This window comes from Alosa pseudoharengus, unplaced genomic scaffold, assembly GCF_046254945.1.
Source record: "Alosa pseudoharengus isolate Yale_2024_CS ecotype anadromous, Long Island Sound unplaced genomic scaffold, YU_APseudo_1.1 YU_APseudo_1.1_scf_3, whole genome shotgun sequence".
In the NCBI taxonomy this organism is placed as follows: Eukaryota; Metazoa; Chordata; class Actinopteri; order Clupeiformes; family Clupeidae; genus Alosa; species Alosa pseudoharengus.
This window is the reverse complement of record NW_027468718.1, coordinates 17,506,320-17,578,408: the sequence shown is the minus strand read 5'-3', so window position 1 is coordinate 17,578,408 and position 72,089 is coordinate 17,506,320. Positions and strand designations below refer to the sequence as shown.

Here is a 72,089-nt window from a genome sequence, read left to right as displayed (position 1 = left end):
CAGGGCTCTACACTAACATTTTTTTCCAGGAGCACTTGTGCCCCCAAGTTAAAAAATTTAGGAGCACAGACAAAAATTTGGGAGCACAGTCAGTTCTGTACTTAACTTAGACATAATCTAACATTACACTGCAGCTAACAGTTAAACATGCCAGTGCACCAATTGCGAATATTAAGAATGACTGACAACATTTAGGCTACAGGAAACAGGATTTTAAAGATCAGTGCCTACTTTATTTTCAGTCTGTTTTATTTTCCTACATTTTGTTAATGTAAAATAATATAATACATTGCCATATTTGCATTTAGCCTGTATATCAAGTATCCTGCCAAATGTAGGCTAATTTATTTATTTGTGAATCCACCTGTAGCTAATCCAAATATGCCCATGTGACCTATCTGACTGCATACTGCCTAATACTACTACTAAAACAGTCAATTTTCTCTTCCACAAAACATAGTCTAATCAAGGATATATATATATTTTTATACTTTTATTTTTTTATTTGAAATATCTGCATTGATGGGGGCAGTAGCCAAACGTTAGGCCTACACTCGTTTTGCACTTAAGCTTGTATTCGGTGTAAACAAACAAGCATGCGTGGAAGCCTGGAGTTGTCAGTAGCGTTCTACCTTTGAATAAAATGGGAGTATTACGGGAAGCTACTTTTATGCCTGTTCGCTACAGCTATATTTACCATATTGCAGCCAATACGTCAACTGGGCTAAAAAGCATGTTAGGTTACCTTTCCTTCTCTCACTGCATTCTCAGAATCTTATCCTGTTCCTCCTATATCCGATTAATTCGGTGAATAGAAGGCGGAAGAACTAATTTCTTCAATCTTTTCATCTTGGCTGGCTAGTCTAACTTTCCGCTTTCTCTGCGCGCTCATGGATTTCATAGAAGCGACTACTACTATCGAGTCCCAACGCGAAACTGCTAACGTTGATGGGAGGTGTAGTTTTATGCTGCATTCGCAACGTGATTCTATGGTTTGCACCAGTACTGTTTCTCGATGTTGCGGTGTATTTTGTAGACAAACATTGACATGGTTAGAAGTCATTCGCACCAGTGCGCCTAAATATTTTTTTGCACTCGCACGTCATCATTTTTACTCGCATATGCGAGTGAAATGGGCGCACTGTAGAGCCCTGAATCACTTTCAAAGTACTGTAGAGCGGTGTATCCCCTCTCCCTCCCCCCTGACTTGAGGTTGCCAACCCGGATGCCGAAACACTACTGTCTTCGTGATTAGTATATAGGTGGAGGGTGGCGCATCAGGCCAAAACACAACATGACATGACAAAACACAACATCAACATCAGTTGAGGGCTGCAACTTCACTTTTTAAATGACAATATCCTGGCCGGACTACTGTTGTCAGTGATATAAGTATTTGAAATGAACATGATTTCTTAATGTCTAGTGACATTTCAGGGCCATTTTATGATTAATTGAAATACATTTCTTACATACGGTTCCTTTAAGCGAATTCACAAACTCAAGACTTCAAGGCCATCATGGATATAAAACGTTTTTTGAAAACAACGAAAGGATAGAGGGAACATAGCAAAGTTTTGGAGTTATTTCAGATGGGCTACAAGGTAGGCAAATTTGTGGTGCTTGTCAAAACCTTAGCGCAGCTGGAGTAATGCTTATAGGCTAATGTTAAAGCACACACGATGTTTAAAGCCATACACAACGGTAAATTGGAACAAAACTAAAGGTAACTTTAGCCTTTATAGGGCTGTATAAAGTTGTCCAAATTAATAGGTCGTAATTAGGCGTTGTTGTTGTAAAGATATTGCATGTAGATGTACTATATAGGCTACTAAATTTTTAGTTGACCAATGCACGAACAAAGCCGGGAAACGGACAAATATTATCAAGGCTTTGAATGTTTCCATCTGTGCACAGGGTGTCTGTAGATCGGTGTGCATAGCATTAATTTCTGCAGGCCTGTGGCCATGCATGCGCCCTTAAAATAGCATCTGAATTCGTGCCACTGACTTTAGACCAGGAGGTTCCTGCTCTGTGGCGGAATTGTTTTCTGAAACTACAAAATATCAACAGGGACCGTTTGCGCCGGAACACGCCCCCTCTTTTCGCTGAAATGCCCCCGTGGGCACACATGTACCTGTGGAGGGAAAATTCCAATATGCGCTGACTCCAAAATAGGAAAGACAAAAGCGCGAGTATACAAAGTCAATTGCGCTGGTGTGCAAAATAGAGCCCAGTGTGTTAGAATTAATTAGTCTTGCCATTCATTAACCTTCTCATTCAATTGAGCATATTACATATGCATACCTTGAATAAAGGGTCATGTGGTTTACAATGACCAGGCACCACCACCTCCTTAACCAATTCTAATATCAATTTAATGTCATTCTAATAAATTGAGAAAAAACAGCTTCACATTATGGCCTAAATGTACAGTATATCAAAATAACAGTCAGATGCTTATGTCATTACCTGTGTGAAGTCAAATGTCCAGTCAAATGTCTTATAAAGGGCATACTGTGAAATGGAGAAATCAATTTAGAAAAGAGAATTGGTAAAAAACATTTCAGACACACAGATCTACGAAACACACACACACAGTCTGCACATAAATAACTGACCATAAGCATGAAGATGCAACAGTCATCTGGCTCAGTCTGGCCTGGAACATTCTGCAAATTGAGAAATACAATTTCTTTGCCACTCCACAAAGCCTGAATGAAAGGTCTGTAAAGACAGTTACTGCAGCCTTACTGCATACCTTGTTTTTTATAAGTTTCCAGTGGCCATTCACTAACCCTGTTACTATGGAGCTGAGAATGTAAGGTAGAACAATATTTAGGTGTTTAGACAAAGAGAGAACTTAATGTAAAAAAAGAGAGGGGGGAGGGGGGGCTGAACTCGAACTGAACTTGTGTGGAAATGGTGTACAATGAGGGACCTTACTAACCACCACTGCCAATGTATAGCACTTACCTGAATGATGCACGGCAGCCATAACTAATGGTGCTCATGCACTCACTACACAGCTTAGGGTTAGCTAAGGTAAGAATGACACAGCCAATTAAAATGCCAATTGCATCAGTCACAATATGGTTGAGTAACCTAGGCTTGACACATACAGTACCTGTATGTGAAGTGAGGGAAACATCAAGTGTATATAATGTAAATTGCCCCAAAGTCTCAGCATGTCCTTAAGATAAAATTTGGGATTTTTCTTCATGATTCATTTAACACTTGGACACCACTCACAGAGGCCATAGACAACAACCAAATGATCAATGGTAGCACAGTAGTTTGTTCGGCAAATGCATGATTGCCAATTCATGCAGAACTGATTTTGACTGTTACATTTCCATTTTGACCTTTACTCTCAAATGGTTTGTGGAGCCTCATATACTCTGCTTTACATTGTGAAATGTTTTGGTTACTGTCTTTGCCTTTGACAAGAAAGAAAAATCCAACAAAGAACATGAGAACAGACCTTCAGAACGTGAAGGTTTAACCTCCTCTGAACAGTATGTGAAACACAGAGCTAGTGAGCGGAGCGCAAGCTGGCGAGGAGCGGAGCGGATGGAATTCTGTTGGAGCGCGGAGAGCTTTTTAATAGAGCATCACAGTCCCGCCCCTCTCCGAGAGAGCTTAGTTTCCGGAAGTAAATTTCCCATTCATTTCTCCCATTGACGTTTTGGAAAAATCCGTATCTAAAGAGTTTTAGAGCATGTCTTAGGCTAATCAGCTACGGCGTAACTCATAAGCATACAACATATCATTTCGAGTAAAAAAACGAAGAGAAAGTCCAAAAAAAGTCAAAGGTACAAGACCGTGTACATATTTTTATTTCCGAGCGAAGGAACTACTCATCCCATAAACCACCGCGCCTCACTGAAAAATATATAAGCAACACGAACCAGCGCGAAATCACTTCCAACCATGTTTCCAACCGGCGATAGCACGCGAACCCTTTCCTCCAAACAATGATTTTTATATAGTTAATAGCAGTTATTTCAGGAGTAATCGTGTAAATAATAGTGTTTTGGTATTGAATGTTATATTTACCATCGTGTATTTTATATTGTGTGTGTGAAACCGGTTTACGTTAGCAACATTGTGCAGTGCTTCATATCTGACTGCCATCCTGATGCATGGACTGGTGCATGGTCTGCTCTTGGACCACCATATTCAGTTTATTAACTTGCTGTGAATTATTACACAAAATGTTCATTAAATGTACGAAGAAGTATTTCTAGGTTAATGATTGATGATATGGCTCGTACAGTATGAAGGCTACAGTAGCCTAGCTAATGTTAACTAGCATTACCAACCTCCCTGCAAAACTCACCACACAACTTCGTAGGTTTGATAGGTCTTGTTCCTCATGCTGGCCCTTACAAAACCCACAAGCTGACACTCGACACACAACAGTCAATAATGTGACCCGATTTAAAGTGGTTTTCACCCATTTGGACACTCTTGATTTCGTCCTTGAAACAGTGAAATATTCACGGGTGCATGGACGGTTTGCTAACCATTTTACTGCAGTGTCTAGCCGGTGGTAGCATCCAGCCTGTGCTAGTAGCTAGCTAGTTCAAAGGTACGTAATGGGGATATACATGGCTTTTTATGCCTCGACTAAGTTGATGTTTCATATAAACAACAATTCATATTCATAGAAACAACAAGGTCACTAAAACATAATATATTTCATACCTGTGTTGCAGCATGTAGGCTAATGTTAGCAGCATTATAATGACATTCTAATGTCTGAAAGGCTAATGATTAGCCTATCGGCTAACTGAAAAGTTAAGTAAACTAGCATTTCCAGTGTTCTATTTGATGGTGTATTGGCCCTGACTAAGTTCGTGTGATATATAAACCACAATCCTTGTTGATACAAGTACCAATGTTCGTCTAGAAAGTTTTTATTCACATTAAGAATTTCGCCATAGGCAGTAAAAGACTCCGCCATCTTTGTCAATAATTTTCGCTGATTTTGTTTCAAACTATGACCTTAACGGCCTTTCCACCAATCAGAGGCATCACTGTGGGATTGTTCAGGATTGTGGGTAATGAAGTACTTATCCAAGACATCGTGAATAAAATACATTTATATCAAAACAAGGTTAGTGCCCCGTGAACTTTTGGCGTCTATATGAGCATACACAATCGCTTAGTACAGCCGTAGCTGGTTTTGAGTCTACCATGTGCAGTTAAGTTTTTATGGCTTATACCCGAATTGTCAATGGAGAAATTGCATTGAATTAAATACTTCCGGAAACTCCTGTGGGCGGGACTGTGATGACCGGAGCGGCCGCCTGGTTCCACTCCAATTTCGCTCCGATACCGCTCACACCACGAGTCTGAAGCATCAGCTCCACTCACAAGCTCTGGTGGAACACAAGATGGAACATTGAACAGTTCCAATATCTCATTTATTAATTAAGCAATATAGCACGAGTGAGATTGGGGTTGGTCATGGATATTCCCAGCCGTGGGAATATCCATGACCAATCCCACGATCACGAGTAAATAATCTGAAAACACCCCATTATTGTTTAAACATGTTAATTTTGATATCGTTCTTACGCATCAAAAATAGTTCCCTTTTCAATAGACAGCGTCTTGGTTGCTAGATAACCAACATTCCAGATCCCTCGTTATGAGTCTGTGGTTTACGTGTCCTAGACACGTAAACCACAAAGAATCACATTCATATCTGAAATCACATTCATATCTAGTTTTGCTGCATGCATGTTACAAGGACACTGGGCCATGTCATGTAAGGGACATGGTACTGCAAAAAAACGGAAACATAGCCTACATTGCAGAACCACCCAAATGTATTAATTTATGGTGAATAAATGTTACACTACTGTGCACAGCCCCATATGTTTTTCTGACACGATGCTAGCACGTTAGCAGCGGTTAGCTAACTATGCTAACGTTAGTTACAAGTCTCCAAGTGACAATCTTATTATAGGCCCTACACAATGCTGGCAATGCTGAGAACAATTAGCATCCTCGTTTATCTTACTTACATTGAGTTGACTGTGTGGCTTAATCCACAGATGTGGTGAAGCACTGTTTCGTTATGGTTTGCTAAGGAGTAACCCATTGCTTAAAATAGTGGAGAGCTGGGATGAGAACATTGTGTCAAATCTTCGCATTGCATCACGGAGTGATTTATTATTAGCTGTGCAAAGTCTGAGTTGAAATGTCCAGGGATACTCATGAAACGTCTCTCGGCCAATCAGAAACAAATAAATAGTTCCATAGAACCCAATTGTTGTATAAACCTGAATACGCCTAAAGTCTGCTCGTCCCCAGAACCACTAGGGTCAGCCGAGTCCAGCAGATACATCCAGCAAAGCTTGGGCATCAGAAGCTGTGAATTACAAAGTGTTGAGGCAGTCCATACCAGTTAGTTGTGTGTGTGTGTGTGTGTGTGTGTGCGCGTGCGCTAACATTCTGTACTGCAGTTGCTTCAATTGCATTATGGTTCAGCCATAATGACCGCAACTTCAGAGGCAGATCGCCAACCTTTAGAGTAAAATATACAATGATAAACCTCAACATTATAAAACAAATTCATCATGTATATTGATAACTACAGAGGATATTTTAAGAACTATGTACATGTACTGTAATTGGATGTACCTGTACTTCTGTTGTTGGAAAGAGGTGTTTCAAATGAGGCAGTCCACAACAGTTGAGCCCACACACTGACAGATCTGCAGGAGCTGCTAGTGGGGCTGTGGGGCTTGCAGGTGGACCTGTTATGTCTGTGGGAGCTGCTGGTGGTGATGTTATCACAGTAATGTAAAAGTGTAAGGTTAAAAAACTGAGAATGCTGCAGTTAACATTAATTACTTAAACTGTCTAATTGAGTCAAGACACTTACCAATTATTGTCTGCCCATTACCATCAATTATGATGTCCACTCCTCCAAAGTTTTTTTTCATGGCATCAATTTTGAGTCTATTTCTTCTTGTGTTGTAATTATGGATAATGTTCCTCATCAAAAACACATGATTAGAAGGTAAAAATATTTTTAAAATAATTGTTTTTGTGCATCCCTGCGAACAGCTGCTCGGCGCATTGACTATTAACCCAGCCTCGCAGTTCAGGCACCAGCTCCACCTTCCTGAGGGCATTTTTGGGGTCCTTGGTGTTATTCTCATGGAATCTGTCATACAGAACATAGTGCTCCGCAGATCCTGTGACCGGATGCCCGTTAGGATCACAGACAGTCTTTTTTGTGAGCAGCCATGGAAGGCGGACCTGTGCACTACCACCTCGTGCTGCCTCCAAATGATCTTCTGTTGGCTCTAGCAGTCTGCCATCATGAGGCTTATTTAATCCCGTAGACCACAGCACAAGGACAGGTAACCACAGCCCATCCACCTTACAAAACAAAATCAAATACATTATACATGTTGAGGAAGGCGGTGTAAAAGCCGAAAAAAACAGAAATGCATAATTCAAATGCCACGTGGCTACAAAGGCCTCAAAACCAATTGTCTCTGTCTCCTGATTGAAAGGACAAGTGTGCCTTTACCCAATTAGCCACATCACAGAAGCTCCGCCTGTACGTCAGTGCTATCCCTATGATGTGACCCTAACCCATCCTATCAGTTGTATATTGTCAATGTGATAATGGCACCAACCTACCAGATGCTCCCCAGATTTGAGAAAACACTTTGTCATAGGTTGCCCTTGACTGCATCATCTGCTGTTGACCAGGTCCATCCTCGAACATAGTTGTACTACTGTAGAAGTTTCGTACCATTCAGGGCATTATTAGTGGGGTAATTTACGAGATACTAAGTTGGTTCCATTACGCCTGCAGGAAGTCATTCGTTTTTGACAGCGCTACTCGACCAGGGTTCGACCAAGGGAAAACAGGTTCTGGGAAGGTGTTTGGCTCGGGGTCATGGTGCAAAGGACCCTAGAGTGAAATTACTCCGAACCATCGCTTTAAATGTAACGTATTAGAACATTTAAAAGGCACTTTAATTAACGATGTGTGAAGTTAGTCATTAACACTTGTATTTTTAACATTGACTTGAAGAACACGTGTCATTTGAGTTGACATGATGTGAGGTGAAGACGGCTCAGTCGGCATGCTGATGAGTCAACAACGGAAAACGCTGGATAATCTGAGGTAAAAAGGGGCAGCCGTGGCCTACTGGTTAGCGCTTCGGACTTGTTCCTGGCTGGCAGGTGGACAGGCAGCGATGTTGACTGGCAGGTGGACAGGCAGCGATGTTGGGTGGCAGGTGGACAGGCAGCAATGTTGGGTGGCAGGTGGACAGGCAGCGATGTTGGGTGGCAGGTGGACAGGCAGCAATGTTGGGTGGCAGGTGGACAGGCAGCGATGTTGGCTGGCAGGTGGTAGTGCAGCAATGTTGGCTGGCAGGTGGAGGGCAAGGATTAAAGTTCTCCGTCATAGGACGGATTTCCGTCAATTTGATTTTAGAAATGTCATATTTGAGATCGATGCAGATCCGATGAGAAAAAAAATAGGAGGGGGGGGGACTGTCACCTTTGCTTTTCCTTTTTTAAGGCAACTACAAATATTAGGTAAATGTTTAAAGACCTAATAGTGTTCTTGAGAACTTTCTGTGTCTCAATCCGTGACCGCTCAAGAAGATACGTCCTATATGGCCTACGTCAGCCATGAGTTTCGCTTTGTATGTTGTAGCTACACACTTGTCTCGGGCGTTTGCTTAAAAAAAAGAACACGTATGGAGGACTATAACGGTCTAAAAGTTGGATTATAGTGACACAATCGAGACAGCTGATGAGGTTGGCCAATCCGTTTAACTTTTTTGGATATTATATTGTGAGCTCTATGTGCGAATTCGGACGCTTTGTTCTTTCCGTGCATCAATGTAGACACTTACTATCGCGAACTCTTGTCAGGGGAGGTCATTCATTTTGGGTGTCACCTATGACTTGAACAGATAGCCTGCTATGCCACCCGATGTAGGCTACTATTATTGTTACAGTTTTTAATCAATGCAACTAACATTATGTGTAAAGCGACGCAATATAAACCGTAGCCTATGCAATTTATTATCCCGTCTGTTATGACATACAACAATGTTTTTCACAATTTGCGACGGAAGGTTTTGACTGAGCGTGTCGAGTAAGGGGGTCAGTCGTGTTTGTGACGCACAGACAGCCTTGTAGCCTATTTTGCTTAGGCCTCACTTTTAACGACAATAGGTTGTGAGTGTATGTTGACAAAAAATAACCATACAATTAAAATAGTCAACTTAAAACTTTGCTATAAAATATTATTAATTTATAGCACAAAACCATAACCAGTGGGCCTACCAGAACCTCGCATATTAGCGTCATGATTTGTGTGCGTCTATTTGGCAAGGCCACTAGCTGTCATGGATGCGTTGTTGCTAAAGGAAGGCAGGTGTCAAAAGTTAAAAAATAAATGCAGATGGGCAGCTGATGAAAACGGGGGAGAACTAACAAGCCATGGTGTAAAGAAATTAAAGTGCCAGGAGTTTGCTTTTGCGCGGTTCGCTGCAAGAAAATTTTTTATGGATGCAATAGGAAAACGTTTTAGCACGCCACCAATCAGAAGACCGCCATAAGGTTAACGTTCGTGCACTTCAGGACATCTTCCCTACCTGGTGCAACTAGCCACCACGACAGATGTAGGCTACGTTTATCTATGGCTGACCGTTTTTACGTTTAGAAAGTAGGCTATGCATGTTCTTTCATAGCGCAACACGACCTGTCCTTAACCATATCCCAACCTCTTGTCAACCTTATACAATCTGTTGCTGAAGACAAAAGCGCCGTCTCCAGATTGTCGTTACAAATGCGCAGACCTCCTGCATGAGCACACACAGTATTGCTGCTCATTGGAAAACTGAGTTGTCTGTAAAACTCAAAATTACCATGTTTTCATTAAATGCGGATGAGGCAACAAATGGAAATATGAACAATATCTAGAATGTTCTGATTTGTTACTTTGATGAGGAAATGGGAAGTCTTGCAAACTTGATTTTATAGATTTTACTTGGTGTTGAATTGCATATTAACAAGAAAAAAATCTCCCCTTTAAACACTTTTGGCCTGAAGTAATTAAATAAGAGTGTGTTAAAGCCTTTCTACAATATTGCTGCAGTAGAAAAGAACAGCAATGGCTAATCAGCAATGGTCAGGGATGGTACTAAAATATATTTTTGTTCATCAGGAAAACTCAATCTCAATCAATTACACTCTCAATTCGCCTTATTCACATGGCGGCCATTGGCGGCTAAAACGAGGCTACAGGGTACACAAACCATAGGATTGTTATGTTCTATGCATTCACCTGTAGGTGGCATTAATTATATAGTAAGTGTACCCTGTAGCCTCGTTTTGGTTTAAACAATGGCCGCTGTGTGAATAAGGCGAATACTCCCTTTACTTTGCTGTTTGCATCTTTTTGTACATTAAAAACCAATAGGTCGCGACCGCAAAAGGGGTGCTATCTCTATAGGTAGATATGAACAACGTATGACTTATGGCCTGAAAAAAGTTCAGTCAAACGATTTTTTTTCACTTTAATCCCTGTGGAGGGGCAGCGATGTTGGGTGGTTGGTGGAGGGACAGCGATGTTGGCTGGCGGTTGGTAGGTGAGGGAGCGTCTCATCTTTTTGTTCTGGCTTTTGCTTCCAAGATGCTTCCATCTTCCAAATAATTTGAAAGCTTCCAAGTCTTTCAAATTATTTTTTTTCTGCTGTTTTTCAATTGTGTCGCCTCAATCCTTAATCTCAACCTTATATATCTTTTGTAGATTTTCTGTACACCACAACAGGAAGGGAGCCGGCATGACAGTTCCTGAATTCCTTCCTCAAAAACACTCACAACATTGGTGAGCTCCATGAGAGTGGACCCAGCCTTACTCCTAAAGGTCTTCTCAATATTCTGTATGAACAGAAATACCTCTTCGGAGGGACGGCACAGAGCACCTGCTTTAAACTCCTTCAACTCCACCAAGAGGCTTGTTTCTCCAGCAGGGCTGTCAGACTCCATTGTTGCTCTGCATGTGTCACAGACAGTGGTGAACTTAATTACTTTATGCACAACATAGCCAGCAAGATGGTATAAGATGCATTTCTCCGCTGTTGTCAACTCCGGTGCTGCTCCATCCACTATGACAAGCTGCTCCACTCTGACAGTTGGTCTGCTTGTTTGTTCCACTTGATCTAGGAAATCTGCCAGAAAGTTGTTGTCATCTTCCTGGTCACTCCCAGACCCAAGAGTGGTAAAAAACTGGCCCACAGAGATGAGACGCAGTGAGTGATGGAATTCCACTGGTGTTGGCACAGGGTTTCTGGACCTCACACAGCTGAAGAGATTTTCTAAACAATCCTGTGTGAATCTTGAAACCTGTGTCCCCTTGTGAGCATCTCCTCCTGCATGGCCAAAATTGTGGTTGTTGCCATGATGACACCTGTCTGAACAGGCTTCCAGGCTCCCTTTCCACCAATCTTTATCCCCCAGAACAAATGGATAATGTCAGTGAGGAAATTGATGGCCTTTTGGTGCTCTTCTGGTTTGTGCCTGTGTGGTGATTTTATCTAGACATAATAACACTTGTGTGTGTGTGTGCTGATTTATCAGAAATTATTCATTTGTCATAAGAATGTTGTTTGTGCACCTGTTATGCACATTTACTGAAAGTCATGAGACTGAACTGTCAGAGACTAAGAGTGAAAGTAAACAAGACAGGGCCTGGGAGAGAAAGGTACTTACCAGAAGGGCATAAATAGAAGGAGCTAGCAGAAGAGGAGATGCAGGGACTTTCCAGAGAGAGAAAGTGAAACCAAAGTTGAAGTGCAAACGAAACATACCCTGCCTGGCAACAGCTTACACATAGAACCTGGTCACATGTATTCTGCCTAGCAACACACATTTTTTTAATGTTCAGATGAGAAGGGTTTTCCACCAATATCTCAAGTCCCAAAACGTTCTGATTGGCTAAAAGGGGCCTGGTGACGTTCCTGGTGATAGGAACGCCTCCCAGGCCCCTGAGAGCATAAAAGAAAGAGCTCAGGCACATTCAGATCAGATCTCATCGGGGTAGCAGCTGCAACTCATCACTCTATTGCCTGAGGGTTCAGTCCTGACGCTGTTTGGATTGTATTCTCACTGCAATACGGTGAATAAAGGATCAACAGTCTTCAGCATTTCTCGTCTTGGTGTTCTCCTGCGGGTCTTTGACATCAGAGTGCTAGTTGGATTGGAGGTTTCGGGAAGTGGATAATTTCCACGACACCTGCTCAAAGCTGTTACAGGATGGCGAGATGACATTAGGTCAAACCAATGATCCATTTGTTCCAGGAACCATGATGGATAGATAGATAGATACTTTATTGATCCCCAAGGGGAAATTCAAGGTGATGTTGTGAGGTAGGACTGGGGATGCCTTTCCTGCTGTACTAAATATTTTTAGACCAGCACTTCTAGCCTTGCTGAAAATGTTTAGGGCAGGACCAACCTTCATTTTATCAAAGTGAGTGGGTGTGATGGAAGCAGATGTTAAATTTGGAGCAATTTTAAAAACCATATCCTCCTGGAAACCCAACAAATCCTTTAGAGGAGCCACAGACACCTCGTTAGAGGGGAGGTTCTTATTTCTGACAATATCTTCAGGTACTACAAAAACCTGTCCACGGACCAGAGCACTTTTTAGATTTTTTATTAAATGTGGAACGTCAGGCATGAAGTGTACTTCTTTGCCCGGCGTTGCTGGATGTGGCACTGATGTTCTGTTCATATCAACCCCAAAAGCTGTCCACATTGCTCGGTTAGGGCTACCCATGTCGGTGGTAACACAAAGTACGTGCAGCCCTATTGATCCATAACCTGACATTAGCCAGATGAATTTCGTTCCGCTTAGCTCCGCCTAGCTTCACTCACATCCATCTGGGACCTCTTCCATTGAGAGTGATTTCTGCAACCGACTTTATGGTTCAGCCAATCAGGATGCAGGGCGGGAGTTTCATAGATGTGAAATAGCGTAGAAGCGACTGTGAGACTGTTATTAGCGTCACGGGTTGGCTTCGATGAGAGTGGTTGAAGTAGCACGTCAATAGATGACGGACAAGTGGCTTATTCAATCATATGCAAGCATTTTTTGATTAGGCCCAGCCTTCTGAAGCAACACTTCAATGGATCGGTTCCAGATGGATGAGTGGAGCTAGGCGGAGCGAAATTCATCTGGCTAGGGTCAGGTTAATTGATCCAGCCCTCTATTATTTCCTTAATAATTGGTTTATATCTCCATTTGAGGAATTACCAGCAAAATGATATGCCACCACTTGTTTACATCTTGTTGTTGTTCCAGCCAACATGAAAACACTAGCATGAGTTGCTGATCCTGTGTGACCGGGCAAAGTCACATTGCCGGACAGTTTCCCTGTCAGCATGTTCAGCTCCACACTTGAGGTGATCACCATTTCATTGACTGTCAATACGCAATCCCTCTCATGGTCAGAACATTTTAAGTTTTAAGAACTCAAAGACCTCCACTAAAATTCCAGGTTGAAATGTAATACATTGCATCCTCCTCTGCAGGGTTCTTAGTCCTGGTAGAGGAATATGTAATTCCTGTAGAGTTCTATACCCTGTTGGACCAGCAGCAAAGCCAATCTTCAAAGCCTTTTTAATTTGCTCCACTTTAAGCCGTTGGTTGTAAGTCGACCTAATGCCTTGATTTGGTCATTAGTAAAGATTTTTTTAAATGTGTTATCCCTGATTTCCATTTTTTTCTTCAGTGCTGCATTTTCCCTCCTTAGTTGTTGCTTTTGCCTTGATAATTATTTTGTCTTTTCTCTTTATTTTTTTCAGGAGATCTGATTCACTGGCTGGTTCATTGTTTTGATTCACATCCTCTCTCTCCTCATTTGCCATGCCCTCTCTTCCTTTACCCTCACTTTCCCTCTCTGTCTCATCTCTTCTTTCAATGTTTAGCACTGATGTAAGTAGAAGACATGACACTGTTACATTTTTAAAAACAACATATCTATATCACAACTATTACTATTAATATCATATCTGTCACCTTTCAAACTGTAACTGTGATCAGCAGCTATGGCATCTACATTTATAAGTCCAAAGCGTGGTGTTGGACCTTTCCTTTTTATGGCCTTGGGGCGATGAACAAAGATAGTTGGAATGGCATCAGCTCTCAGCTTAGTCTTGCCCTTTTTGCTTTTATAGAACTGGTCTGCTTCAAAATGTGCCTGTAGAGTAAGTAATGCCATGTTTTGGTTCTGTGCGCTATTTTTATAGAACACTTTATACTATACTGTATGCAGTGGCTCGCTGTAATGTTAAACCTCTTTTATTATACACTTCACCATACTATTATACACTTAACCATTTTCTTGTTTAAAAGATATCTACATTTTCAATCAATAAACCACACTCCCCCGCACCAAGTTAATAGGCTAATGACAATGGCCCCACATTTTTGAGATACCCCTACCGGAGGTAGAACTAAACGCAACAATGTTTTTCCTCATCTCTAAGGTCTCCCATATATGAAATGGATTCTTGGCTAAACATATTTTACTGCTAAGATTGTTAAATTAACAGATATTATTATACACCCCAAAACCAAAAAAGGACTAAAATATAGCCTGTCCGTATGGGAGTTAAGGCATATAAACTAGTGCAGATCAATCACACAAGCTCTGAGAACTTTGAAACTTGGCATGTTTATAGTCAGTAAGTTGCTTTACCTACTAGAAAAGACTGGATGTGAATATCTTGATGTATGGAATGAATAGAGACATGTAAACACATACCTAAAATAAGCGGACATGCAAAAAATAAATATCTATGCAGAATGTTTTAATTTACTTTCTGGCTGCTTTACCAGGGATTATCATAGAAACACATATGATGGCTTATGGGAAAGGTGGGGTTGTTCTGAATCCAACAATACCAAATATGTAAATATAGTATGACGAATTAGGGTGTCCTGTCACTCAATGTATGAGGTGTCCAAAATGAAAAAAAAAAAAACAGAACACTGGCAAAATACAGTCTCAAGTCCAAATCACATTATCAGTGGTGAGAAGAATGTTGACAAATTCATTGTTACTGCAAGGTAAGTGCTGATCTATATTTACATTTAATAATGATACATTTCATATGAAACACAGATCCAATTGAATCAGGTTAACATTGGAATGGAACACCTTTATTTAACACCGTTTACATTCACTTGAATTTTGTTTTGGTCAAGTCATTACTGAATAATGGAAAATAATATTGTAGCTTTTGTCTGTCCAGACCAGCAGTGGACAGTAGAGCCTACACTGCTTACTTCAACCCTAAGTAGCTAAACAGTTAGTTGTAGAAACTACTTTCCCTAGCTAAGAAAGTAAGACCAATGTTGCATGTGTAATTCAACTTGATTTGCATTTCAATGAAAATTCTGAAATGTAAATCATTTTTTTCCTTTTCACTAGTCTTTTGAATTATGGAGAATGTCTTACAGGCATTGGATCCAAATATTTGTATAATTTGTGGGAAACATATTGAAAAGGGCAAGAAAAAAGATCCCTATGTCCAAAACCCCACAGTAGAAGGCCTCTACCTTGTTGGTGAGTTGGTGGAACCAGAAGAGTACTTGGAATGAGACTTCACCCACCCTGTTTGAAACATCCACACATTCACTACATAGTGTAGTATTCAGTATTTGTAATAAACTAAACATTAAGCTTCCCAGTGGCGTGGTTTTGTGAAAGGGCAAATGTATTGTCTAAATACCTCATAAAGTTTTTTGTTGTTCCTTGTGCAATTCCTTGTGATTGTAAGGTTGCTCCTGCTGACTTTGGACAACCATTTCTTCCTCCTCTCTGTGTCACTGGGGAAGCTGTAAATTAATACTCCTTTCTCTGAGCGATTGGAGCACCCCCAAGCAGCACAGTAAACCATGGTAAACTATATGTAAGGACAGTATGGAAGGAAAAGCACAGACAAACTGCTTTTTAAAGCTAATTTTTCACAGGAGATATGTAAAATTCCTTATGCTATAGATAGCTGTGATGTCCTAGATCTAGGTATTAGGAACTTGTGTTAGAATGATTCAGGAGTTGGCCAGTAGATGGCGCTCCAACATTACTCATAGTGTCTGGTTACAGTTAAGCTAGTAGCAGTGGCTAATCGACAACCAAGCCTATTACTACACAACATTATGTATGGTACATCCATAAAGATCTTCACTGCACTGCACTGGAAAAAATAAATCACTGGATTTACTTGATTGTATTGTGTACATCTGTTGCACATGATGGAAATGTCTAGAATTAGTCCAGCATTTTCTATCAGTTTACAAAATTCATTACTGTTGATTAAGTAATTCCAATTAAATGAACTGGGCTTAGGCCTACATGAAATACTCATGTAATTTCTCAATGTGATTGTGTTATACTGGTGGCATGCTATTTACTGAGAGTAGTCATTTAGATATACAGTAGTATTGCAACAATAAAGTTATAGAAAGTATTAAGATGAAACATGCTGAATATGTTGTGCCACAGTGGGCTGTTAAGATTTCTAAGTTTATCATCATTGCACTTTGTGAGAACTGGAATGTTTCATTTATTTAGAAAATCTGTGTTTCGTACGTGCCATACAGTTTAAGTCATACTATTCTGTCCTCCAGCGTGCGTGTCTATTTTGCACGATTTGACAGATAGCTAAACAGTCAGTAGAGTTGAATGAAAACCCAGACGTGGAAGTAAAGTTGACTCTTTACTTGTATATAAGGGCATTGATACAGGTAACCACTGAATCTGTGAAACTAAATACAAAATAATATTTAGCATTAAGCTAGTACAGCCTGTTCAAATAACATCACTCTACAATCAGACTGTCTGACACTGTAAATACAAAGTATGAAAATACCAATAGGAATAAACTACAGCCTCTGCTGCATTACATAGCTAGTGACTGAGCTAAAAGACTGCATAGTAAAAGCATTGGGTGAGCTGCTTATGTTACACAGCATCACAGTTTAAGAATTCCCAAATACAGATGCACCAGGTCACCTTCTTTAATGTTAGGCCTACTTTCTTGCCATTTGCTACGAGTTTGAAGAGTAGCAAGATACTCTCGTCTCCATCTCTCCCAGAACTTGTTGGCAAGATGCTGTACTCTTTTCCATTGCTGTCTGTAAAGGTCTGTGCTCTCAAAGGATCCAGGAGGAGGATTGGGAATGGACATTTTCTGTGTGAAGATCATCGCTGGTGTCAAGAGGTAAGGAGATTCTGGATCAGTAGAGATGGGTGCCAGAGGCCTTGCATTAATGATGGCGCACACTTCAGCCATGAAGGTAGACAGTACCTCATGAGTGAGATCATGGGCGGATTATGAACTTTCGGGCCCCTGGGCCCAGATGTATTAAGGGCCCCCCACTAATTGTCGTATATGTGGGAGGGGGGGGGGGGGTTTGGGGGTCCTCCCCCAGAATTTTTTTTATTTGTTTGATGTGATTTCCTGTATTATGGTGCATTATGGGGATGGCCAATACTAAATTCAATCAGATTCATAGCCTACATCCTGATTTGTTGATATTGAGGCAATGATTCCATGCAAAGGCTTGGGCTTCAGGGCCCCCTGGGCCCGGTAGGCCCGTGCAGTAATCCATCCCTGAGTGAGATGTGAGGGAGCGACTTGTGAAAGCATGGAGTCTAGGATCCGTCTCGATATCCCGATCATCCTTTCCCATGCTCCTCCCATGTGAGAGGAGTGGGGTGGGTTAAAGATCCATGTGCATCCCTCCTCGCTGAGATATCTTGACACACTCGGCTCAGTTGTATTGTCCATAAGCATTTTAAGCTCTTTGCATGCCCCTTTAAAGTTAGTTCCACAGTCAGAGCGTATTCGTTTTACAGGGCCACGCAGGGCAATGAAGCGGCGCGGGGCGTTAATGAAGGATGAACTGTCCATTGACTCTATCAGCTCAATGTGCACAGCTCGTACACTTAAGCATGTGAAGATTACAGCCCACCTTTTGCTGTTGGCGTGGCCTCCACGTGTGCGGCGTGTGGACACATCCCAGGGTCCAAACACATCCAGGCCCACGTTTGTAAAGGGTGGCTCTGTGCTGACACGGTCAGAGGGAAGATCTGACATTTTCTGCTCTGCTGTTTTTCCTCTGAGCATGGAACATATGACACATTTATGGAGATTGCTGTTGATGCATCTCTTCGCTCCAACTATCCAAAAGCCCTCTGTGCGGATGGAGGCCTCAGTGAAGAGACGGCCCTGATGTTTCACCCTCTCGTGAAAGTGCTTTGTAAGGAGAGTAGCGACATGGCTGCGGCCTGGGATGATGAGTGGATGTTTCTCTGCTGTGCTAAGTGTGGTGTGTTCAAGTCGTCCTCCAATCGTCAAAAGACCATGTTCAAGAACAGGATTCAGTTTTCTGAGTGGACTGTTTCTAGGAATTTCGTTCCCTTTCTCCAGACATGTGAATTCAGCTTGATAGGCCTCCCTTTGGACACATCCAATAATGGCAGTTTTTGCTTGTACCAGCAGGTCAGCTGGGAAAGCCTGTGTACAGTGGTGCCATCCCCTGCAATTCTCTTTCCGCTTGAAAGACTGTGTAATGTGGATGAGAGATGCTGTGGCTCTAATAAGAGACTTCCAAGTAGAAAATCTCTCAAAGCGGTGAGAGCCTAGTCTTTAGTTTTGTACATGAGGTGATAAAAGTGCGTTCCTCAACATCGGACTCAATGGCTCAATTCCATTCATCCTCTTTTTCAGTGGAGAGAGGAGTATCCCAGTCTACAGTAATGCTTGTGAGGTCTCTGAGCAGGAGTTTCCCTCGGATAGTGATGGGGGCCACGAGACCAAGGGGATCAAACAGACTGTTGACAGTTGCTAAAACACCTCTGCGGGTGAATGGCTTATCACTGGGGGCAACACGGAATGTGAATGTGTCGTTTTGGAGATTCCAGCTCAGTCCAAGGCTGTGTTGTATTGGTGGAGAGTCCAGGTCTTTCAGATCTTTCGCATAATCATCTGAAGGAAACGCTTGCATGACTGCTGGGCTGTTTGATGCTATCTTATGGAGCCTGAGGTTAGAGATGGCGAGCATGTCTTGTGTAGCCTTGAGGAGGTCAATGGCTTCAGCAACAGAGGGCAGGGATTTGAGCCCATCATCAACGCAGAAATCCCTCTGCACAAAGCGTTTGGCTTTTGCGCCAAACTCGGCTTCTCCATGTAGAGCGGCGCGCCTGAGACCATACATTGCAACGGCAGGGGAGGGACTGTTGCCAAACACATGAACTCTCATTTTGTATTCCACAATGTCTTTGGATGTGTCATTGTCTCTGAACCACAGGAATCAGAGAAAGTTCCTGTGATCTTCTCTGACTACAAAACTGTGGAACATTTGTTCTATATCAGCAGTGATGGCTACTGGCTCACGCCTAAAGCGTATTAGGACCCCCAGCAGGCTGTTGTTTAAGTCTGGGCCTGTTAGTAGCACATCGTTCAGTGACACACCATGATGACGAGCGCTGGAATCGAAGACCACTCTAATTTGATCAGGCTTACGTGGGGGTTACACACCGAATGTGGGTAAGTACCAGCATTCTTCTCTTTCATGCAGCAGTGGAGCCGGTTCAGCATGATGATGATGGAAGATTTTCTCCATGAATGCCACAAAGTGTTCCTTCATCTTGGGCTTCTTGTCGAGCATACGACGGAGAGAGGTGAGGCGACTCAGAGCCTGCTCTTTGTTATTAGGCAGGCGTGACCGAGGTGAACGAAAGGGAAGCTGTGCCACCCAGCTGTTCATGTCGTCCATAAACATCTCTTTGTCCATTATTTGAATGAACAATTTGTCCTCAATTGAAGGACCAATTCTATCGTCATCCTCTGTTCTTTCAAAGATTGTGCTACCTAATGTGTTTTCACTGGTGGAGCTACGGCTGCAAGAGAGGTGAGTGGTGGGAACAGAGTGAGAGAAAAGGGGGGATTTAGGAATGCTTTCTACATTCAGCGACTCTTTCAAAGAGATGTGGTTATGACATGGTCTGAAGTGTGAAGGGCGGCCATTACTTAGAATGTTGGTGTGATAAGCGCTCACAGTAGTAGGTTTGTGAGCATCGCCATATGCAGACCTCACCAACCACAACCCAGCCAAGGTCAAGCTTCTGTGCGTATGGTGCATTTCTAGGCCCATTGTGCTGTTCTCTCACTTTGTGAACCTGTAGGATGTCACGACCAAGTAAGAAGAGGATCTGCGCATCTGGATCAAGAGGGGGAATAAGGTGAGCAATAGACTTGAGGTGTGAATGGTGTTTTGCTGCCTCGGGAGTCGGTATCTTGGACTTGTCATCTGGCATGTGATTGCACTCAATGAGCGTGGGAAGCGGCACACTGACCTGGTTTCCAACTGACTAGAGGAGTTGATGGATCTCTCTTCTGTATTCTCTTCCATCTTGTATTTGTCGTGCAGGAAGTGACGTGACAAAGGCTAAAGATGAATGAGGATAAAGAGTAGCTGCCTACTTTTGGACCTGTTGTGTTCCGCCCGCTGTGATGCTGCTTTTTCACTATTCTGTCCTCCAGCGTGTCTATTTTGCACGATTTGACAGATAGCTAAACAGTCAGTAGTGTTGAATGAAAACCCAGACATGGAAGTAAAGTTGACTCTTTACTTGTATATAAGGGCATTGATACAGGTAACCACTGAATCTGTGAAACTAAATACAAAATAATATTTAGCATTAAGCTAGTACAGCCTGTTCAAATAAAATCACTTTACAATCAGACTGTCTGACACTGTAAATATTGTAAATACAAAGTATGAAAATACCAATAGGAATAAACTACAGCCTCTGCTGCATTACATAGCTAGTGACTGAGCTAAAAGACTGCATAGTAAAAGCATTGGGTGAGCTGCTTGTTACACAGCATCACAGTGTAAGAATTCACAAAATACAGACGCATATACGATCATGAAATATACGTTAACAACATTAATTACAAGCAAAGCTTCTCGAAGGCTTTAAACACATAGATGAAACAGATTGCAGAAAGAAAAATGTGTGTGAGAGAGGGAGAGTGTGTGTGTGTAAGAGAGAGAGAGAGAGAGATTGTATACAGGAGTGTCTTTCTAGGGCTGACATGTCAAGGCCATATGATAACCTATCTTAAGTGATGGACAGGTAATCAAAGAACTCCCCCACCTTGTGCCTATTAAAGGCAGTAGCTCTACCAAGAGAGGTTGCTTCAGGAGTGCGGCATGACAAATGACCGCCTGCTTTAGAGGCTGAAAACCAATCACGTCCTAGAAAAGATTAAAAGTTTATTAGCATTATTAGCATATCTCTTCATGTGTGCCTTATTGAGCCATTGTCTTTACATAAGTTGAAGCTATACGCTCTAAATAAGTACCCAATTTTGCTTCTCTTATCTGCATGAGCATTTCCTGGGGAAATAATTGTTAAACTTCCCTTTTACTTTTTTCCCCTTTTTATTAATAAATGCACACTTAAAGGGACACCAGGCAAGCCTGATGCTTTTTCTCTACGAAACTCCCCCTCGCTCGGTCTGAAGCTCTTTTCCTTTTCTTTGCATCTTCCGTCAAGGGTTTTCGCTGCTTCTTTGCCGGCTCTGCCATTATACACACGTTTGCAACAATCGCTAGCGTTTCGTTAGCCTCCCTTTGTGCTGTGGATGCAGGATGGAAACTGAAACTGCTTCGGTCGCCGGGTACGATACACTGAACTTGCAAGCGGGATATTCTTCCTACAGGCAGTAGGGGCGGGCGAGAGAGTCTTCATTCGCCCTGTAATGAGTCATTTAACCATATACTGACTTACGAAGATGAGTAATTAACACGAAAACGTTGCCTGGTGTCCCTTTAACCAAACCTGCTTTTTCCTCTCTGATCCAGCTGGCAGGGATATCGATGTCATTTCTTTTTGCGTACTCAAAAGCAAGTTCACAGCATTTCATGGGACTTAGACCATGAAACATTGCTGCTAGTGCCTTTGTATGTTCTGCCAGCTCTTTGTCCATATGTTCGTCAAATACTTGATTGGCAAGTCCAGTTCTTTTATATCCTGGCCTCATTTCTATCTATCTTTTTCTTCTCCATGTATCGTTTTAATGTCATCCTGCATATGTTCATCTGCCTCGTCAACTGATGAATGGACTTTCCCTTCTCCACCTCTTTCACTGCTCTGTCCATGTCCTGTAGAGGAGTGGAAGCCCTGCCGGTCTTCCTCTTACAGTATAACTCCGTGGCATGATGGTATTTCTATTTTTGGTCTAAAATTAAGAATGTCACAGTTTTAGTGATACAATATAAGAATAAAATGCACAATTACAATAGAATAATATGTTTAAAATATTTATAAGTGGGGGTGAGTTGTGCCACTGGCACTTAACCCAACCTGACTCTCATGCTTGCATATGATTGAATAAGCCACTTGTCCGTCATCTATTGACGTGCTACTTCAACCACTCACATCGAAGCCAACCCGTGACGCTGATAACAGTCTCACAGTCGCTTCTATGTCACATCTATGAAACTCCCGCCCTGCGTCCTGATTGGCTGTACCATAAAATCTGGTGCAGAAATCACACTCAATGGAAGAGGTCCCAGATGGATGTGAGTGAAGCTAGGCAGAGCTAAGCGGAACGAAATTCATCTGGCGAGAGTCAGGTTACTTAACCCAGGCCCTTTGGCACAAATCACCCCACACCCACCATTTTGGAAAAAAATGCATCATCCATCTGTTTTGAGCTAACATCATGTATAGACTCACAATGTAGCTTACCAAAGCACTAAAACATGTGTGAAATGTTTTCAAACATGTTTACAACTGTTCAGACACAACAATCAAAAAAGCATGATCATAGAAATTTTACTTTGAAAGGCAAAAAACAGTTTTTTTTTTTTAAATGTGCTTACCTCTCATGCAACGAGGCTCTATTCTTTGCAGGATGATTGAGTTTTGAGTTTTCTTCAAAAATGTGTGGCCACATGACCAGTTTCTTTTATGATAAAATAGGGGGTGACACAACTTCCCCGCTGGCACAAATCACCCCACTCTCCCCTACCACTTTCTTAACTGTATACTACTGTTTACACTGCACTATATGTCTGAATATACTGAATGGCTGTAACCCTATTACCTCAACCTATTCTTGCACTGACATAGTTTTTTATATTACCCTGTCTACATTATACTTTACTCTCTTATTTGTCCACATTATTTATGCACCTTGAGCACCTTACCATGCACACAGAACTGAACTTAATTATAGTCAGCCACTGGCAGTTTGACTGTGCCTATCGATACATTCGTGACACTCCTGTTAGTAAACTGGAGAGAGCAAAACATAGGAACATGGTCACATTAATCCCATAAACACCAACCTTATTTTGTGCCTTTTATTCATGTTTGTTTCAAGATTTAGTAAGTTTACTAAAACTATTACTATCGCTTTCCACTTTGATGCACCATAGATTTCCATTATATCAGTCATCTTCCCCCTAAAAGGGGGCGTGTATGCAGCACATACAACGTTCCATTCCATTCGTCAGTGCGTATTGTTTATTTTCCGGTCTGGCTAGATCGGTGTGGTGTTGTAGTTGTTCTAACGTTACTAGTTGTTGCAACAGCATGTAAAAAAAACTACAAAGTTTGTTACACCAAAATGAACGTTAATCTCACGATAAAAAAATTGACGCCGTTAAAATAGGTTTCCGTTAACGCTGTTAATAACGCATTTAACTGACAGCACTAATACTTATATTTACCATTTCTGCTGTAAGTGCATGTTGTGTGTGATGTCTGTATGCTACTGAGACCTTGAATTTCCCCTTGGGGATCAATAAAGTATCTATCTATCTATCTATCTATCTATCTATCTATCTTATACTGTTTATAGGAACGTGACATATTACCAACCGTCACGTATGTCCAACCTCTTACGTGTATGTGTCACTTAATATTCATTTCTATACAAACCAAGACGGCGGATTTCTAAAGAAACGCAAGCACCCACAAAATCGGATATTTCAGGCAGTAAAAGCCCCGGTAAGAACCAAACTAGATTTTGTTCAAATCTACACACCTATGGCTACTGAAAAATGTAAGGTTAATTTAGCAAATGTTATTTTGAAGTATTAAAAAACATTGTTGTTTTAGAATTTTCGAACGAAATGGTTGGTATTTAGCGATATACTGCACCGACCTGTCTACAGTACACTGATATATCACATTACACTTTTTTGCTTTTTGCACTTCTGGTTAGATGCAAACTGCATTTTGTTGCCTCTGTAGGCCTACTTGTACTCTGCACAATGACAATAACACTGCATCTAACCTAATCTAACCCAGACAAGCTACTGTATACTGTACGTTTGTTAATTGATAACTTGTTGCCAGTAAGTTGTGCATTATTCTTATAGATAACATATCACTCATATCAGCAAGTTGTCCATGTCTCCACCTTCCCTCAGTGGTGCAGATGTAGCAAGGTTATTGTTGCTTCCCTGAACTTCAAGGTGTGGTGTAGGTGTGACGTGGGGCTATGCTATTTTTGGGTGCCACCCCTCCCTCCCCATGTCTCTTGTCTAGGACCAGGACAGAGGAGAATTCCTGCATGTGTGCGACAGTGCGAGCAATACATTCATTCAGTGAGACCCAGTTTGATTGTCACGTCAAATGATTTCACATTTTCTTTTAAAAAGTTACACATCGCAGAGTACATTAAGGGAGAGCAAAACACTCCCGTAAGATACCCAGTAAAACTGTGGAAGGGACACTTTTACAAGGACAAGTGCTTCAGGAGGACCCCCAACCTGCCATTTACCCTGCAGGTGAGAATTCCAGTCCATTCCATCCTATTGCATGTCAATGTTTATTGTTGCAGGGAGTAGGTTCAAGGTTGTGGTGTATGTGTTTTACTTTACATTCCTTTGGGCTTCCTTTACATTTCCAAATGACTCATTTTGAAACATTAACATTACTGTTATTTCCCCTGTTAATTACACAGGTACATAATTTGGCCATTAATATTTGCTTATATGGAAAAGAGTTGTTTGTGTACATTGACCCTTTTCAGGATTCATGTCATTTGATCAACAGGCAGTCACCCAGGGGGTAAAACCAGTACTGATTACTAGGGCCCCAAGGGAGTTAGGGCCCTTGACAAGTCTGGAATATATTTTATTTTACCTGGATATTTTAATTTCCTAATTAAATTACAGTACATAATATGACCGCCACTCAGTCCTGTTCACCCTCTCCAGCTTGTCAATTTGTCTCCATCTCCTACTCCAAACTCTACTCTTGCAACTTTTATGTATGCTTGTATGTGCGTGCCTGTGTGTGTGTGTGTCTGTCTGTCTGTCTGTGTGCTTGCGTGCGTGTGTCTCTTTGTGTCCAATTGTGTGGATGTGTGTGTGTGTGTGCGCATTTGGTGTGTACATATCTATTTGTCTCCATCTATACGTAGAGCCTGACCAATATAGGATTTTGAAGGCTGATAACCTACCGATTTCTATATTTGAGTTATTATGACCGCCGCGCAGCGAAGCGGCGGTCATATAGGTTTAGTCAGATTTTTTTTTTTTTCTTTTTCGCATGTCCAAATTTCCGTCAATGATTCCCGGGACACTGAAAGACCGGGGTAGACGAAACTTGGTGGGCATGTAACCCCATATGGATAGCATGGAACCATCGTTTTTCGTTTTGATCTGTAGCCCCCCCGCTGGACTGCACCCCCCGAAAGGAGGGTAGGGCAGACACAGTTTTCTGTGAATATCTCGAGAACCGTAAGGTTTAGGAGGACAATTTTTTTTTGTATGTTGATCTCAAGGGGCCATGTCAACCCATTCCATAACCACTCATTTCATGTATAGCGCCACCTAGTTAAACACAAAAAAGTAAAAATGAGGTGTTGTAATCGCAGGTATCTGTGACCTAACATAGTCAAAACTGCACGAAATTGGACGTGTAGGATCATTATGACACCCTCTGAATGCACGCCAAGTTTCTTGAATTCCGTTCATGGGGGGCCACACAATAAATTAATTTATGTTACTATACACCAACTGGCCTGTAGGTGGCCGGAGACAGTTTTCTGTGAATATCTCGAGAACCGTAGGGCCTAGGAGATCCACCTTTTTTTTGTATGTTGGTCTTAAGGGGGCATGTCAACCCATCTCATTACCACTTATTTCATGTATAGCGCCACCTAGTTAAAAATTAAAAAGCAAAAAATTAGGTGTTTTCATCACAATATCTCTGGCTGACATGGTCAAAACTGCACGAAATTAAAAGTGTAGGATCATTATGACACCCTCCGAATGCATGCCAAGTTTTGTGAACTTTCGTTCATGGGGGGCCTTACAATAAAATAATTTATGTGTACATTTAGTGACCGTGCACCAACAAGGATTCCCGGGACACTGAAAGACCGGGGTACACGAAACTTGGTGGGCATGTAACCCCACATGGATAGCATGGAACCATCGTTTTTCGTTTTGATCTGTAGCCCCCCCGCTGTACTGGACCCCCCGAAAGGAGGGTAGGGCAGACACAGTTTTCTGTGAATATCTTGAGAACCGTAGGGCCTAGGATGACCACTTTTTTCCATATGTTTGCCTCCAGGGGTCATGTTAACCCATTCCATGTGCACACATGTGCATAAACAGATACACAAGCACACACATACATTCACAGTAATCATACGAATGACACATACTCACACAGTAGACATATGTATGCATGCATGCACATGCACAAACACACATACGCAGGCAAACACACAAGCACGCACACACACACACCCACACACATAAAGATAAACGTGTACACGCACACATGCACACAATTCAAGAATTTCTCAGAATTATGAACAGGCAAGATGGGGGTGGGGTTGTATAAAATGAATTTTACATGTGAAATCTATGAACTAATCATGTTTTGGTACTTGTTGTCTAGCAGATACCAGTGAAAATTGAGTGTGGATAATGCAATTTAGTGAGACAGAATCATATAGGCCTTTCAGCGTGATTTATTTTTGTGGAAAAAATGTGCTGGACTGGGCGGCGGTCATATTTTGTACCGCTCTGCGGTACATCTAGTTGTTCCTTGTGTTAACATAATTTAAGCAAGATCGGTTAGGTAAGTTTCATCAGCAGCAGCAGACTGCACATTTTCTGATAAAGTATGTTTAATTAAAAACATTAGTGGACATAATGATTTATTGAGCTGCAGTATGATTAAGGATAGCTTTCAACCATTGGTCACTTAAGGTAAATAATCTCAAATTAATATTAATCTGTTACCAGAAATGGAGCCAAACATCCACCAAATTGAACTATCTCCTATCCAACTCCAGGGTAATGTCATAGCCAACCCAAGGGTAAGATAACTGATAACTTAATCAGTCATTGTCAATCTTATTAAATATGCAACCATTTTATGTAAAAAAATACCATATTTGTCCATGTTCTCTTCATGACCCCTTTTGTTACTGAGAGTATATGTCAGGATATTTGCCACATTTAACAATTTAGATAGATAGATAGATACTTTATTGATCCCCAAGGGAAAATTAATTTGTCATAAGCTGCGCCATCGTATCACCCAAAAAGTTTACTTATTGCATACATACTCACCCCCTTCAAGTCAGCATTTAGAGATGCACCTTTGGCTGGAATTTTACATTTTTAAAAGCTCAATTTTGGTTGACCAAAGAGCCGTCTTCCATTTGACCTTGGAGTCTCCCACATGTCTCATGTCGCATGAGCACCAGTGTCTGACACACTCTTACACACTCTCTCTCATACACACACACACTCTCTCTCTCAAACACATACACACACACACAGACAGACACTGGTGCTCTCTCATGGAACAGTCCTTTAATCCCCATTATGCGGGGTAGGATACTGTATTTTGTATATTATGTAGATAGTGCATATAAAAAGTATTTCCCCTTTTACTGCTTTTATACATGAAATTTTACGTTTAATGACACCTTCAAGACACCTGTGCTCGCGCACTGCTGCTTAGATTTCAGCCGAGCTCAGCGGCAGCCCCTGTGCTACCGTCTCCTCTATGTGACATCACTGATGCTGCAGTACAGCACAGCACAGAACGGATGGCACTGATGCTTTGAGTGTCGACATGGCAACCTACTGCAGTATTGCCGCCCCGTCGTCTTTCCTTCCTCTCTCTCTCTCTCTCTCTCTCTCTCTCTCCTTCTCTCTTTCTGTCTCTCTCTCCTTCTTGCTCTCTCATTCAGCCCAGCCTGGACCCCCAATACCTGACTTTCTCCCCTTCCCTCTAGCGCTGCTTGATCAAGTCCTGGATTAAGGAGAATATCAAAAAGAAGGAGTGCTGCTTCTACGTGCAGACTGAGAGGTGGGTCTGTCTGTCTGTCTGGTGTTGTCTGGTGTGCAGGCTAGTAGTATTGTGCAGGGACTGATAACGTGTGTGTGTGTGTGTGTGTGTCCGTGCAATTCTGACACCCCAGTGCCGTATATGGTAGAACAAAGCTGTCAAATGCTTTGTTGTAGCGGAGAAGATTGTTCAAGTCCTTGGCTGGCTGCGTTGCTTCGAAAGCTTTACGCTGATTTGAGATGTCACATCCTTAGTGTGCACATAATGTGTCTGTGTGAGCAAGAGTGTGGTCTGTGTCATGTCTATTTGCATGTGAATGAGGTCTCTTTTGCTGCTGTATTTTGTAGTGGCCTGATGGGGCTAATTTGTGTAAGATCCCCGAAATACACTTTGATGACTACAGTTACTATAGTTTGACCTGCTTAGAGGCAAATACTTTTAAACAAGAGACAGGGCAGTCAGATAACTATGAACAGCTATTAGGACATTGCAAGATTTACTCAAAAGCCATTTCAGAAATGTTAGTCTTCTCCTAAGGCCTACAGAGTATCATTCTTTTCCCATACTATGTCACTTTGGTCCTTGCAGAGAGGGCTTTTGCAAATGTGGCTACCCCAAAGACCACCATGTGGTGGCGACCATCGTGCCAGAGAGGTTTCTGGGACAGTCCTGGGAGGGACAGAGGCAAATGCGCGAGGTTCCCACCGACGCCTTTGGAGATATCGACTTCGGAGGCCTCGGCCTAAACAAGGCCAAGGTGAACACATTTGCCCGTTTCAGACTCTGTGTGTATTTAATTGCACTTCCGATCTTTGCATACCTCTTTGAACCCTGCCATTTGCCTTATATTAAATTACATTTGGCTGACGCATTTTTAACCAAAGCGACTAACAACATGGTAAACAGTTTAAGTTTTAAAGCAATTCTCAACAATTTTAGGACCCTAGAGTACAGTAAGAATAAGTGCATCAGTGAGTGCTGTTTCAGTTTCGTGTCAGTTCAAGACGGCTGGTAAGTGCTAGGATCAGCAAGACTTGTTGTAAGTGGTGCTATGAGAGGAGATGTTCTCTAAAGAGCTGGGTCAGGAGTTTTTTGAAAATGGAGAGGGATGTCCCTGCCCTTGTAGGAACTGGCAGTGTGTTCCACCAACGAGGAACAACAGATGAGTAAAGTTTGGATTGGCCTGAGCGTACCGGTGGTAGAGCCTTGAATTTGATGCAGGCCGCCATAGGTAGCCAGTGTAGCTGGATGAGCAGCGGGGTAACATGTGCCCTTTTGGGTTGGTTGTGTTGTAGACCAGGCGCACCGCCGCGTTCTGGATCATTTGAAGGGGTTTCACTGCGCAGGCTGGGAGACCTGTCAGGAGGGCGTTGCATTAGTCGAGTCGTGAGATGACTATTGCCTGAACTAGAAGTTGGGTAGCATCTTGAGTCAGGTAAGTCCTGATTTTCCGTATGCTGTAGAGTGCAAAACGGCATGACCGGACGACTGAGGCAACATGATCTGAGAAGGTTAGTTGGTTGTACAGTTGGTTGAACAGCAGAATGAGTAGTGATGACCAAGCGGTCGCCCTGGCTTCTTTTAAGGCTTCTGTTACAGACAGCAGAGCCGTTTTGGTAGAGTGGCCGCTTTTGAACCCAGACTGATTTGGATCCAGAAGGTTGTTCTGTGAAAGGAAGTCAGAGACCTGTTTGAAGACTGCTCGTTTCATGCCTTTAGATAGGAAAGGCAGGAGTGAGACAGGGCGGTAGTTCCTAACTTGAGCAGGGTTGAGAGTAGCGGTGTTACCCGGGCCATTTTGAACGCTGTTGGAAATGTGCTAGTTTGTTTGTGTTTGTGTTTGCAAATGTATGTGCAAGTAGCACACACAAATCCATTGGTGTGGCTGTGCATGTCACCTTGTGCACTTGTATTGGTGATTTGTGCAGTTAATTATATGTACTGTCTGCGTGTGTGTGTGTGTGTGCGCGCAGTATGTACGCGTCTCCTCAGACACCCCCTCCCATGTTTTGTACCACCTGATTACGAAATACTGGAAGCTCCGCCCCCCGAACCTGCTCATCTCAGTCACAGGTGGGGCCAAGAACTTCTACATGAGGACACACCTGAAGCAGAAGTTCCGCAGGGGACTCATCAAAGTCGCCCAGAGCACAGGTCAGCACACTCCGTTATCAACAGCAGCTCAAATACAGCATTTAAATATAGTCGCAAACGACAATGAACGGCGTCCAAGCCGTTTTAGAGCATGGGCACACCGTGTGTTTGGGAATTGAGATTGGGCATCAAGGGGATCATCGGGACTCAAGCCTGGGTCTTTTGGGCAGCAGCAGGAGGATGACTAACCATTGAGCTATGGACCAGATCACAGATCATCATCACTGTAGCCTTATTCCTCAATAACATATAATGTTTAACAATAGATTGAAATGGAATTACTGCATTGTAAGACCCCTCAATAGCATCCCTGAAGGCCGTAGTAATACAGTACCTACTTGCACATTAAATTGAGTCGTCTAAACTGGATGACCATGTGCTTGTTTTAGAGAGAACAACAAATGACACCTGTCATTGTGATATAATTTACAAATTAATTTTAAATTGCATTGCATTTGTTTAATTGCACTTGCAGAGACAATTTGAAATCCAAGTAATGAAATTATACATTTAAAAAGAACTTATGATTTCCATCCCAACTGCCATCAGAAGCACATATCCATGTTCCCACTCTCTCCACTTGGACTATAAAGATACATATTTCCTGTATATCTGGTATGGTTGTAATAATTATCAGTATTACTGGTGGTTGGGCAGGTGCCTGGATCATCACTGGGGGCACCCACACTGGGGTGATGAAGCATGTGGGGATGGCCGTGCGTGACTACACCCTTAGTAGCAGCTCTGCCCGGGGGGAGATTGTGGCCATTGGGGTGGCCCCCTGGGGAACCGTACACAAACGCCAGTCCCTCGTACACCCTGAGGTATGGACAAACAAGTGCTAATATGGCTATAACTAAGGACCATCTGATTTCTTACCATTTTGCACCAGCACCAGTACTGTACTGTACATGCACTGTGTACATGCTGTACATAGGCATACTGTACGTATTTGTACAACCCCAAATCAGAAAAAGTTGGGACGTTGTGTAAAGTGCAAATAAAAACAGAATGTGATAAAGTACAAGTCTTGTAAACCCATATTTAGCGCCAAAAAGGACATAGACAACATATCAAATGTTGAAAATGAATTAAACTAAAATGAATTAAAATTAACTATTTCATGGAAAATATATGATCATTTTGAATTTCATGCCAGCAATATGTTTTAAAAAAAGTTGGGAGAGGGAATGTTCACCACTGTGCTGCTTCACATCTTCATTTAGCAAAATCCTATAAATGTTTAGGAACTGAGAAGACCAGTTGCTAGAGTTTTGAGAATTAAAAGTTGTCCCATTCCTGCCCGATATAGGATTTCAGTTGCTCAACAGTATGATGTATTCTCAATCATGTTTTTCATTCCATGATGCACCTAATTTGACAGGTCTGGGCTGCAGAAAGGCCATTTTAGCACCTGTATGTATACGTTTTAAGTTTAAGTTTAAGTTTATATACTCTTTTGATCCCGTGAGGGAAATTTGGTCTCTGCATTTATCCCAATCCGTGATTAGTGAAACACACTCAGCACACAGTGAACACACACTTGAGCAAGGCACCTAACCCCTCACTGCTCCCCGAGCGCCGCTGTTGTTGCAGGCAGCTCACTGCGCCGGGATTAGTGTGTGCTTCACCTCACTGTGTGTTCACTGTGTGCTGAGTGTGTTTCACTAATTCACGGATTGGGATAAATGCAGAGACCAAATTTCCCTCATGGGATCAAAAGAGTATATAAACTTAAACTTAAAATGTATACATCATTCAGAATTGATTGTGCCTTGCCAGATGTGCAAGATGCCTATGCTGTAGGCACTAATACACCTCTACACCGTCATAGATGTTGGGTTTTGAACAAAGCAGTAAAATAAGTTGGATAGGTTGGATACTTGGATAGGCCCTCTCCTCTTTAGCCCAGATGAGTCCATTATTTCCAAGAAAGAATGGCACATTTTGATCTAACCACAGGACCTTTTTCCACCTTACCTCTGTCAATTTTAAACCAGCTCAGGCCCAGATAAGACGGTGGTATTTCTGTATTATCTCTTAATACAATTCTGGCTGTTGCATGGTAAAGTTTGCACTAGCATTTCTGAATGAATATCAAACTATGCCCATAGACAATGGTTATCAGAGGTTTTCCTGAGCCCATACAATAATTTGCTTTACAGAAACAGGTCTGGTTTTAATGCAGTGCCACCTGAGGTCCAAAAGGCTTGATGGTGTTTTATGCCCGCACCGTTGACTTCAAGGCAGTGCTGCGACTGTCGATTTCAAGGCACCTAACCTTAACCCTAAACCTTCCATGCAGCACTGCCTAGAAGACGACATTGGGGGCTTAAAACACCAAATACCGTCCAAAAGACCACGGCCATCCATGTTTTTCAGCTCTATCACTAGTTTGCAAGGATTTCTCTGGATTCTCTGAATATTTAATTATATTATTATGTACTGTAGATGATGAACTCCCCAAATACTTGTTAAGAAGCATTTACTTCTGAGAGACACTGCCTCTCTGGGATGCTCTTTTTATTGCCCAATCATGTTGCCAGTTACCTTAATTAGTTTAAGTAAAAGAAACATTCCTTCTTTTGTTTTCTTTATCATTACACAACTTTTCCAGCATTTTGTTACCTAATTTTTTTTAAATGTGTTGCTGGTATCAAATTCAAAATGAACATGTATTTTCCATATAATTGTCAAATTTGTAATTTCCATATTTGTAAAATATTAAACATTTGATAAGTTGTCTGTGTCCTTTCAGCAACTAAATATGAGTTTACAAGATTGGCAGACTATTACATTCTGTTTTTATTTGTATTTTACACAACGTCTCAACTTTTTCTGATTTGGGTTACATACATTAAACATAACATGTTAACATTATATATCACATTTGAACTATGCTGTTCCACTTCATGGCACATTCCTTATCCATCTGTCTCACTGTCTGTCTGTCTATTTGTATTTGTTTGTTTTTTGCCTCTCTCTCTAGGGCTGTTTCCCTGCCCACTACACACTGGACGAACAGAGCAAGGGCCGGCTCTCCTGCCTGGACAGCAACCACTCGCACTTCCTGCTGGTGGACGACGGCACGCATGGCCACTACGGCGTGGAGATCGACCTGCGCAGCCGCCTGGAGAAGTTGATCGCAGAGCAGCCCCTGGGAAACCGACTCAGGCATAATCAAAGTAATATTCTCAATCACTTCTCCCCAACATGCTAAATGCTGATATCAGCCAGTTGCAATGTTTGCTTATAGTGTGTGTGTGTGACTGCTTCTTTCAGAAAGTCATTTGAAGATCCCTGCTGTGTGCATGTTATTGAATGGAGGACAGGACGATCTGAATGTAAGAGCTTCTGTTAATTTACCTTGTAGGGGCATCTAGCATATTGTTCATTGTGTGTCCTAACAAACCATCTATAATACCTATCCTAATCCTATTTAAGCAATATTTTTTTTAATTAAATTAAAACTACTGTGTAATGTAAGTATTTGAATTAGTATTAAGTGATGTTAATAATTATTATTTTGATTGACTGTCAGGGTTTAGAGTGTGTCCATCTCTGTGTCCCAACAGACCATCTACAGTGGCATGCTGAACGGCACCCCGTGTGTGGTTCTGGAGGGCTCTGGCCGGATGGCAGACGTGATCGCTAACGTGGCCGGGAAGCCTGTATCACAGGTCACCCTGGCTCTGATCCAGAGGCACATGAAGAGGTTCTTTGGACAGGAGTACAATGACGTCTCTGACATCAAGTGGGCCAAAAAGGTAGCACAGAGGGTGGTCATCTAGTTATTGCTGCATGATGCAGGTTCTTGCATGTTTGTTATTGGTAGATTGGTTCAGTTGCTGAATTATGATGCAAGATTCTAACATGTTCAGAAGTATCGTAATACAGTAGGCGTATGGTACATACACCTCCCTCTGAAAAGAGACACAGACACCTTTATCCTTGGTTACAGCATTGGTTGGTTGGTATTCGATATATGTACAGCATGGCACTGTCAGAGTCTGGGAATTGTCTACATATTACTTCAGTTAAAGGAAAATTCCGGTGTGATATTGACCTAAAGTGTGTTGAAACATGATACCGAGTGTGAACATATATCTCATAGCCCATCTCGGCTTGTCCCCTGCACTCCAAAATCTGGCGCTAGTTAGCCGATGCTACCAAAAGCTTTTTCATTCGGGGTGCCTCGGCATCGGCCTAGCCATGCATATAAATCACTGTTTTACACCATTTGCGAGGCTCAACGTATCTCCACACTTCATTGGTAGACTTCCGAGGGCCCTGACATTTAAAACGAGACATTGAGAACTTTGAAAAAGCACTGGTAGTTTACTTACAAGACGATTTATACAGACAGTATCTTCACGAAGTTTAGCGTTTGCAGCCATCTTGAATTTAGTCACGATAAGTCGAGCGACAAGTAAGAATGAACAGGTATGATAAGGGATCAGATTCCAAAAGTAATTCTGTGGAAATGCATGGATTCCAGTTTCTTCCAGTAGCAGCAACTGGAATCCATGCATTTCCACAGAATTATTACAGAACTATAACTAGCACCAGATTTTGGAGTGCAGGGGACAAGCCGAGATGGGCTATGAGACATACATTCACACTCGGTGTCATGTTTCCACACTTTAGGTCAATATCACACCGGAATTCTCCTTTAAGCGATGGAAAGACTTTACACCAGGCTTGTGCAAAATTCCGAATTTTAGAATGGATCTCCATTCAATTCACGAATTGGAATATGAATTGAATTGGCTCCGCCCCACAGGAAGTTGAATTTGAATTTGAATTGGAATGACAGGAAGTGGAATTAAATTCATGGCAATTCAAAGCAACTCCACAGTCACACAACAGGAAGAATGTGTTGAATCTCACATGCATTCAGTTTTGGGAAAGTTACTTTGCACTATAAAATTGAATAGCTACAGTTCCGAAATAATATAACACACTGTATTCTTACTTAAAATGTTTAGTTAGTATAACACAGTTTTTGTCTTTTGTTGATTATGTTGATTTTGGAGATTACTTGGCTAAAAGGAGTAATTTAAAGCAACACCAAAGAACTTTCCCTCTGTCGCACGCACACTTTTTGTTTATCCAGCACCGGCTTTGCAAATAATGATGTCCACAGACAAGGTAGAATATTTTGCATGACTTATAAAAGTATGATGTATTGCGACATCAGATGCAAGTCAAATTTGTAGTTTCTTATGTCTCATTCCATCGAACTACAGATCCGCTACCCGATCTGGCTAACTTACATAGTGCGGTTATAGCCGATAGAGGGCCGCGAAGCGAATGCAGAATTGCCGTTCACCCTGTTACGAGTTGATGAACCACTGAAACGATTTTGGAAACATTATTTTAAGGTACAAAAAACTCTTTGGTGTTGCTTTAATGTTAAGGTGGAAAAGTGAACATGTTCATTTAAATCAAGTAAACTATACTTGAATTGCTTAAGTTTTGCTACACTGTGAAGTTAGTTAGTTAGTTAACCTTACTTAACCTGTTAGTTAACCTTAGTTTAAAAAAACATGCAAACTAATTGCCTTGAAATTACAGACTAATCTGGAAATAGGAATTCCAAGTTGTGCAAACAAATGCTTACTTTGTGTAGTACACTTACACTAAGGAGAATTCCTATTTAACCTAACTTGGTCATCACAAGTAAAGTATATTGTGTATTAAACACAAGGTGTGCTAACTGATGTTACATTTCCCACAGTGCATTTCCAGAATACCACCTCCCTGGCCCACATATTTGTAAAGATATCACATATTAATCCTTACTGAAATTCAATCTTAAATTACAATAAAGTGACAGTGACACTAACGGTTATATATACTGTTGGTGTGTAATTTATGTGGATACATCGCACCATCAAGTAGATGACTATCCAAAACACTCTAATGCTGTGGGTAAAACATCAGCAACATGTTACATTTGTATTTTGGGTACTACCCTCTGAAAGTACTGCACAATGAAGTTGAGACCTCATTATGTACCACTAATATGTGGCACACACCTGGGTTTGTCCATTGGTGGTCCTTTGTTATTGTAACTTAAGATTGAATTTCAGTAAAGATTAATATGTGATCCCTTTAACAATATGTAGGCCGGGTCTGTGGTATTCTGGAAATGCATTCTGGAAATGCATCAGTTAGCTGAACTGTGACAACTTCAATACACCTGTTGTGTTTAATAAACATAAAGTATACTTTACTTGTAATTGTAATGACCAAGTTAGTTGAAATAGCAATTATGTGTACTGTAAGTGCACTACACTAAGTGAGCATTTGTTTGCACAACTTGACATTACAGACAAATCTGGAATGGGAATTGCAAGGACAAACAGTTTGCATGCTTTTCAAAACGAACAGGTTGAGTAAGATTATAAACTAATTTTACAGTGTAGTACAAACTTCAGCAATTCAAGTAGGAGTTTACTTGATTGTTCACTTTTCTACCTCAAAATGAAGTAACACTCATTTTACGCAAGTAATCTCAACAAAAGACAAAACCTGAATTCTACTTACTAGAACATTTTAAGTAAGTAAAACTATTATGTTTTACAGTGTGGAAATATAATTTGTTACTGTTTTAAGTTACAAGTTGTGTGCTTAATGCAATCATATCTGGCATATACTGTGAGGCTTCATTGTTTAACACTACCCTTAAATTATGTATATGAATTTCTTCGAATTTCATTGAATTTCAATTCTACTTCCTTTAATTCAAATTCAATTCAAATTCAAGAATTCAATTCTGAATTGTGCACAAGCCTGCTTTACACATACAGTATGCATATGTAAGTGCACACACCTAGGTTCTGAAACTGTCTCACAGATCCAGGACATCATCAGGATGCCACATCTCCTGACCGTGTTCCACGTGGATGAGGACAAGAACAGCGATATGGACGTAGCCATTCTCCAGGCCTACCTGAAAGGTACCCATCCCCATCTTACCCTGTGCCAGCCTAAGAATTTACACTCAAATATTATTAGGTCGCTTTAGCCATGATAGATGATGCTCTTAGAGGCTAAATAATAGTATTAGAAAGAGTTTTGGTGTAAAGCTACTGTGACTTTCCTAATGTATCATCCATTGTGGCTTCTATCCTCAAACTAAATTACATGATGGTTAGCGATCCAGACTCAGTTGAGGCGGAACTGAAAAGTATCACAATGGATGCCCATTACTGTGAACAGCCCTCAGTCAACAGGAAACTGATGTCATGGACGTACAACCCACTATCCGCCATCACTTTCTGCATGATGTTATTGATCTCTTCAACTTTGCAAACTCCTTGCAGAGTCATCATCATTTTTGACTGGGATCACTAAGTGTGTCTCACGCTCAAACTTTCATGACTTGAGAGGTCATCATTGTTTTTCTAAAATATCCTCAAACATTGATATTAATTACAGATTAGTAGGCAATTAATTGTTGTTGTTTAATTAAGTTGTGTGTCGCTCAAATGACCTAAATGTAAAATCGATTAATTGCAGGCCCACTGACTGTAACGCTAATGTAGAGGTGTGTGCCAAATTCAGATAGATAGATAGATAGATAGATAGATAGATAGATAGATAGATACAGTCACGTGACAAAGTTAGCACACCCATGCTAAAGGTTGACTAAAACGAGGAATATAAAATCATCACTATGCATCCTGATCAAGTTCCCTTGGCTTTTGGAATTAAAATAGCCCCATACCATCACATACCCTTCACCATACCTAGAGATTGGCATGGTTTTATTTCAGTTAGCCTAATAGCTGGTTTGATTTGCATTGAATGATGATCTTATGGAAAGTACCCCATGCCAATCTCTAGATATGATGAAGGGTATGTGATGATGTGGGGCTATTAAAATTCGAAAGGAGAGATTGGTGTGCTAACTTTGTTACGTGACTAGATAACGTGTTACGTGACTGTAACTTTATTAATCCCCCAGAGGGGAAACCAGTTTGCTACCATAGACAACACACAGCCACAGGACAGCAACAAGACAATGATGGTGCAGTACAATGTGACAAGAGCAGTGCAATATATAACATAAAACACACAGTAACAGTAAATATTTATTATGACACCAGATATAGACACTGGAAGAGCGCAATCGAAAAATAAATGAATAAAGTGACAAAAAAACAACAACACTGATACTATACAGCAGCATTAGTCAGTAGTTCTCGTTAAAAAGCCTGATTGCTGATATAATATCGTAACACCTCCAATTATCACCCATTTCGTTCGAAAATCCTAAAACAACAATGTTTTTTAATACTTCAAAATAACATTTGATAAATGAAATTACATTTTTCAGTAGCCATAGGTGTGTAGATTTGAACAAAATCTGATTTGGTTCTTACCGGGGCTTTTACTGCCTGAAATATCCGATTGTGTTTACCACACTCGGAGGTTAGTGCTGGCCTGATGGGTCGTCTACTTCCACCCTTTCGCACGGCACATGAACGGTTAGACTGAGAATTCTCATCGCTACTTCAAAATTCCACTGGAGCTCCAAGCAAATTTGTACATGCAGCCTGTTTACACTGTTTACAGCTCTTCGAGTCACGGTATGTCATTTTTGGTACATAGCTAATTTAGATACACCAATGGTGTGGGTGCTTGCGTTTCTTTAGGAATCCGCCGTCTTGGTCTGTATAGAAATTAATATTAAGTGACACATACACGCAAGAGGACGGAAACACGGGACTGGTGGTAATAGGGGGCGTTCCGATAATTTGTGTATAACGTTGGTTTTCCTTTTTCAGCGTCCAGGAGTGAGGAGAGCGCAGGGCAGAGGGGCCTGGAGAGGCAGCTGGAGCTGGCCGTGGCCTGGAACCGCGTGGACATTGCTGAGAGCGAAATCTTCACAGAGGAGAGCCAGTGGCAGGTTGGCATTCACCACAGTTGGATGCATGCTAATAAGGCCATTTTTGCAACGCTTGAAGCAGTTGTAGAGGAGTGCCTGTTAAACACTATTTACTTTTCACCTTTACTATTTTAAGATGCCTTTCAGTCTTTTAGCCTTAAACATTCACATTAGGTTTTTCATGTTCTACCGAAGTCTATTTAAATTAATTAAATAAAAAGCTCTATACGAGGCCACAGCAGTGGAAAGGAGTAATTTATTCAACATGTGCGCTCCCAGGGATTCTAACCCAGAGCCTTGGTGATCCTAGTTAACTCATTGAGTGCCATGCGTTGAGTGCCAAAAATGTAATATTACGTTTTTAGCTTTTTTTTTTTATTACGAAACTAGACACTCTAACACACATTATATGTGATTTTGGGAACTCTGTGATGAATGGAAATAAAATATATGACGATCGAAAACTCATGAAAACGCCCAATCTGGACATTTTATCATAACTCGGTTGCCGCTTCATCTCAAAACCAGGCCATTTTCGTGGGTCTATCACTAGGTGGCAGTCTCGCTGATCACTTCCCAGAAAGTTTACAGGCAACACTTAATATTTCATGAAAGACGTTATATCTCCATTTCTAGAAAAAAACAGTGATTTTGATGAAAACTAGCCACTGTTTAGCTTGGGATTTCTCAGGAACTTTTGCACCCACTGAGAGCTTAAAATCTCACGAGCCATTGTATGTGTTCATAGCTATAACACAGAATATGCTGTGGCTGTACAAAAATCATCAACAATGGTCTAGATTGCTGGCACTCTAGGACAAAGATTCCGAGAACAGCTTAACAGAGTTAACCGATGGAAGCACATCACACAAAAGTTTTTGGTAACACTTCACTTGACGGTATCTACATAAGAGTGGCATGACACTGTTATAACTTGTCATGACAAAAACTGAATGACACTAACCCTAACCCTAACTTCTCATGACAAAAAACGAATGACAGAGTGAGTTACCGCGCCGCATGATCTCATCCCATTGATTGTTTGTTCCCTCTCCTCTCTCTGCAGTCGGGCGACCTGCACAAGGCAATGTTCTCGGCCCTGGTGGGCCACAAGTCGGAGTTTGTGCGGCTGCTGCTGGAGAACGGCGTGAGCATCCCCCAGTTCCTGTCTGGGGACAAGATGCTGCTCAAGCTCTACAACGCTATGCCCAGCTGCCTCTTCCGGCGCAAGCTGGTCAAGCAGATGCAGGGCGCCAAGGGCGGGCGGAGGCAGGTGTCTCTGGCAGCGGTGGCTGAGGTGGTGCGCCAGCTACTAGGCAGCTTCACCCAGCCCATTTACTCTCCCTCGCACGAGTTCATCAATATGGTCGACGACAACCCTGTGATTGTAAGTCTGTAAAGTGTCAAGACAGAGATAAATAAAAAATATGTGTCATTGATCTAATGGATGCACAGTGTGTGGATAGAGGTTGTTGGTCATGGGGCTTCTAAAGGGACATGTGCATAAAAAAAAACATGTTTCTGGTGAGCTTGAACGTTTCCAGAATCAATCTGGTGCTCACCAGAAGCTTACAGAATGAACCAGAACATTAGAAAATGTCCATGTCTTCTCAGGGGCTTTGAGTTTTAGGTGAGGACAAGAAAGTTCTTAGTGCACACTTTTTTTGCATATATTTCTTTAGGGGCTTCTAATGTTTCTTGATTCTGAGTGTCAAAAAAACTGTTAACTGTCTCATCCCTCAGAGAGACCCTGGGAGAGACTTGTTCCTGTGGGTCGTTCTGCAGAATAACAGAGAGCTGGCCCAGATTGCCTGGGAACAGGTACAGGACAACAGAAAACACCACTGTGTTCTATAAGAGAATGGGTTGAATGCAACACCTACAACTGTAGTACTCCCCCTGTCTTCCACTATCATAACAATTTAAACCATTGAAACAATTCACATGAACACTGGGAAATTGACTTGTGATAAAGTGAGTCACATATATGCGTTTGGTGGACTGAAATGGACATAATGAAAGTGGAATTTGTTTCAGATTTCATCCAGCATGTTTCATTTCCATAAATCACTTGAGCAAAAAAACAATCACTTGTTTCAAAACACTTGTTCATGTTTGTCACATTATTAATGGAAACGTTGTGCTGTTTTGACAGTGTAGAGACAGCACGGCTGCTGCTTTGGCAGCCAGCAAAATTCTGAAAAAGCTGGCACAGGAGTCTGAGAATGATGACGAAGAAGATGCCAACGACATGAGACAACTTGCCAACCACTATGAGAAACAAGCAATTGGTAAAGCCATAAGCAATGTTTTCAGTTCACCAGACTTTCATGCTGGTGAACTCATGCTTCATGCAGAAGTCGCTTCATCTGAGCTGCATGTTTCTTTTTAGATATGAAGTCTATGACTAATAGAAATTATATGGTTCAATGTGGTTCATGGGCCTCTTTAATGCAGTTCATTGATATTTCTTAAGGGAGCAAAACTCTGAAACAGAAAAAGAGGTCATGCTAGATTTGAGTGAGCAGCCTGACTCGGCTAATTTTAAACATTACATTTTGTTTCTATAGAGGGAGTTTCCTTAATCAGTGAATGTAGATAATGTCTGCTACAGTAAATATAGAACAGCAGTAATTATCCTATTTCTGTTAGATATTAAAGATGGTTACTCTATTCTCTTCTCATTCTTTCTCTTTCTTTTCCTCCTGTCTCCTGTCCCTGTCACAAACACACACACACACACACACACACACACACACACATTGGTATCCCAGGTGTGTTCAGTCAGTGCCATAGCAAAGATGACCAGCAGCTACTCCAGAGACATCTGATCCGAATTTCACCATCCTGGGGCGAAACCACATGTCTTCAATTGGCAGTGGAGGCGGAAGACAAGAGCTTTGTGGCACATTCAGGGGTTCAGGTCTGTCTGTCGATGCCTCTCTCTCTTTCTCTCTCTCTGTGTTTTAGGGGTGAATGAAATATTTAAACCATTGTTCTTATCAAAGTTTTCAAATTTTTCATTGAAGGATATTATGAGACCTTTAATTTAAGAAAGTGAGGCTTGTAATTCCTGGGTATTCTGTGGCCTGCTGGTCTGACATGAGGTCATATTGCTGCCTCAGGCTTATCTCACCCAGATCTGGTGTGGAGAGCTGGCTGTGGACACCCCTCAGTGGAAGATATTCCTCTGCATGCTGTTCTTTCCACTCATCTACACAGGCTTCATAACCTATAGGTACACTTAAAGGGAAGATGTCCTATGCATCTGGATAAAACAGTATCATCTTACCAAGCTCTCTTAATTGATCAGCTTAATTGATCAAAAGTTATGATCAACTTTTTTGTTTTACAACCCAGTATTACAAACCCAGCAACTGTTTTAATTGTGACTGAATGAGGTCAACACTAAAAACACAACCCGGTACCCTGCTTATGAACTGATCAAGCATCTTTCTTCCCAGGTGTGACGAGGACATTAAAAGGGAGGCCACGAGGAAGGAGATGTTGGCAATGGAGTCTGAGACAGGAAGTTGGACCGATATCAGGTAAGACTCTATTCAGGTGAGAACAAGATGAGCCACAGAGCCACATATTCAGTGTCCAATCAAATGCACTCACATGGGAACTCATCTACGCTCTCATGTGCTGGGGCTGATAAGCTATTTGCTTTGTGCTGTTTGCTACTGGAGACCGTTTGTTTGTAACAACTTTACTGAGAGAGATCTGCTCCTCCAGCGATCCTCAGGACAGTGACGAGCTGAAGCCGCTGAGCTGCCTAGCCAGACTGGGGAGCTTCTACGCAGCCCCACGGGTGAAGTTCTTCTGGAACCTCACCTCCTACTTTGCGTTCCTGTTTCTCTTCTCCTTTGTGCTGATGGTCGACTTCCAGCCCATGCCATCATTGAGTGAGTGGCTGCTCTACGTCTGGGTGACCTCTTTAGTGTTTGAGGAGGTCAGACAGGTAAGACGTAACCAAGTTGTTTCTTTCTCTCTGGTTGTTTCTTGCTCCTCTTTATGAATAAATATAATGTCAGCATGCACTCAAACATATAAACAGCCAATATTATGAATGATTAATTTCCCTGTGTACCTGAGTCCCGCTAATCTCTTGCTTTCCTCTACTTTGTCAATATTCCTATGTGCGCTTTAGCTTTTTGATGATCCGGATGGATTTGAGTTCCGAAGGAAATCCAAGATGTATATTATTGACGTGGTTTCCTTCCTGCTCTTCATCGCTGGTCTTGCCTGCAGGTTGGATTTGAGTCTCAGACTGTCGATTATTCACTAATATTACCTTTAAAAGTCACTAGGTATCATCTCTGTCACTACCCAGAATCCTTTGCTCTCCCCTGCAGATGGATCAGCAGTACATTTTACATGGGAAAGGTCATCCTCTGCATCGACTTCATTTTTTTCTTTCTGCGACTGATTGGCATCTTTACCATCAGCAAAGTCCTGGGCCCAAAAATCCTCATTATCAAAAGGATGGTGGGTATTTACCTGTCTTAAAATATACAATAGACAAGGCATCTCACCTTACTTTCCTTTGTCTCTATGAGCGACAGCAGATGGCTTATGTGCACTGGTTTGTCCCTCTCTCCAGATGGTGGACCTGTTCCTCTTCATGTCCCTGCTCAGTATCTGGGTGGTGGCCTACGGGGTGGCTAACCAGGGCATTCAGATTCACAACGAGAAGAGACTGCACTGGATAATCAGAGGAGCTGTGTATGATCCCTACCTCCTCATATTCGGCAATGTCCCAACCGACATCGACAGTGAGTCATATTCAGATGTTATTTAAACACCTAGTTAATGAGAGGGTTGCAAACAGCTAAAGCAAAGCATGGATAAAGCATATACATAGCTAGGCTGTACATTTCTATAACAATATTCATCCAGTGAAATTACTATACATTTTCTTTTTTTTTTTTTTTTTTACAAATGTCCACATGATACAAATGATACATGTATATGTACAAAATGTACCCTAACCATCTAGGTGCTGAGTTTGACATATCCACCTGCACTGTAAATGGCACCGACCCCCTGCTACCAAAATGCCCTGTGCTCAATGCCAATCAAATGCCAGGCTATCCCGAGTGGCTGACCACCATCTTGCTGTCTGTTTACCTTCTCCTTGCCAACCTTATGCTCATCAACGTCCGCATTGCCATCTTCAAGTGAGTTCACTCTTCTCATAAGAAACATCTGCTTCCTACTTCTTGACCTGAACCACAATGCTCACACTACACACTTTCAATGTTGGTAGGCTCTGCACAGCCTGTGATATCATTTCCTTGGGAGATTTAATTACGAGGGGGCGTCACCCCCTTAAAAAACAACCACGCCCCCTTAGTTATTTTATGTACAAAATAATAAGTCATCTTATTTCAAAACATTAATGGCCCTACTCAATCTAACAGAAGTTCTTAGATCCAACGTGACAGTCTCAAGTCCATTTGATTTGAGGTGCAGGGGAGATAGAAGTTCCAAAATGTGTGGATTCCAGTTAATGTTTGCAGTTACTGTTATAGCAAAGCCCATTATTAGACATTCTCTGGTCATAGCGAGGTAGCACTAGTTGGCCAGTTTTAAAATGGATATTCGAAAATGGATTACAAAGGGGATTCGAAAAGGATCTACATCATGTTTTCACATGGAAAATGCCATATAAGGTTAGCTGTCTAATATTGTTCACGTTAATGACATTGGAAAAAAATATGCTTCTACCTGCACTAGGCTAGGCTACTCAAAGTTTTTTCTAACAGAATTTGAATGTTCAACGTTTCACATAGCCCACTTGAAACATCCAAAGACATCTCTGCTCACGACTCACATCACTATTCCAGCTGACATTTCAGACCCACCTATCTGCGCTCAGAGAATGATGTGAATGTCAAAATAACGTAGCCTAAAAATAAAAGCGACAGTTCGTTTTTCTACGACATGGATCTACAATGATATCAGGGCCTCTATAGAAATAAATTGATGGATATTTGTCGTAGCGACTGATAACTTTAATCCCTGACAATTATATAGGCTATATATATATTATTCTTTTTTTGGTAACGGGCAGCTCATTTAGAGAGGGCAGACGGGAAGTTTCCCGAGCAACTTTAGCCCTGTCCTGCAAACAATATTGCTTATTTAAGCTATATATTTTACCATTGCCAGCTAATTTACCTTTACTTTTGTGGCATTGTATTGGAACTATGATAAAGTTATTATCAGAGGTTCAAATAGCATTAGGTTTTGTCGGTTCTTGTGCGTACTGTCGGTGATCTGTGTGCATGTGTTTGATAGCACTACATCAGGTAATTGCTTGTCGGCTACAGATGTACGCTGCATGCCTACGGTATTGGGGTTTTGGCAACGCCCCCTCTTCACATTTCAGTCGCCCCCTGACTAGGCCGGGTCTGGCGCCGGATCTGTATTGATAGTATTGATGAGAGTTATTTCTGTGATTAAATTTCATACACCGCCACCTGTCTCACACAGCATCATGTTTGACTTTGACTGTTTCTGCTTCAACAGCCAAGCATTTCATGCGGTGCAGGAAAACAGCGACACATTCTGGAAGTTCCAGAGGTACGAGCTGATTAAGGAGTTCCACAGTCGCCCGGCTCCGCCCCCTCCCTTCATCCTCCTCAGCCACCTCTACCTTCTGCTCAGGCGCTTCATAATGTGCTGCCACCCGCAGGAGAGTGAGTGCAACGGTCATCTGATAACTTTATCAACCAATCGGATGCTTTTATGCACAGCTACGTATAGTAGTATAGAGTAATGTACTACAGCCAGACCCGGCGGCAGACACAAAATCACGGAAGGGCATTACACCTTTCCAGGGGGGGGCACGGGAACTTAAATTGATCACGGTAGTTTAAGCTTACACTTGACAAAACATTCTAATATGAAAATTTAGATGCAATTGTTGTAAAATGGTGCAGCTCCTTTAAGAGAGCCCGGTGCGCAGGGATGGAGAGAGAGAAAGCGAGAGGGGATATGCGTGTTAGAACTGAGATGCGTGTGGAAAAAGTAGACGTGCTGTTGAGACTGGGGCTAGTCATATTCAAAATAATGCAAAAATAAATCCGCAGATAAAACCAAAATCCTCGTTCATTTGCTAACCACTTTCAGATAGAGTGTTAGGGAGTTAGCCCCGAAGTTACAGATAACTTCGGCCCTGTTCTCCGACTAGGTCAGAAGAAAGAAACAGTAAAGGTTAACGCTATCAAACAAACCCAGAAACTACTAGGCCTACTTCTACTAACTAACTACGATATGAGATATAGCCTACCTGCGAGCCGATAAGCTATTTGTCATCGGATGACAGGGGTTAGTGCAGAAGTGAAGTAGACTGCGCCACGTAACCTCTTCATTTAGGTGATGGGCTTACCTACTGTTCCTGATTGATTAGCTACGGAATAGGCTAATACAGATTTTACAAGTTTTATTTGCTACTTGCTAGATTGACAAACGTATAATATAGGCCTACATTTAATAAGTGTTCAAAATCAATCTATGGGATTGGGGTTGGTTGGAGCAGCCAAGCTCGTCCAGGGCGGGCACAGATGGCTTCCAGGACGGGCCTGGCCCCCCAAAGGCCCCCCATGCCGCCGGGACTGACTACAGCTAAAACAACAAAAACTTTATTTTGGTAGTATATCTATTACTTTTAACTCTTGGCTCAAGAACTCACTTTTATGACAATAAAAGAATAAAACAATCTGTTTGGAAGTAATGTTTTTACTTCACAAACTTAAATTTACCATCCATGTCTACCTAAATTCAAGCCATTGGCAACTTTTTGAATACAGAATGGCTTACTTGTGTCTGCTTCTGTGTAGGGAAGCGGTTGTCTGAAACTGAGGAGGAGGATTTGATGTCATGGGAGGCTTTCATGAAGGATAAGTACTTGGCCACCCAGTGTCCGGAGAGGAGTGAGAGCATGGAACACCGCATGGTTCAGCTGGAGGAACAGGTTCAGAGCAGTTCATTCTCTTTCCTTTTCCTCAGAATAGATAAATACGTGAACAAAGGGGTGAATAATGCAGGTCCCCACAAGCATGAATTGTGAATTTTCTTTTTTTCCCCCTGAACTTTCCAATGTTCCTTGTATTACAGGTCTCCCAGTCCGCTAAAGCACTGCAATGGATGATATACACCCTAAAAGCCCAAGGTTACCAATCTAAAGAGGAGCCGCCTTCTATGTGTAAGTGAAGTGGCTTTAGACTGCCTCCCTCCCAAATCAAATACATGGTTAACTGGGGTCAGTAAGTAAAGTTCCTCTCCTCATCAGCATCCTCTGTCCCCTCCACAGCTAGGAGCACAGAGAGTAAAAGAGATGAGCCTGAGATTGACGGCGATCCAGAGAGGAGACAGTACCACTTCCACGCCCAAAGGTCCTTGTGCAGGGGCGCAGGAGATATTTTCAAAGTGAAAGAGACCAAATTGTGAGCAAAAACCCAGATAGTGAAATCTGGCCTCCAGATATAGGACCACCACCTCTGACCCACTGTCGACTATCATAATATTTTGAACTTGTCAGAATATTAAGATAATAACATTAATTGTTTTCAAAATATGTTTTGATCAAAATTGTCAAAACTGGAGGATGGGCAGAACAGAAACAAAGCCAACCTCCCTATGGAATGTAGGAAAACAAGTTGTTGAAGCAGTTTTAATGTCAGTTCTATGGTGATTTATAGAAATGCTACTGCTTGCTCACTTAAAGCCCTGGACTCAGTCTACCACTCTGCCCTGAGGTTCATTGCTGGTGATGGCTATAGCACTCATCATTGTGTCCTCTATGGTAAAGAGGGTTGGTCATCTTTGACTGAGAGGAGACATAATCGTTGGTATCTGTTTATTTACAATGGTATTGTTGGAAAATTACCAGGTTATATTTCAAACATGCTTGTTTGGAATTCTTGGGGGAGGGGGGTTGGGGGTAAATATTTGCTTTTGAGCAAGATATGCACTTTTGAAGTTTATCCACTATGTGGTGCAGTTTGCACTAATTGTTTTGACTGAGCGACTGAGAAAAACAGTAATTGTTTCAGAATATAACAGAAATAACAAGGCCCCAATATGTTGTGCAATATGATACCTGTAACATTTACACATTCATTAGACATTTTTTGTAAAGATAAAATCATTCTGTTTTGTAACCCTCAATTAAGAGCACTTTGGATTGCAAAGGATATTATATAGCTTGTGTCGTTACATGCAAATGTGTTGATCTAGCTGTCATATACATGTAGTTGTCATAGTCTGTTTAGCATTAAACATATATGTGACCTGATAGACAGGAACATCAGGATGTATAGAAAGATGTACAGTGGTGAACAGCTCTGACCAAGGGGTGTTTTATAGTATACTGGTCATTTTTCATTTGCACAACGCTGTAAAAGCCTTGGTTTTCGTTATACAGTCATAATGTCTGTGTACATTAAAAACTTTGAAACATATCCACTGTTTTATCAACCACCACCCCCCCCTCCACACACAATAATTTGTAACTCTGTAGCTTTGAAATAGAAAATAGTGCTGCCTTGCACATTTTTCATTAGAAAATACTTACAGAGTAAACTGTTATATTGACATCTAGAAAAAATAATTTGAATATCTGTATTGTAACTTGCCATTTTGATTGAGCTGACCGTCGACCATCGCCATCAACTGTTTATTGAGTTAATATAAATGTGGGGATAAATATTTGCTTTTGAGCAAGATATGCACTTTTGCAGTTTATCCACTATGTGGTGCAGTTTGCACTAATTGTTTTGAGAAATGCACCAAAGCGACTTAGAAAAACAGTAATTGTTTCAGAATATAACAGAAATAAACAGGCCCCAATATGTTGTGCAATGTGATACCTGTAACATTTACACATTCCAAAGACATTTTTTAAAGATAAAATCATTCTGTTTTGTAGCCCTGAATTAGGAGCACTTTGGATTGCAAAGGATCATCTGTATATTGAATGAAAATGCACGCACATCTACAAAAGGGGTAGATGGTGCTGGGTATAAGGCTGAGCCAACATATGAAAAAATAAAGAGATACCCGCACAGCGCACACTGTTATATAGGCTCCCAGAGTGTTCCATTAGGCTACAACGTTTTAACCAGAGGTCTTCATCAGGTATCAAGCAGAAGAGTGGGTGGGGATATAAATAGACAAAATAGTGGGCAATGCCCCATATCCACCAATCAGTCAGTCCTTCGTGTCACTGAATCAGACAATTATATGGCCTACATTATCCCACCAAGTATTACATTTGCATCAATTCCATATTTTGAATATCATTCTACATCAGATTGAAAAAAATAAAACCAATCCCTCACATCTGTATAAGTGCCTCATATATCAAGAAGAAAAAAGTAGATATTCCATAGTCTCCAATGTCCTCTAGCAAACGAAAGGATTGATTGTGCAGTAATGGCAACATTGAACACAGTAGAGAGACAGATAACAGATCAGTTTTATAAAACAATTATAAAAAGGGTTTTATATCATTACCCCTAGGTGGCGTTCCACTTTCTCAATGCCCAAGCGAAGGGACTGATAATGTGCCCAGCTTTCTTGAAATGCGCCGCTACAGGGTTCCTCTCATCCCCAAATCTGATATTACTCCGATGTTCACTGATACGTGTGTGCAGACTGCAGGGCTCTATATGTCTTGCCGACATAAGCAAGACCACAAGGGCATTTGGTCAAATACACAACAAAAGTGGTGTTGCAGGTTATGGCCCCACTTTACCACTGTAATGGCCCGGTTATGGACCGACTTTAACACTGTAGGGGTGTGTAGCCACACTGTGCACAACTACCGCATGCAGTTGCCACCCAGAATGTTGATCAAACTAGTGTGTTTTTCCCCAGATATGTAGCCTACGATCTCACTACCTGATCCCTTATATTTGGAGGGTGTCTGAAAACCAGCTTAGGTGGCTCCTCAAAATGTTTTCCCAGTCTCGGGTCAGATTCGACCATATGCCAGTGCTTTTGGATAATTTTCCTAAACTCAGACCCCATTGGTGAGTATTTGGTTACACAGATGGAGGAGTTAGTGTTCTTGTGTCTAGCTTTAGGTGTGTAGAGTTTCATCCTGAGAGATGGCGCTGAACTGGTCAGCAGCAGCCTCAACTCATTTCTGTTTGTAACCCCTCTATAAATCTGTCAGATAGGTCAGTAGCTTAAATATTATAGCTGGTGTCAGAACTACAGATTTTCCTGACATGATGGAATTGACTAATGGGGAGTGGGGTGGAAACTATCCTGTCGTAGTAGAGTATTCCTATCAGTAGGTTTCCTGTATAGATCTGTTTGCAGAGTTGTATGCTCATTGTCAAAACTCAAAAATCGAAAGCATGACCTAGGAAGAGGGCACCAGACTAGGCCTACTTCAGTTGTTAGCCTACATTCAGAACCAAGAAACTGACATCTGGAGTCTTTCTCAGGACTCAAACTGAATAGGCTATCCCTCCTGCATGCGGGCGGGAGCGGGACCTCATGTTACAGATGCGGGCGGGAGCGGGACTAAAAATGACACATTAATGCGGGAGCGGGACAGAATATTGCGGGAGCGGGACTGAAAAATCATTCCCGCGCAGACCTCTAAGTTGCACATAGCTACAATGCAAGATATATTTAGCCTATTTATTTATGGACAATGTAACATAAGGAGGTGTGTGTTGCTTTTAATTATCGAATGTTCTATCGAACGTATTTTTTATTGATATCGATTAGGCTACATGTCTATTGCGATACATATCGCTATCGTTTTATCGCTTGCCTGTCTTCAGCTTAAAGTTGCTGTCCAAAATTGTGTGAAAAACGTCCAATTAGCTGCCAAAATTAAAAAAAGAAAAACACAATATATCAAAGGGATTACACGAATAATTAGTAAGAAAAAACAAGATTAGCCTATTAGTAATGTCCTATTAAATTAAATATTTCATGACTCTATTGCGCTGCACGGCCACCAGATGACGCCATTTCACTGCTTGCGTTTCCATCCAAAAAAGGCCCGAATTGCAGTGAAATGCCGCCATCTAGTGGCCTGAAATATGTAATGTAGCCCATTACATTTATTAGAAAAGAAGCGACCGTCGAATAATCCTTGCCAATTATTTGTGTAATCCATCCGATATATTGTGTTTTTCTTTTTAAACTTCGTTCCTTTATAAACTATGGAGTATCATTAAGGTACGTTAATTACTCTGGCACTCGACATTAAACGACCACAAATTTAGGCAATGGGCGCACAGTCTTAGGGACCGTTCGTTATTTATAAACGAGGCCACCGGAGGAAAATAGGGGAGGGTCATGTCTTTTTATTCTTTGTTGAGGGGAGGGTCACCTAACTTTTTTTTGTCTAGGAGGGGGGGTCACCCATCTTTTGTATTAATGAAAACAGCAAAACATCAAAGTGGCTTTTTTGATTGTTGATTTCTGTCGCCATATAACGTTCTCTTTCGTTCCATAGCTCTGTCAACATTGAACAATGAAAATAAGGGAGATTTCCCGGGTTTCTCACGCAAAATACGGAAAATGTCAACATCCCTCCCCATTAACGTTGGAAGGTTGGAGCAACAAAGTAGCCTACTTTATTCACGCCTAACGGTGTGTTTCCACACAACGAAATTTCGCGTCGCTCTCATTGAGGTTGAATGGAGACGAAATTCGCCCTAGTTGGGCGAAATGAAAGCGAATCGCAGAGGCAGGCGAAACAAAGTTGGCCAAAGTTTAACTTTATTTAAATGAGGACCATTCGAGAACCAATCAGGTCCGCGTCTTTGTGTTTGGAGGCGGGAGTTACAAAAAAGTCTGACCAAGATGGCGGAGACTACCTGAGCTGGAACACGAAAATTTGTATGTGATTAAAATGTTTCTACACGAACATTGGCACTTGTATCAACACGAATTGTGGTTTATATGCCACACGAACTTAGTCAGAGCACATACACCACTAAATAGACCACTATATATGTTAGTTTAAGCACTCGATCATTTTTAGCTAGCTGACAGGCGAAATGCTAGTATTTTAGGACATTGGATTGCATTGTAAACCTAGCTAGACAGCTAGGCTACATGCTGCAACACAGGTATGAAATATATTATGTCTTATTGACCTTGTTGTTTCTATGAACATGAATTGTTGTTTATAGGCAACATCAACTTAGTCGAGGCATAAAGACCCCTGGATATCTTCATTAAGTACTTAAACGTTAGAATTAGCTGATTAGCCTAATTAGCTCGCTTGCCACCACTGGCTAGACACTGCAGTCAAATGGTTAGCGGTTTCGCCGTCACGCCCCCGAGGCGAAATTTCGCTGGCCGAAAATCGCGAGGTGTTTCGCTGTGTGGAAACACACCGTAACAGCCTATATCCATTTGGTCAACTTTATCCAGCCCTAAAAAAGCTAAATTTAACTTTGGTTTACCTGTAGTTTACCGTGTAGCCTAGCCTAACTTTAAACAGTGTGCATGCTTATAAAGCATACATTCATCCACACATCCAGCTCCTAACGTTTTGACTAGCATTTCTACCAATTGACCTTGTTCCTGGCCATCTCTAGCTTTGCTGAGCTCCATCCTTTCTGTTTTTGTTGTTTGCAAAAAAATATATAGTAGGCCCTATTTATTGGTAACCAGCAACAAGTGCAATTTGTTAATCGCTGTCATTCTCTCTCCAACAAAAATGTGTTACGTTCCAAGTAGCAGTGCGTAGCCTAATTCTGCTTCATAAAGTTGAACAAATACATTGGTCATATAAATAGCCAGTTTATGGTCTACAGTGTAGAGTTGTTAAGTTATGGTAGGCCAACTTGGAGTGAATATACAGGGAGATTTCTTTGGCTCTTAGCCTGCAGGTGAGCACGTAGACATAGCCTACGGCCGAACACTGCAAGCGCCAATGAATCATGCTCTCACGACAACCACGTCGTTAACTTAAATAGGCCTACTGTAGGTTAACATCACTCTGAGTTCGCATTCAAGCAAGCAAAACGATGATTTGAATACATCTGTTTCTCTGGAAGGGCAAGGGGTAGGCTAACAACAGGACAACACAGAGACAGGCCAGAATGCAGGACTAATGTTATGAGAGTATTACAGCAATATGGGATATTCTACGGGAAAATATTAAAACGGGAAGACAGCGGGGAAAAGTTAAATTGATAGGCCTAAACCCGGAAAAATTTGGCATGTTAGGTATTTTTCGGTCCCTGTGATTATTTGTGAAATTGTGCAAACGGCCTTTTCAAGTCATTTGAGAAGGAAGGAGTGTAGCATGCTCCCAAATTGACGCTCGTCTGAGAAATTGAGTTTTGGATAATGTTCAGCTTCGGCAGCTTTACAATGACGGAGGAAGCCTAGAGACGAGTCCATAGCAACAAGTTCATGTGTTGAATTTGTTATTACCCAGTGTGCTTTGTTGAATGGTCTCAATGTTTTATTGTTTTATTTCATGTGAATACTTACTAGAGGAGTAACTTATTTCAAGTAGCCTAGGCTAATGCAGTTGCAGGAAGTGTGCATTTAGTTTCCATGCTTATAGTGTTTCCACAACAATGTTAGTGAATAAATCTACTGAAATTGCCACCATCTTGGTGAAGTGTGATGTGTAAGATCAGAAAGCAGAGGGTGAGTTTAAAACGACGGTTTACGTCGACGTGTTTTCATCATGTCATGTCTTTAGCGCTATATAACGTGGGTGGAAAGTATCGACAATTGGCCTGGGAGGGTCATTTGTTATTTGAAAACAATGCTGAAGGGTCGTTGAAAATTTTCTTGCAGGTTGGGGAGGGTCATGCAACTTTTGATTGAAGCACTCAAAATCCCTCCGGTGACCCCGTTTATAAATAACGAACGGTCCCTTAGGGGCTGACATTTTGCATAAAATGTCTCCTCACTGTTTAACCCTTGTGTTATCCTCAAATCTTACCGACACTCTTTATCCTTGGGGTCAATTTGACCCCAGCTAAATAAACCCTCAGAAAATGATTATAATTCATATTGTTACCCAGTTTTTTTTGTGATAGGTACTTAACAAGAGTGCAGTGTTGTAATGTAACGGAGTACAAATACTTCGTTACTGTACTTAAGTAGAAATTTCACGTATCTGTACTTTACTTCGCTATTTACATTTATGTCAACTTCCACTTTTACTCCACTACATTTCCTAGATAAAATGTATACTTTTACTCCGTTATATTTCCACTAAGCATCTTCGTTACTCGTTACTAAAACATAGGGAGGTTTGGCGAATCACTGATCCTAGATTGCATTACGCACGCTGCGCACTCTATTTCAGCTCTTGTTTGTTGCTTAAGGAGGAGGACGCACAACTGAAACCACAATGGAAGCACGAGCACCTACTGGACGATCACCCCGACGATAGTGGTGAACTCGGTGAACAGGGTAGTGGTGAATATAACGTCATACACCCGTGGCCGTATTTGCAAGAAATGTTTCTGTACATCGGCTACCTGCCCTAGCGGCCTGTGAAAGGCTATTTATCCATAGCATCGCAGGAGTTGTCTTCAGTCCAAGAAGAGTAAGACTGAATCAGGCCCGGGGTGGGTAATCGGGAGAATTCCCGGTGGGCCGATTCACTTTTGGGCCGGTCGAGGAAACAAATATTGACATTTGTCACGTTAGTCTATCTTTTCTTAAAGTAGGACACGTTCCGCATTCTGTGCATGACACCAATGCAATGCCTCTGCATGGGTTGTAGCCTACGTGAGGGAGTTCTCCACTCCCAAAAAGAGTTGGTTGGGTCCATATAGCCCGTCTTTTCCAAAAAGTTTTCTCAGATACTGACAGTGCCGCCGCTACCACCACGCGCATCACGAACTGTGCGTAGGGCACCAAGGGGCGTCGGGGGCACCAACATTCACCCAATAAATATAATACCGTAGCTTTACTTCAAACTGCTTTTCATTCTTCCAAACGTTTACAATGTCAAAATGCAGCAGCATGTAACATGCAATGATGATATGGGTCCTCTCCATCTCCACTATGCAGTATCTAATTTGAACATCATGCTACTCCATTTAACTGGGAACGCATCTTAAGCGCGCACGAGAGGAGAGGAGAGAGATGTAGTGGCAGGTTCCAGCTGCCTTGTCATTGTTAATAATTGATATTTCCTTTTTGATATAAGACACTTTTTAAAGGAATTCATGAAGGCAACAAAGATAAGGCTAGAGGAGATTTCGGAGTTATCCGGTTCCCACTACTGACCACCATTTGTAAACTGCAAGCATGGCCGTACCATAGAGGACACCGAGATAAGATAATGTCCTCAATATTTCTTTCTTAAAGTTCCGTTTTATCTATGTCACGTAGCCTAGTTGCAGTATAGCCATATCTAGGCCTACCATAGAGGACACAGGTATTTCTTTCTTGTTTCGTTTCCTTTATTGAGTAAAAATAACCAACGAGACATTTATCCTTGCCTCAACACACCGTCAGGTGTCACGTATTATAGTTGCAGTCTCATGACGTATACATTTTCGTTTCATTTATTCATTCAAAATAACCGACGAGACGATTATCATTGCCTCAACACACCGTCAGGTGTCACGTAGCCTAGTTGCAGTTCTGACCATATCTACCATAGTGTTTCCTTCTTTAAGTTTCGTTTAATTTATTAAGTAAAAATAACCTTCCAGACAATTATTCTTGCCTTCACGTGACACGTAGTTGCCGATAGGCCTACTCTGACATGTCAAAACGAATGAGAAAGCTAATGGTTACATACAATAGGGCCACCAATGAGATACATACCTGCACTGGAAATTTTATGCTGAAATTCAGTGAGAAGCACCTATCTAACCTGCACTGAACCTTAAGTTATATTAATTTTATATAGGATGGATATTTAATGTTGTGATGGATATTATCTAAGCATGGCCCAAACATAACTTGTTAAATTATATTATTGGTTATTTAGACTTGTTTTAAAACACAACACATGAGACAGGAGAATTAGAAATCAGACAGTTGAGGAGAGACACCGTGTCACAAGGTATTCAACATTTCTAGCGGCATTTGAAAAATCCTGGCTACGGCCATGACTGGGAGAGGGCAACAGGCTGCACTTGCTGTGATTTCAATCATTCGTTCCCTTACACTAAGCATTCACATGAAGCACATGATATGTCTATTGAAATGTATTCCAGTCAGACAGGGTATGGCTACAGTACTAGGCTCATAATTCAATTTCAAATAGAAAATGTATAGATAGCATCATGTCATGACAGGCTTCCTTTTTCAAAGCAATGAAGGCTGTTTATACCAACTTAGTATTCTGGATACCATTGTTAATATTGTACTATAAATGTGGCACAAACAATGCTAGAGTTTCTTTATCAACCAGTCTATATTTGAATGGAGCAGAAAGGTCCATGTAGACTCAATGCCCTTGAAGTGACAGTGCACAATTTATACTATTTTTCTTAATAAATTCATATTATAAAAAAAAATACTTTTTTGAGGTGTGTGTGTGTGTGTGTGTGTGTGTGTGGGGGGGGGGGGGGGGGGGGTGGTCACCACAAAGCAGTTATGCTTAGGGCAGCCAAATGGCCAGCAGCGGCACTGGATACGGATAGCCAAGCCGGCCCTACAGTAGACACAAGCGTCAGGAAGGATGGAGGGTAGAAAGAGGCCAGGAGAGACAGAGCAGCAGATCAACCAGTCGACCACTGAAAATGATGAGCCCGAAATTAGTGATGAGGAGGCCATGACTACAGGGACAAGTAGAGAGGATAAATTAAAGTTATTTAATGTAAGAAAGAGCAATTACCCTACATGATAAACCTATATGCCTTGTTTGCTCAGAAGAGGGTGTAGTAAAGGAGTAGGCTAAATCACCAAACAACAATAGCCTACCCATGCAAAAAACATGTAGCCTAAACATTAGTTCAATATGCCTCTTTGTGGAAGCGTGGGATAGGCTACAATAATACTTCGTTACTGTACTTAAGTAGAAATTTCACGTATCTGTACTTTACTTCGCTATTTAAATTTATGTCAACTTCCACTTTTACTCCACTACATTTCCTAGATAAAATGTATACTTTTACTCCGTTATATTTCCACTAAGCATCTTCGTTACTCGTTACTAAAACATAAAATTAGAAAAAATGTAGAGGTAGAGGACACCGGTATTTCTTTCTTGTTTCGTTTCCTTTATTGAGTAAAAATAACCAACGAGACAATTATCCTTGCCTCAACACACCGTCAGGTGTCACGTATTATAGTTGCAGTCTCATGACGTATCAATTTTCGTTTCATTTATTCATTCAAAATAACCGACGAGACGATTATCATTGCCTCAACACACCGTCAGGTGTCACGTAGCCTAGTTGCAGTTCTGACCATATCTACCATAGTGTTTCCTTCTTTAAGTTTCGTTTAATTTATTAAGTAAAAATAACCTTCCAGACAATTATCCTTGCCTTCACGTGACACGTAGTTGCCGATAGGCCTACTCTGACATGTCAAAACGAATGAGAAAGCTAATGGTTACATACAATAAAGATACAATAGGGCCACCAATGAGATACATACCTGCACTGGAAATTTTATGCTGAAATTCAGTGAGAAGCACCTATCTAACCTGCACTGAGTCTTAAGTTATATTAATTTTATATAGGATGGATATTTAATGTTGTGATGGATATTATCTAAGCATGGCCCAAACATAACTTGTTAAATTATATTATTGGTTATTTAGACTTGTTTTAAAACACAACACATGAGACAGGAGAATTAGAAATCAGACAGTTGAGGAGAGACACCGTGTCACAAGGTATTCAACATTTCTAGCGGCATTTGAAAAATCCTGGCTACGGCCATGACTGGGAGAGGGCAACAGGCTGCACTTGCTGTGATTTCAATCATTCGTTCCCTTACACTAAGCATTCACATGAAGCACATGATATGTCTATTGAAATGTATTCCAGTCAGACAGGGTATGGCTACAGTACTAGGCTCATAATTCAATTTCAAATAGAAAATGTATAGATAGCATCATGTCATGACAGGCTTCCTTTTTCAAAGCAATGAAGGCTGTTTATACCAACTTAGTATTCTGGATACCATTGTTAATATTGTACTATAAATGTGGCACAAACAATGCTAGAGTTTCTTTATCAACCAGTCTATATTTGAATGGAGCAGAAAGGTCCATGTAGAATCAATGCCCTTGAAGTGACAGTGCACAATTTATACTATTTTTCTTAATAAATTCATATTATAAAAAAAAATACTTTTTTGGGAGGTGTGTGTGTGGGGGGGGGGGGGGGGGGGGGGTGGTCACCACAAAGCAGTTATGCTTAGGGCAGCCAAATGGCCAGCAGCGGCACTGGATACGGATAGCCAAGCCGGCCCTACAGTAGACACAAGCGTCAGGAAGGATGGAGGGTAGAAAGAGGCCAGGAGAGACAGAGCAGCAGATCAACCAGTCGACCACTGAAAATGATGAGCCCGAAATTAGTGATGAGGAGGCCATGACTACAGGGACAAGTAGAGAGGATAAATTAAAGTTATTTAATGTAAGAAAGAGCAATTACCCTACATGATAAACCTATATGCCTTGTTTGCTCAGAAGAGGGTGTAATAAAGGAGTAGGCTAAATCACCAAACAACAATATAGCCTACCCATGCAAAAAACATGTAGCCTAAACATTAGTTCAATATGCCTCTTTGTGGAAGCGTGGGATAGGCTACATTTCAAAGGCTTTCTTTCTTTTTTTCTGTTTTGGTAACTTGTGGAATAGTGGAATATTTTTTGTTAACTTCTCAGTTGAAGTGAATTATTATATAACCTTTACACATTTGTTGAACCATGGTACTAATAAAAACTACAGGATAGTAAGAGCTGAAATGTTGCTTAATTTATCCAATTTCCACCACTATGGTCGGTCTTGGGCCTGAAACTCCCGGGCACTGAATTCTGGCAACTTTGAAAACCAGCTTCTTTTGAAGATGAACAGACACCTTTTCAGTTTCAACTAATGACTGGCATATTAGTAGCTGCTGGACATAGGTGGCCTGTGTATGTGTGTGTGAGTGACGGTGACCTGGGGAGTAGGCCTAAGCACTAGAAATGCTCATGCCACATGACCAAAATGTTCTCCCTACAAGCAGGTCATTTTTTTTTGTGAAAGAAATAAGTTATTTATTTTTCATTTCAGAGAATTGTGCCTAAAAAGTCCTAGAAAAGAATGTGATTTGATTTGATGAGTGAGATTAAGAAGATATGGGAAACCTGAATATGCTTTATGCTTTACTATAAGAAAGCCAAAATAAAGTTTACAATAAAAGTTCAAAATAAAACCGATTGCTTTTTACTTTTTACTTTTACTTCAAATACTTAAGTACAGTATATATCAGATACTTTAAGACTTTTACTTAAGTAATATTCTAAAAGGCAACTTTCACTTCTACCAAAGTCTTTTTCTAGTACGATACTTGTACTTTTACTCAAGTATTGCTTTCTAGTACTTTATACAACACTGCAAGAGTGTGATAACCACGATCAAAAGCCCTACAAAACAATCCCACCCCCCCACCCCCCTTTATGAACCTTGGAACCCTGGCTGGCAATATTGCCCATCCAGTGTCAGCAGCCCAAAGGCTTGCTGTTGCTTCCCCTTTTGACTTTTAGAGTCCTGCCAAAATGACTTATATATAATAAGTACTTGTGTATGTAATAATGATAATAACAATATGTTCCCATACTATTCAAATAATAATATCCAAAATGTGTCAAATATTCATGTACCTTATGTTTCATACAGCTGGGGTCAAACTGACCCCAAGGAACATCAATGTACAAAATATTTGTACAGGACATTGAAAACATATTATTGAACAAATTTCATGCTAACTCTGTTGTACCCTTCAATTTAGGAAAAGTCATGAAACATGAAGCAAAAAAAAAAAAGTGAACCATATATTTTATGATGTTAAACGTTGCAGGAGGGTTAAGCCAAATTCTGTTATTCCTGCTCTATATAAAATCTAGTTTATGATCAAAGTGAAATGGTTGCTGGCATAAGTCAGCGGCGTTAGTTTAACCACATAATTGTCGTTTTGTTTACATGTGTTGAATGGAACTCAATGGAAAATCTGTAAATAGCGGTGACCAAAGATTATTTCTGTCTTACCTGCTGATCCAGTAACAGGAGATAGGCTAGATATCGTCACCTTTAGCTTCGTCTCTGGTCAAAACGTGTCATATTCTTAGCGTGTAAGCCTTGTCTGCATTAGATTGTAATCTATACCAGGCATTAACAAACACAATTGCCCTCGCTCTCTGCATAAAGCCACTAAAGTATGCGTGGGCTTACTGCGCTACACTCAAAACTTAACCCTCTACTGCACACATTATTATGCAATCATGGAAAAAAAAATTACAGTGTTTTTTAACATATAAAATGGACTCAAATTAACATATTTATAATTTTTTTTATTATTATTATTTTTTAGGGGGTACTTTTGGGTACGTTGCCATTTGGCAACATTGTGCGACAATGGAGCAGCCTAATGTATTGTCTCCCAAAATTGCAGGAATTTCATAAATGATTACAGACCCCTATTTTAGAAATTATATTGTTTTATTATTAAAATGTTAAAATGTTATCAAGAGCTTTATCAAAAGCATTATTTTAATAACACCATTTAGAAAACATCTGATGCAAATTCTTAAGAACTGTTGTCAAACGATAAGAGGTAGTAACAGTTACAGTTACATCATAACAGCAAATACATTCACAAAGCATGCATACATTCACATTACATGTGTAAGAATCACTTGAAATCTATTCCAGGTTTGTGTATCAAACATGTAACAACAAAAATATTTTTAATGTGTTGTTTACAACACACAAAACAACAAACAAACAAAACAACAGCAGCATTCACAAAACATCTGATGCAAACTGTTGTCAAAATGTAACAAATGTAATGTTGTACAAATGTACAAATGTAACAAAATGTAGTATTAGATAGATATTTATAACATGGAAAACACATTTAAAAAGCATATGTACATTTACACTGAAAAAACCCAGCACTCTACCCAAAGCAGTACCCAGAGCAGCACTCTACCCAGCACTCTACCCAGAGCAGCACTCTACCTACCCAGAGCAGCACTCTACCCAGCACTCAACGGAGCAGTACCCAGAGCAGCACTCTACCCTGAGCAGTACTCTACCTTGAGCAGCACTCTATCCAGAGCAGCACTCTACCCAGCACTCTACCCAGAGCAGTACCCAGTGCAGCACTCTACCCAGAGCAGTACCCAGAGCAGCACTCTGCCCAGAGCAGCAATCTATCCAGCACTCTACCCAGAGCAGTACCCAGAGCAGCACTCTACTCAGAGCAGCACTAGAGCAGCCCTCTACCCAGAGCAGCACTCTGCCTAGCATTCTACCCAGAGCAGCACTCTACTCAGAGCAGCACTAGAGCAGCCCTCTACCCATAGCAGCACTCTACCCAGAGCAGTACCCAGAGCAGCCCTCTACCCATAGCAGCACTCTACCCAGAGCAGTACCCAGAGCAGCACTCTACCCAGAGCAGCACTCTACCGGTAGGGCACCTTTCCATTTAAGTACGGGCAGGATGGTTCGCCTCTTTTGGCACTTCAGGTTCTTGATCTTTTCCACCTGAGATGGTGCCTCCTCCTGAACTTCAACTGAAATACATGAAAAGAGGCAAAAGATGATACACTGTAACCTTTGTTACCCTAGTGTGCATGAACAATTGGCATTTCAAATGAAATACTAGATACAGCTCCTATCAAGTATAGAATGGTAGAACATGTGTGTGTGTGTGTGTGTCTGTTTGTCTGAATGGGGACTGCACAATGACATTTCAGCCCTCCTCTTAGCCTTGCCATAGAATATTGCCGTGTTCATTTTCTAAACAAAATAAGTGTATATTTTACTATTAAACTTTATAAAAATAAACAAAAAACATAAATAAATGAGCAAAATACAACCATCCAACTATATCAGTCCACCTATACATCTAAATGTCTCATTCAAACAAAGCTACTCTGCTTTTGCATTAGCATGAGCAAATATGGTTCCACTACCGCACAATGTTGCCATATGGCAACATAACTATTTTATTGAATAAAAAGGTAATAATCCTATCAAAACAATGTGACAATGATTAAAAAAAGATAAGAACTTACCCCAGATGCATGAAGTTATTTTTAAATTCTGCAGAAATATGAAATATTGAGGAAAATCTTCACATATTCAGGAGCACTTCTGCAGCGACTGTAGTCATCAAAAGTGTGGGGAAAGACTGACAGTACAAGGCAGCATAGTGTCATGTGATGTAATCAAAGCATATCATTGGTTGCCACCAGATTCTACCATGAATTTAAGACCAATCAGAGCTCATGTTTATTTTCTAATTTAAAGAAATGGTGAAAGAAAGGGTACGTTGCCATATGGCAACACTGTGCAGTAGAGGGTTAATTTTAGTGTCTCCCAAAAGTTTTGACAGAAGTAGATTTCATGTTTGTGGGTTGATGAAGTGTGGACTAACTGCTCAATTGCGTCCGAGAAAACGCTAACCACGTTAGCTAAAATGACATCTCGACATGACGAATAGTCTGGATGTTATGAAATGTTTCGACATATACTGTAGCTCGCCCTCACTCACTGACTGACTGCAGGCGGCATTTGTGCAGGCAGCTACAGACACTGTTTTTGACGTGATTTAGGCTAACATAATATTTTGATCGAACGGTTGGCACAATCTGCATATGATTAGGGAAGTGAGTACTGCGTTTGTAACGTGATCGAAAGTAATATTTTGACTGTGCCCATGGGCAAGTGCTCAGTTGCCCTAATTTGGTAATGCCCTAATGCCCTGATTGGTACACTATCTATCCAGCATGCAAGCTATAACAGTTTGTTAATTATGAACTTGTTGCCAGTCCTGTAAAAGATACTTGTGCATGATTCTTACAGATAACATATCACCCACATGACTTCCAGTAAAACTGTGGAAGGGACATTTTTACAAAGACAAGTGTTTCAAGAGGACTCCAATCTGCTATTTACCCTACAGGTGAGAATTCTGGTCCATTGCGTCCTATTGCATGTCAATGTTTATTGTGGCAGGGAATTGGGTGCTGAATCAATTTCTGCTGTATAACAAGCTGTAAAAGTCACTGTTTAGTCATAAATTATGAAAAATAATGGCTGCCCAAAACCGTTTTTAAGTCTAAGTCAAGAAAGAAACAAGCAAAAAGTTGGTGCTACAGTTAAAGGAATTATCCGGAGTAAAATGCACTTTAGATCAATTTGCGGATGATTGGGAGTACATACGTTGAGTTGACATCAAAATCATGTCATTTGGATGTGTTTTGAGAAAGTTCGATTTTACCGTTTTTAGTCAAAACTCGTTAGCCTGGAAGTGACCAGTAGGGGTGGGCATATCGATCCAAATATCGATAGTATCGATACCAACATTGGCCTCTCCCCACCTCCCACCCTCCCTTAACGGTGGAGCAGGTGTGCGGAGTGCCCGAGCAGCCGAACTCAAACCCTGATCTGGAATAGCGGTACTGACCCCCTGGGGAGGCGTGTGTGTGCAGGGTGGGGTCGGGTGGGGAGTCAAGGAGGGGGGCAAAGTGAACCTCAAGAGATCCAGTTACCCCAAGCCCAAGCCTAAGCCTAACCCCAACCTCTACCCTCTGCCCATGGGCCCTGAAGCTGGCCCGAGGGCTCTCCTGCAGTGATTTATAGATCTGCCCTGAATTTACGGCTTGTGAAATACTCTCAGTTAACGGCAGCAAGGAGGCGCCCAGCGAATGAGAAAGCCGCGGGTGTCAGGTGTGCATTGTCAAAGGGTGGGGGGCAAAGAGTGCCACAATGCAGGCTGCCATGCCAGCCAAGGGATGGACCGCTGGATTGGGTATCTCTCAGTGTGTGTGTGTGTGTGTAGATGTATCAATGTGTACCATGTGACTTCTACATTTGTGTATGTGTCCTAGTTTGTGTGGGGAATGGAATATGTAACAATTTCAAAATTGTGTGTGTGTGTGTGTGTGTGTGAGAGTGTGTGTGTGTGTGTGTGTGAGTGTGTGTGTGTGTCTGTGTGTGTGTGTGTGTGTGTGTGTGTGTGTGTGTGTGTGTGGCTATGTGGATAAGTGTGTGCAGGCATGCGTGCATTTGTTCAAACAGGCCATCTCTTCCTAACACACCTGACCTTGGCTGGAGCAGATAAATCTACAGGCTAAGGATGGGGGGGACGTGTCACATAGCTGGGTGTCATTCTTTTAGGATGTGAGGAAACGTCTAGCGGCTTGATTTCTGGACTGAACTATGTTTTTTTTTTTTAAACGGCAACAAAATTGTGAATTTCCAGAGCGTGTTACTCCACACTCGGCAATTGACTCCTACTGACTTTCCCCTAAAGACGCCAGCTGCAGCAGCAACATTTCCAGAAAGGTACTGGCTTGATGAAAGTCATTCTGGACTCTCTATCCGACCACATAAAGACGTCAGGATACTTCGGTTTGGCTTTAGGGACCCTCTACTCACTACTACGTAAGTGTAATGTTGTTTGGAACTGTAGAAGAGGTATAAAAATAGCGTTTTGTAACAGCGAAAGGACTTGCCCTGGTCACTTCCAGGCTAACGAGTTTTGACTAAAAACTGTAAAATCGAACTTTCTCAAAACACGTCCGAATGACATGATTTTGATGTCAACTCAACGTATGTACTCCCAATCATACGTAAATTGATCTAAAGTGCATTTTACTCCAGATAATTCCTTTAAAATCTTAAAAATATTGTACATTTATATGTTATTCAAACACGCAAATGTTGCTAAGTTCTTTAAAGGAGATCATAAGACGTTACCAGATCATGTGATGAACTGAACCTATATACAACCCCAAATCATAAAAAGTGGTGTAAAATGCAAATAAAAACAGAATGTGATAATAGGCTATAAAAGTCTTGTAAACCCATAGTTACTAGCAAAAAGGACAACATATCAAAAATGTTGAAAATGACAAATTTGACTATTTCATGGAAAATATATGTTTATTTTGAATATGATAAAAGCAACACGTTTCAAAAAAATCAGTTAAAACCTTTATAACAGTTTAATAATGTTATCTTTTAGGTGAGCTCACTCATCATCATCAACTGTTTTTTTATTCAGGGAGAAATTGACTGAGCATCAAGCTCTTTTACAGCAATGCCCTGAGTTACAAAACAACAACAATAATCAAAACAACAAAACAAGAACAATAAAAGATACAAAAGGCAAATAATAATAATAACAATAATAATAATAATAATAATAACAACAAAAAAATAAAAAATAATAATAATACATAGAAAGAAAAGAAGGGGAATGTATAAATAATAATAATGATATAAAAGGTCTAAATATTAGACAAAGCAAGAACATTGTGCAACAGCCATATCATCAATCATACCCTTGAATTGGTCTAGTGACACAAACCTATCTAATTTCAATAACTTGCAATTTGTTCCATTTATTAGATGCAAAACATTTAAAAGCTAATTTACCAAATTCTGATTTAATTTGAGGAGTTTGAAGAGATATAAAACCCTGTGAGCGTGTATTGTGGCAGATTGAGTTTATGTTCAGAAGAGAAGTTAGGTAAAAAGGTAACTTTCCCAGAAATGCCTTATAAACAAAAAGGAGGCTGTGCATTTCCCTCCTATCATAGAGGGAAGACCATCCTACATTTTGGTATAATTTACAGTGATGAGTTTTAAACCCATCTCCAGTTATAAAACGTAGTGAACTGTGGTAAACTGCATCAAGTGATTTCAGAGTGGAAGGGGCTGCATGCATATACACAATGTCACCATGTCTAGGACTGACATTATAGTTGCTTGAATAATGGTCATTCTACTTTCAAAGAGAAGCAAGACCTAATTCTGTAAAGTGCACCTAATTTAATTTTTACCTTTTTTGTGAGATCAAGCACATGTGTTCAATAATAAATAAATGTGCTCAATTTGTGCCCCATTTAGGGAACAAATGTTATAGGCATCAAGGTCACACTTTCTCGATCTAGTAAAGATCATATATTTTGTTTTTGCTTCATTTAGAACCAGTTTAAGATCTTAATCTCAATGTTAACCAATGGCAACACATATAGCCTATTGTGCCCCACTGGCGATAACAGACAACCATCAGAGTCATGAACACAGGCTGAAAACCTTGCAGAAGTTGAATACTTACATGTTTCTAGGGACTACCTTACAAGTTTGCTCCGAGCCGACAACACAGAGCAGGCAGGGTCCTGGCGAGCTCTTAGTGTCTAGGCTGTCTTAGGCACATCTGACGTAGAACTGCAGCAACAAGCTATGCAGGTGCTGGTGTGAGGCCGACAACACAGAGCGATCAGTGTAAGCTGAGCACACTTGCTATTAGAGACTGAGACAAGACATGTTGGGCGCCAGTCATGTGCGTGAGATCAAGCTACCAATACAGGCTATAAATGTGGGCAAAGGCATTGCACAAAGTCCAGCTTGCATTTAGACAGATATGTTCAATAGAAACGCTCTTCCAAGATGCTGCAACACAGCCCAGTGATTTTATATTTTATGCTGAAGCGTTAGCCTCCACAAGTCAGTGTGCTTTGACAGTGCGTGTGAAAATGCACAGGCTTACACACTCTGGGGCAAGAGGGGCGTGGAGTTTCACTCTGACCAGGGAGACTTATAGGGCCAGATGTAGGCCTACGTACATTTGCGAACGTAGCGCTATAAGTGCCATGGCCAAACCGCAAAAAGCAAAAGCAAAAGCAGTGGATCTTCAGTTTACGTGCTATTTATCATACCCAGGGGTGGACTGGCCATCTGGCATGCCGGGCATTTTCCCGGTGGGCCGATGCAGCTTTTGGGCCGATAAAATAGGCTATATAATTGAATTTGTTTTGCCAACAATCGGCTCAAACGAAAGTCATCGGCCCATTGGTTAATTTTCCATACTGACACTGGACTGATCCAATAACAGCTGTTGTTAGGCCCCAACCCTCCCATTTTGGCTCAGAGCCAGGATTTTGTGAGCGCATCAAAATAGTTACTTGAAGTAGCCTACACATAGGGTCGCACAACTGTTCCATAAAATACGGAATCGTCCCCATATTTGAAAGGAAAAAGATGTATTCCGTATTGAACTGCCGTATTGAACTAGACTGACGGAAATGTAGGCTACAAAACGTCAAGTCATATTAATGCACAAGCCAACTAAGCTGTAACGAAAGACATTATTGGTTGTATAGGCTAGCCTACTTGAATATGGAGATCATGTGCTCCATGGCTACCTCTGATCAGTCAGAATGATAGTGTAACCCTATAGGCTACACAGAGGACAAAAGGTCAAGATTACTTTCTGTAGAGAAGGGCCATCTGAACACAGCAAGTGTTTGCGGTCAGAGAAACGTTAGCCTGTCCATCAGCTATTTATTCTTCATAGCTCAGGTTTTTACTAACCAGTCAGATCTTTATTTTGCTGATTGCAGTCTGCCAGCTGAAGAATATGGCAGTTGTTGGGGTGTGACCATAGCTTTACGTGGCTATTTGGTTAACAAGAAAATTAAGCAAAGTAAGAGGACAAAAGATTATCTGAAGATTTCCATGACAACACCCAAAAACGCTTTGTAAGGTGGATTGATGTCATATCCCTTATTGGTTTGCCAAGACGTCAGAAATCTACTGAGAAGGTGGACACTGAATTCTGATTGGATTGTTGCAAATACAGCAGGAAATAGGAGAACCTTTGACCCCTTTGTGAGGATAAAGGATGGAGCACAGCTGCTTCAGCCTCAAATTTGGCGCATATCTCAAATTGGGTCAAATATTCTGCAGAATATACATTCACTCTACTGCTCAGTGTTGCATGGGCTTAGACTTAGTCAGGCTGTGTCACTTTGTAGTATTGTGGTTAAAATATTGACAGTTCAACGGCTACTTTCGTCTCAGCATGTTTCCTTGGATCGAGGTTTACCAGAGTGCTAATTTGGTCTTGAATTGAACGGGTAGGTGTGAGTTTTTTCCACAACCTACCTCCACCTCCACAACGCCTACATTGTCCATTTTCAGTGCTCAACGACACATAGTTATAAATAGATCCATATTTAAGGGCAATGCAAGGATTTTGTATTTAATTAGGTGTGCCCGACCGATTTGAGGGCCACTTGGCCCAAATATGCCAGGGCCTATCAAGTGAAAGTAAGACATTAGAAAGACAGGGACTGAGGCTTGGGGGCCACAGTCTGCTTAGAGGCTATATCGTACTTGAGGACTGCTATCACTATTAACTATTAACTGCTAATGTTAACTATTAACATTACTGTTATTGCACCTGTTAATTACACAGGTACATAATTTCACCATTATTTACTTACAGTGGGAACATGGAAAAGAGTTGTATGTTTGTGTACATTGACTCTTTTCAGGATTCATCTCATTTGATTAACAGGCAGTCACCCAGGCAAGATACCATAAATGTAAAGTTGGTCTTGTAAACAAACCAGAATTTGAATGTATCATTTGAATATATGAGATATGAGGAATTCATTCCCAAATTCCTCTTTCATCTAGACATGGCTGACATAATCCCAGGCTGTAGAATGGTGTCAGAACGCTCACACAGGGAGCATTGGAGTAGTGTCCAGGGTCAGATCAGTTCTGAGACAGTGCAGCCAAAAACTTACAAATGGTTAAGAAATTGTATTATATGTGTTATTGATAGAAGATTTTAGAGTGTGAATGCATGGATGAAGAAAAATCGGGAGGAGGCAAACAACCACAGTCCATCAGAGAGCTAATGTACAGTAGGATCCACTTCTTCAGGCAGGGGGAACCCACAATGCATACCAGCAAGTGACCACCCACCAAGCTATTGACACCAGGGGCGGGGTGGAAGATGGAAGTAGACCTGGGAAGACAGCTCCAGTTCCCACAGGAGATATGCAGCACTACCGAACAGGGGGTCGTTTCCAGAAAGCGTCGTTTGCTAACTTGCGTCGCAACCTTGGTAGTACGCTCCATCGTTCTTGGATTTGGTGTTTCTAGAAAGGGTAGTTCGAACTCTCAATCGCAAACAAGGACGCAAAGTTTGGTCGTTTGAACTACTGCCCCTAGGCAGTCGCACTTGTGTCGTTCCTTGGTAGTTCCTGTTGGTGTCTGGAGCGCCTAACCAAAAATCACAACCGCCTAACCAAAATTTGCAAAGCGGATGTTTATCTCGTGACTCAATGATTGATCTATCCTGTAGCTTAATTTTGATTAAAACACTGCTCCCCTACTTGGCTCATTCTTGCTATTTATGTTAATTAAAGTATTGCCTTGATTTTAGTATTATAATCTTCACAGTCCCTAACAACAGCAGTGTTAAATGGTGTAGTGGCTAAAGCAGATGACTTATTATCCCAACGTTGTAAGTTCGATTTTCTTATGATGTGAGATTGTCCTCTTGCTTCTCGCTACCTGCAGGTGAACTAGTGTGACACGTAGTTTCAATTGTTTTTGACTGATGTATTGTACCTATGGTCTCTCGATGTAGAGTAACTATATACATAAATATGTATGGTCAAAACCTATTGTTGTGTCTCGTAGACCTACTCTTACTCAGAGATGAAAAGAAGAGATAGGATGCGAACTCCGGCCGAGCGCGCAGTGCACCAACGCGCTGCCGTTAAGCCGCGAGACAGTTGATAACCTATGGGATACCCAGATATTTGTCCAGGCTATATCTTTTTTCCAACACAGATATTTAACACAAATAATGACTCATATTGGTCTGCTTAAGTTAACTGTTTTATATGCTTGCAATAGGTTTAGGTTTTGGCTGATGGCAATGACAATACCAGCATTAATCACTCGGTTTAGATTAGAAACATATCGACATAGGCCGTGACAGAACATTTCTAGGGGGTGGGGTATTACACGTTGCCACTGTTTCCACCAATGATATGTATCGCTGCATCATCAACAACGTTGTTGGAACAATGGTGTTCGAACGTCGGAGGTAGCGAATTGCGACACAGGTACGATGCTTTCTGGAAACAGGTGTAACAGTGTCGTTGTTTGGTCGCAAGTTGCGTCGTACCATGGTGGTTGAGCAACGTCGTTGCTAACTTTTCTAGAAACGACCCCCAGATGTGGTGCTGTGGTCTGCAGCTGTGAAGTCAGCAATACTGATCGAGCTGACAGTGCCATGGGAGGAGAGACTGGAAGCTGCCTACAAGAGAAAGAATGCGAAGTATGCAGACCTGGTCGCGGAGTGCAGAGAAAGTGGATGGAGTGTAAGGTTGTACCCGGTGGAGGTGGGAGCCAGAAGCATTGTGGGCAGATCAACTAAGCCACACTGAGCAGATCAACCAAAGAGCTCTCTGAGGAAGCTAAGAAAGCAACTGCCACTGGGTCTGGCTGAAACGATGAGACAAGGCTTTGGGAGTAACATCCAATTAGGTTTGTTGTTAGGTTGTTCACTGCCCCGCTACCAGGAGATGTTCTGGGTTAAGGGGCGAAAGTCAATAAGCGGTGATGCCCAGCTGAAGACTGTGCAGAAAAACCATGCAGTATGCGGTCAGGTTAAGACGCCCCTGCCATGCACAGTCCACCACAGGCACCATTGGAGGAGTGACAGGCCTAAGGCTCAGCAGAAAGACCACCTCCCTGTAATTAATCATGTACCAACTCTCGGGGGCAGCCGTGGCCTACTGGTTAGCACTTTGGACCTGTAACCGGAGGGTTGCCGGTTCGAACCCCGACCAGTAGGCACGGCTGAAGTGCCCTTGAGCAAGGCACCTAACCCCTCACTGCTCCCCGAGCGCCGCTGTTGATGCAGGCACCAAGACCAAATTTCCCTCACGGGATCAAAAGAGTATATATACTTATACTTAATCAGAGGGATCAATACATTCAGAGCAGTGGCTATATAAGTATATTGATCACATATCAGACATATCAGATGTCTTACTCTTTAATTTTGTGTTACATATTATCTTTCATGGACGTCTGTCATTGACTTTCATGGCCAGTTTTGAACACAGGAAAGTAATGTAGTCAATGTAGACATTTTCACTTACATGATTAAACAAATCAAATATCTCACTTAGTTTCTGATCCCAGACAGCCTCCGGTGATAAATCACTGATGAACACACACATGTGACGAGAGCACAGTAGAGCTCTGGGATGGAGAGCTCATGTGGTAGTGGCGTGCCGACGTATGCCCATGGGGTGAAACTGGACCCCTCGTGCCTAATTACCTCTCACCTGCCCCAGGTGTACCCTGGTAACGATTACCGTGACAACTGATCTAGGAGTAAGGAACACGGAACAAGGAAACTTAAAGACAAACATGTCACACTCCAACACCTGAAGGAAGCATTCCATTTTCTTTCTTTTCCACTGTTGGCTTTTGTAAACTGCCCAAGGAAAGGTGGATCGTCATGAGGGCACCAACTTTATACGTCTAAATCACCTGGGATAAAGGACAATAAATGACATGAGACATGCCGGTGAAGATCAAAAAGATTGACTTCAAGACAAGTAAGTGAGA

At 41.4% G+C, this 72,089-nt stretch overlaps 1 long non-coding RNA gene and 1 pseudogene across 1 annotated transcript; both read left to right on the top strand.

Annotated features, from left to right (window-relative positions):
- The first annotated feature begins 12,101 nt into the window (after nt 1-12,101).
- Nucleotides 12,102-15,756, top strand: LOC143099647 (uncharacterized). Its single transcript, XR_012981708.1, has 2 exons — nt 12,102-12,178; nt 13,870-15,756. It is a non-coding gene; the product is annotated as an uncharacterized LOC143099647 (long non-coding RNA).
- An 11,613-nt stretch (nt 15,757-27,369) lies between these two features.
- Nucleotides 27,370-48,223, top strand: LOC143099863 (transient receptor potential cation channel subfamily M member 2-like; annotated as a pseudogene).
- Nucleotides 48,224-72,089: the final 23,866 nt, after the last annotated feature.